Source organism: Pagrus major, chromosome 8 (assembly GCF_040436345.1).
Source record: "Pagrus major chromosome 8, Pma_NU_1.0".
NCBI classification, from domain to species: Eukaryota; Metazoa; Chordata; class Actinopteri; order Spariformes; family Sparidae; genus Pagrus; species Pagrus major.
Genome location: NC_133222.1, coordinates 22697609 through 22756484, shown reverse-complemented (window position 1 = coordinate 22756484; position 58876 = coordinate 22697609). Strand labels below are relative to the sequence as shown.

Below are 58876 nucleotides of genomic sequence, written 5' to 3'. Positions count from 1 at the left end.
GAAAACCCTGAAATTAGACACGCTGTTGCTCCCCTCCCTCCCACAACACTAAACAAGAGCATGGCAGCCATTCACCAAACTGACTTACTCACTCACACCGGCATGAGGAAATGGAGTTACAACAACAAAAGGTTTATCGCACTGCACTCCAATAAACAAACACTTGCTTAATATTAAAATTACAGGCAATTACAGGATTGTTAATTTCTTGTTTCAGGAGTCACAGGAAGATTCTGGCTGTGCAAACAAGTCAGGCTGTGTTATTCTATTACATTCAGAGAGAGAAAAGTACATGTACATATACAGTAAAGTCAAATGACAAGCAATTATGTTTTATGTTTACATGTTTACTTTTTAAAGTATTATTTACAGCAGCTGAAGTCGGTTCAGTAAGCTTTTACTCAGTAAAATAGCCACGCAATGTCATTAGCATAAAAATACATCTGTTTGTTATATTTTGAAGTCTACCTAAATAGAGCTGTACACAAAATAATTAGAAAACATAGATCTGATTGCTTTTTTTCACATTGTTAGAATATTGAAAAAAGTTCAGGCACGATTCACACTTGCACACGTCTTTCCGAAACGGTGCATCTTTCCACCGAGTCACATGATCCTATGTAAAATGGCTCATGCTGTGAGTGACAATCACATTCCTTAATGAATTTAGGACATTCACGGGACTTACAAGTAGGTGGTTGGAGCTTTTATCGCCTAAGCCACTCTGAGAAGGACACATGCAAGCACTACGAGAGATCAGCACACAGTCACACCCTGCTTCTTCAAACATTGTATTGTGCTCGAGGAGTAGGTAACAGACGAGACAAATATGACAAAGTGCACAGGTAAACCTCAGTTATGTTAATGAAGGCTTAATATGGCAACGAGGGACAATTCATACAAAAGTGAGAGAAATCTCAAAGCAAAAAAATCTTAGCTGATTCAGTAAGAAGCAAATTTCTTATGTAACAAGGAAGGATGATGAAGGCAACAGAATGGTCCAAGTGTTTAAAGGGAAACTCCACAAATATTACACATCAAAATGTGTTTACAGGACCTGGGGAGTACTGCTGTATATGTGAAAAAGTAGTATAACGCGTGGCTTTGTGGCTCCAGAGAAGGCTGCATGTAATCTGATTAATTGCCTCCGGTGATGTCACTCAGTTACCAAGTTGCATTGTGGGTTTCAAAAAAGGAAGAAGAATTTGTGGAATAAAAAAGGCGATATCTCTGGCTTTGCTGTATCAGTTCTGATCTGATTTGTTTTCAAACTGACCATAGGAGTGCAACACCAGACCTGTGGACTGCTTTTTAAAACCTGGCTTCCACATTACCCACAATGCAACTAAGCAACTGAGTGACATCACTGAAGGGAATTTATCAGATGACATGCAGCTTCCTCTGTAGCCACAAAAGGCTTTATACTACTTTTTTCACATATGTAGTAGTACTCCCCAGGGCCTGTAAAGACTTTAATGTGTAAAATTGATGGAGTTACCTTTTAACAGCAGGTTATAAACAGCATTAATAGATGACAAATCCAACATACATGTATTTACAGAAGCATTTAAGATAGAAAATGAACAAGTAATATGACAAATATGACCTATAATAGTTACAAAAAGGAAAATGGCTGAAGTAAAGTAACAAAACCTTTCACAAAAGATGGTGAGCTACACTTAGAGCTACCTGAAAAGTAGTGTACTAACAAAGACCAATGAATAAGAGTCACCGCCTATAGTGTATATCCATGACTCACTATCTTTAACCAGTTCTCAAAGCATTTAAATTCTCAGGCATAATGCAGAAAAAGAAGCCAAAAGTGACAATATCTCTCCTCTCAACTCCACCTGTCTCATCCTCTACTGAGCTACGAGTCTGTTAGCTAAGAGGTATTTTGGCAAAAGTAGCTTCAAGACCGTCACAAATGACTTTCAGACATGTCAAAAAAAGGAACCTGTAGAAGAAGAAGCTTGAGTTTCGAGATCTGCTGATGCAAGAATGATCAGTTTGTAGGCACTGGATAAAGCCATCGTATTACAATCTACAATTGTGCTTGGTTGGAATTAGGAAACTAGCCACTGCAGTTCATTGGGGACTTACAGGAGAGTATATTATTGTTGTGTCTTTGCAAAGCACGAAGAATGAAAGACAGTCAATGACAACTCTTGGTGGGACATGGATCAGTATGAGCGAGTCCCCCCGAAGCCCTTCACTGTCAACTTTCTCTTTACACCAAGCTGTCAGTGCAACTGTCATAAACATTGGTTGAAATGGCTTTGGTCTTAGGGATGGGGTTAGGAGGGCAAGACACAGTTTAAACAATGATTCTTATGCTAGCCTGTCCCTGAACGAGCCTTTACTGAGTCAGCACAAACTAACCCTTCAACTGCCTCCAACCTAATGTGCAAAACCAGCTCCAATACCCCGGATGCTGAGTGTAGCTGCTGTCAGATGAAAACCTTTTTGTAACAGGTTTTTAAAACATTTCAACAGGGCAGAAAATAGACAAGGATCCCACACAACCTCATGACAGAACAAAAAAAAGGAAAACAAAGTTTTGTTTTCAGGTGACAGCAGAGAAATATAGCTTACACAACAGCTGGAGCGCTTATTTTTCAAAGATTACATATACAGAGGGGAAGCCTGGACCGGCTGAAAACTAGCTGAGAATTGTTGCAGCACAGCGTCATCCAATGCATAGCTTTGTTTTGCAGGCAGCCAGGCAAGCAGACAAATGAGATGGAGCAGGTTTGGGTGCTCTGGAGCTTAAAAGACTGCAGGGGTAATTCTGACAACAAAGAGGGACCGGACTGACTGAAAATGAACAGAAGAAGAGCATGTAGTCCTTCTTCAACTTGTTGAAGTGCTGTTAGTCTGAGTGTTGTACATTGTGAGATAAATCCATGGCCTCTGTGTTTTACGAAATGCTAGATAGATCCAAGATATGCAACATTTAGACAGCTGTGGACTCCACTCTCGCCCAGCAGCTCCATCTGTGTCCATGGGTTTAATGGTTCCATTTAATCCTTAAGTGTCGGTGCAAAGACCAGAGACAGACAGCATGGTACCATCTGAAGGGCTTTGAGCTTCCGGCACCTCTCATCATCCATATCCAGCGCTTCCTCATTTCTCCGCCCCTCCGCCCGCCATCCTGTCCCAGCCTCATTATCTCATGGTGGAGGAGGCTCTGAAGTAGGAGAGGAATTTGAAGCAGAGGCTCACCACGAAGTACCAGATGTTTCTGGCCATCTGGGATCGGGCGATGAAGACGCGCCAGATGAGCACCACCAGGATGGTGTTGAAAGAATAGCGGATGTTCCTCAGCCTGTGAAACAACAAACATAAAAATAGTCAAAATGACTCAAATTTTAGATTCTGCCAGGGTGAACATCTCACAAGTATGACAGCTTATTCTGCAGACACACAAATCATGTCTGTCAGTCCAGGTCTGTTTGTAAACAGATGTTAGATGGGCCATTTTCAATTTCCACCCCCTCCTTTTGATTCCTTAAAAACTTTTGCATGCTGAATTATTTACATGATCTTTATTAAAGCGGAGAGGATCACTGCCACTGTGATTGGACTATCTACTTGGAATGATAATCTAAAAAACAATTTGGCTTGAAAAAACCTGACTCATATTCCTTATCATTGTAAAACATAGTGGTTAATGGAAGGATAAACGGAAGTACTTCAAAATCCAAATGCAGAGATGTACTGTATGGTGACCTAGATTAAATAAAAGCCACCTACTCGGCAGCTGCCTATAAGTGCTCATCACATACAGCGTTTCTTCCTGTGTCCTCATGTGTTGGCAGAATTGCTTCCACAGACTCTTACTTGTTGAGGTGTTTGCGTGCAGCAGGCAGGCCGGACAGCTCTTCATTCAGGACGTATTTTTTGGTGCCCATACAGTAATTTTCCATGTACTCCGCCCAGTGGAGCTGACGCACATCAAAATTGAACACCTATTAAAAAGCACAAGAAACTATCAGTAAGCTTTGAAACATTTTAAATGTCATATTTTCAGTGATTGACAAGAGTTGTACTTAGTTGTACGTAATTATTGATGGAGAGTTGATGGTTATTGTTGAAGATTTTGTTTGAAAACAACAATGGTGGCTCCTTAGGAGGTGAGCACAGCTGCTGCTGGCATCAGTTCTTTCAGAACTGGAGTGTAGTCCATTGAAAGTAGAACAAAAAAGAGCAAAAAGGCACTCAAGGTTCTCTTCGATGAAAAAAAATGTTTTCACTCTTTTCTCAATTGGCTAAGAGTTTGATTAAGCAACTGGCTCTGTTGATCTGCTAGGTGGAGGTTAGCCAGTGATAGAAAGATGGCCATAAGTGCCTGGCTTTTCCAAACAGTCTCAATTCTTTAGTGTGTGAACTCAGCCTAAATGTTAGAGCCCCAGCAGGCTACAATTCTGGCCTGCAGAGGCAGAGCTGAGCTCCTGCTGGCTTTGGCCTATTTTAACCCCCCCGCCGTGCTTTCCACTGGCAAGGGGAGGACAAAACTTGATCATTGGATGAGAGATGAGAAGGGCATTGTGGCACATAGCTTGTGGTTGGATCTGTGAACAGTGAGGTGGAGCTACAGTTGGCAGCCTTGAAGGGAGCGGCTGCCTTTCAGTCAGCACCCAGGGAATTAAAGGTTCTGAATCCCCACGCAGCCTGTAGCCATTTTTGGTTGGAAAGAGGCTCTAGAGAATTAAAACTCATTACGAGAGAAGTTTGAACATTATTCTAGACTCACTAATGTGATATTAAGTGTAATGACCTCAGAAATGCTTCTGTCAGAGAGAGAGAGAGAGAGAGAGAGAGCAAAGACTAAATGCCAGTGCCTCATAGCACAGGCACAATACGTCTGATGTGTAAACTGTCTTCACATTCAGTCCACCAACATGCCCTTCACAAATGCCTGACAGTTAGCCAGAACAACGCCTCTGTTCACTACAAACTGACGTCAGCAGGGAATGAATGACTTACTCTATTGTAGCCAGCCTACTATCAGACATTAACACACTGAGTGGTAAATCTGTCTGCCATCTCCACAGTGTGGATACTTTGGTTTGTGTCGTGTGGTGGGGGCGTACATGGGCAACAGAGGGATGAAGTATGAATGATGTAGAGGAGACTTTTTTTTTCTCCTGCTTTTTCCCTACCTTCTTGTCCTCAGGGCTCATCTGGGCCATCAGCATGGTTACATTGTCAGTGTTCCACACCCAGGAGTGACTGGTGAAATACTCCAGGACCATCATGGCTTTGTGGAGGCGAGTGATTGTCTTCATCATCCTATGATTAATGAGCGGTGAAGCCAAGATGAAAAAGGAAGGGAGGAAGCAATAAGGTGGAGGGAGATGAGGAAAGAAGATTGGAATTGATAAAAGGTGATAAAAGGTGATGGTAGTGAAGAGCCAGAGAGATGATGGTTGGCAAATCATAAGAGGGACGATGCAGGAGGAGTAGAAGAAGGAGGAGTGTGACAAAGTAAAGAAGCAGAGCAGAGAGGTGGTGGGATAAAGAAAAGTCGGTTGGACAGAAAGGGAAGGGTGGGCAGGAAATATGGGAGGAAATGAGTAGCAGGACAGGGTTCCATGGTGTTGGGGGAGGGGAGAGCAGAGGCACAAGTTTGACAGAAGAAAATACTTTAACTAAAAACTACAAACATAAAACGCCACAGTTTGAGGAACAAATGGCTTTGTAGCAGAAGTTTTATACAACATGAGTTCTTTACAGTCTAATTTAGTCATTGAATCACTTATTTAACATTAAAATAAATGTTTATAAAGCACTGTAAATCGAATGTCCTTGGATCAAGTGTTCAATTGTTTCACATTATATGTGATGGGCATGACTTCACAGAATTAGAGAGATTGGATGAAGCAGATTTGGAGTCGACTCATTGTAACATATGCAGGTTGTGATTTTAGTTGTACAACGTTGAATGTTTGTACACCTCTTGACTTTGGATGATTGAAACTTCAACTACAGCTTGAATCACTGCCATGTGAAAACCACACATCTCCAAAATGTCAAATTTTCAGGAGCTAACAAAAACAGCTAAGCTTTGTGACAACAATACAACAAAAACTGAAGCAAAAATCAACAGCTCACTATTTTACAGGGAGTAATGTGCCAGACATGTTTGCCAGGGGCTTTTGAAAACATAGGTTGCCGTAAGGACTAAACAAATGAGATATAACATGTTCATTTGCAAGATTTAGAGTGGATTGTGTTACCTTTGGACAGAGCCAGACAAGCTTTTTGCCAACAACCCCAGTCTTATGCTTAGCTAAGCAGAGCTAAGTTAAGTGACTGTTGGCTGTACCTTCATATTTACTGTAGAGATACAAGAGTGGAACTGATCGTCTAAACTAACTCTCAGCCAGAAAGTTAATATGCATTATTCCTAAAATGCCAGACCATTCTTATCAAAAAGGAACAGTTCATCCAAAAATGAAAATTCAGTCATTATCTACTTACCCCAATGCCAATGGAAAGTCGGGTGAAGTTTCTTAGGCCACAAAACATTTCTGGAGCTTCAAAGCAAAACAGCGTTGCAGCATTCTCCTAAAAATCGATGCGATTTTAAATTGATTCAAAAAGGTTATATTTAATTTTTTTTTTTTTAAAAAGGGTGTAAATAACATCTTTTCAAATCAATTTGGAATCTCTGGGCTTCTGGAGACTACTATTAGTCCAGACTCTTTTTTTATTCAGTTGGCTTGTTTTACTTTTTTAAAACAAGTCCCCATCTACTTCAGATTTTAGGAGACTGCTGCAACACTGTTTTGCTGTGAAGCCCCAGAAAATGTTTTGTAGACAACAAAACTTCACTTGTCTTTCCATCGGCATTGGGGTGAATAGCTACCGTTTCTTCAATCCTTCAAATTATCTGAAAATTAAAAATCACCAAATCAGGAAATGCATGGTTTACATTGGACAGCAATAATGTGTAACTTCAGTTAAATGAGATTCAATTTTTTTTCGTCATAAAATATCGTTTACCAGTCGTTTACACCAACAATGTTCTATAGTTTGGGTTCAGAAATGTTCTAATTATATAATGATTCACTTCACTAATTTTCCAAATAGTCAAGAGGGTAGTCCAAACTTTGTCTTAGCACTGTCAGTAGTCAGGTCTCCCCTGGGGACAGTGAGGACTAACTGGATTTAACCGGTGTGCGGGTCAGGAGGACAGGCAATAAACTGTTAAATGGATACTTGAATCAAATTTAGGTCTAATGGATTTATTATTTTACCCCAAATAATTCAAACTCAATACAATATGAATTAAATCTTCTTTGCAGCCAAAGCAGTCCCAGGGACTTAGAGAGTCCTAAGAGTGTCCTCCTGTTTACACAATTGAATCCAGTTAATATACTTAATGTCTGTGTTAGTTCTGATTCAGGGGACCATAATTTAAGTCATGATTATATAAACCCAGTTAAAGTGCTGGAGAAATTAGTGTGAGAATTGGTGGTGGAAATGTAAAAACAGCAGTGCCCATTATTGTGAGAACTAAAAGAAGGTCTCCGAGTCTTCAAGCTGCTCATTATGTCTAATTCAGTGATCAGAGTAAACATGTAACAATATTTGAATTGCATTGATGCAATTATTCCAATTTGTATTGAATAAAAAGGGCCTTAATCCAATGAGAGGCCTGTTGTATTCTAGATGAATGTTGTGATTTGAAACATTTACAATAATCAAGGCAGATTGATGTGACTCAGATTCCCCTTGTGAAGGCGGATGATTCAGACAAACATGCATGGCTGATCAGCACATAGAGGCAGAGATAACCATTACTTACAGCAGGTGACATACCCAACCAGGATCAAATTACACCACTAGAATGTGAGGTAGCTACAAAGCCACACTCATTTCAGACAGCCAAACTCCTCGTCCATGAAAGCTAATGCATTGCGGACGAATGCTTAGCACTGCATAACATTTAATGTCTGAAATACTGTGGCTTGTAGTAATGACAAAACACTTAAAGGGTAATCTGATAAAGAAGCAGAAGCAAAAGTATCCCCTTTTTTATTCTGCCCACAATGCAACTTAGCCACTGATAGACATCACTGGAGGCAATTTGTCAGATTACATGCAGCTTCCTCTGGAGTTACCCTTTAAATGTGTATATCGATCAATTGACAAGCATAGAGGTTGTATTCAGTGGGACATGATCCATCTCTGACTGGACACAACTTTTTTTTTTTTTTTTAAAACGACCAAGAAGTCCCATGGTGCCGCAGGATTTTCCATGATTGGGTGAGAAGTGGAGGATGCTAATAACAGATGTCATGTTCACAGCATGGTTCATAAAAAGTTTTCTTTGACTTCAAGAAAAAAAAAAAGAAAAAAAAAACACATTCCAAAAAAGGGAGCAAAGCTAAAAACGTGCTCTGATAGAAGTCATATCATGTTTTCATGACATTCTGTGCTAACAAAGTCCAGCTGATGCCATGAGGTCAAGTAAAGACACAGCAAACATTTTGTTTCTTCTGCCCCAGGCCCTGACTTGTTCCCACCATCCCACATTACCAGTCAGCAGAAAAAATAAAACAAACAAACAAATAAACAAAAAAGCATACGGTAGGGGGTGGGGGTGGGGTGGGGTTTGTGGTGGGGAAGGTGGGGGCTGACTGGCAGGGGAGGGGAGTGCAGGTGGAAGGAGGGGCAGATGCAACCTTACCGGGGCTTGCGGCCTGTCAGCATGAGATAGCCGTCATAGAGCAGGGCTGGCAGCGTGTGGCTGACAGTGGTCCAGTACTGATTAGTAAAGGGGTTGGAGCGCAGATTGACATTTGGCCTTCTGAAGGCCTGCTCTAAGGGATTGGTCTTGAAGGTCATGTTTATACAGTACTCTGTAGGAGAGAGATACACATATGACAGGACAAGGACGACACAGAGAGGACGAGATGAGGAAGAATGTGCGTTTCCTCCTCCTACTAATACTAAGCAAGATGCAGGCCCTGTGTAATGGCTTGACCACTGCTAGACTGTCTTTAGGTATGCAGATGGTAAAGACAGACAGATCCAGTACACTTGACACTGTTCTGACAAGTCAGCAGCTAGCAGAAGTTTCTCTTAAGGGCCAACACCTGGGTTGGGTTCCCAAAGGCATCGTCAGACTGAAGTCGGTCTTAGTCCATTTATCAGCTGGACTGAGATGACCTTAGTGCTGACATATTGGGAACCCAACTGAGAATAAAAACATTGCAAGTAGCAAAATGTAAAGAGTGCAGAACCCATCAGCAATCCCCTGTTTGTGCAGGGGAGCCGCTGGGTTTCACATTCTTCAACTCCCAACAAAACGGCCACAAGCATTATGTAACATATTAGCATTGCAGCTACAACGTTAGGCCACTACACTAAAAGAAAAGTGACAGGACTGAAGCAGCAGAGATGTGTTTGAGTGTGTGTGAGGGGGTTTTGGCGTTAAAAACAGCAGAGGTGCGGCACGTCCGAGTCGGCGATGATGAGGTTACCTGGGCTCTCGTCCAATCAGCCTTAAGTACAGATCATAGAGGAAGGCCGGAGCCTTGTGGCTCACGGCGATCCAGTACTGATTGATTAGGTGATTGGATGTGAGATTAACATTGGGCCGACGGAAGGCCTGCTCAAGGGGGTTCCTCTTGAATGTGGATATTACATGGTACTCTAAGAAACAAAAGGTTGTTCAACACAAGTCATCAATCAGCAGTTCAATACATTTTTTTGTTTTTCTTAACCTGACTGAAAGCTGTGGTCCTGTTGGCAAAATATATCCTTCAATATACTCTTCCTCCCCCAAATGCTAGTATATTTCACTTTACCGTTGCCACAAAATACTTTAAAGGCAGCAGTAATTTGGCAAAACAATTTCAGCATCATGGTCCATAAATAAGTGTTGTGGAGCTTTTAATATCGTGTCACATGGTCTTCCTCAACAGATGGAGTTATGATTGGGCTTAAAGCAACATTATATAGAAATTGGTATTTCGTGCGGGTTTGGCGCCCCCTACAGTTTCGTCATACACACAAATCCCAGGTCTGCAACAATTTGTGACGTAATGTAGGTGCTCACTACAAACAAAACGCATTACGTCATAACAATGTTATGACTTCAAAACTTGTATCTTGAAATAAACATTATGTCATTTCAAAAAGGTAAAAAAGTTACATAATGTTGCTTTAACTCTAACAGATGTCATGGAATTGTAGATTCATGTTTGTTTCCATTTTCCTGATGTTTTGTTTACATCTGTTGCCATGGCCTAGAATGAATTTGAACCTCTTCCTTTTAGCCAACATGGCCAAGCACTCCTTAAAAAGGGTACTCCACCCAGTGTTGCCAACTCTTTTCCAATGAAAGTAGCGAGCAATAGCAATAAAAGTAGCTAAATGATGCCATAAGCTAATTTGCATATTGATGATGTCATCACACATTAATTTATATAAGTGGTTTTGACAGTTGGAGCGAGGGAGGAATCAATTTCAGTCATAAAAAAGGTAGATAGTGAAACTTTTAGCCTAGTGATCACAAACAATATCAAAGATCATACAAGCTATTTAAATATTTACAAGCTATAGGAACACCTTTTATTCAGGGAGTATTTCTATATAGTTTCAGAGTGAGAGCGTCAACATAACAATAACAATAGACACTCACTACAACTACTACAACTGAACTCCCACTGCTCGGGAGTTCAGGTGTATGATAGTAGTGCAGCTAATGAAGCCTAGAGCCGCTTCATTCAAGCATAGATAAGCGGCAGGATACAGAGGACTGGTTTTTCAAGTTTATTCAAACTTGTAGTCTTCAACTCCAACTGATGCTGACTGAAGTGACATCACTTGAGGCTATTTATCAAATTTCTGAGCTCCCTCTGGAACCACAAAAGACTTCACTCAATTTATTTCAAATATGCAGTTATGACCTGTAAACATGAAAACAGGGTCAACGCCTTCTGCTGAAGAAGATGCGATACAATCAAAAGCTCCAGATCAGCTATTAATATGGACCACGATCAAGTTAGGCTATACTGTATTGGATATTCAGGTTCCTTTAGATTGTAAGGTGTTCCTGCTATTCTGTCCACCCCCTAAAGTAAATAATAAAATGGAGCTGCACAGTTTTGTGAATGGAAGAGGAAAACAACATCAGTTCAACTTTATATTGATGGGATTGTTCAGGCAGTATCGATTCTTTTTTATGTATTTTATGTGCTGGTGGTTAAGATAGATGATGTTAAGCCCACCTGTGACTCAATAATTGTATTCATAGTGTACAAGTTGTAACATGGTGATTCATGACTGCAGCAGTGCTTCCACACTCCAATTTGAGGAGACAGGGTTGAGTTTGTGAAATCATTACACTTGAAGTTTTACTTCAAACCATTAAGTTTGAAAACAAACCATAAGGTCAGTATTTATAATATTAAAGTTCAGTAGTGAATATGAATCATCTCTATGTAATATTGCCAAAGGACAAGAAGTGTGATCGTTAAATACCTCTTGGAAATGTCCAAAATCACCATCAAACAATGTGTGACATCTGTTTAAAAAGGTGAGATTCCCTGAGTAAAACTCCATAATGATCCAGCTACAAACCAGGATCCATAAGGAACAGCTGAACAAAAGCTCCGAGTTTAGGTGTGGCAGGCAGTGGATCAGATTACAATCAGGGCATGTCATTAGACGCCACGTTTAAACATACGTATGTATGCTTCCATTGTCAGGGGCATTTACAGAGGCTGTGTTTAGGTAAGATAAAAAAAAAAAAAAATCACATCATACCGACTTCCCCCCAGTGAAACGGGTTGATTCCACCAGTTGTGCAGTTGTAAACCAGGATGTTTCTAGGTCTGTAATAAGAACGGAAATATTCACAGTAAATACACTCACTTTACTTTAAAAATACAATCATCATGTGAGAAAACATATGATCAAGTGTTTATGTGTCTCTCCAACCTGCTGAGCGACTGTGATCCAGAGTACCAAGCTGCAGCCAGTGTGGCGTTGATGACCACGTCCACAGGCACCAGGTCAGCCACTGCATCATTAGACGCCCTCATCGTACGCAGGATGCCCTTACCAGCCTGGAAAAGGTAAAAAATAATTAAAATGCAACTGATCAAATTTACAAACCTTTGAATTAAAGTGGCCATATTATGCTTTGGGGGGTTTTCCCTTTCCTTCAGTGCGTTATGAAGCTTTTTGTGCATGTAAAACTTAAAAAAAGTTACAAAGCCCAAAGTCCATGACAAGACTAATTGTCTTCTACAAAAAGCACTGCTCCTGAACTACCTGAAACACACTGACAATAGTCCAGGCTTTTCTTCCATTTATTATGTCCTTCATCAACTCCCAACCGAGGATGTCAAAACCCAGTGGACTGACTTAATTTTTTTTTGTCCCCACAGCAACTGGAAATCTTAATTGAAATATTTAATTTGGTGTACTTTACTCATCCTGGACTGCTCTGCTAACTTCACAAGCTCACTAAAGTGTTTATTTTACTGCAGACTGCAATTTCAATTTCAATAAAACTCAAGAATGGATCGATACCGGCTGGCTGTGACCCAACTTCAAACTAATTTTATGACGTTTAACCGTTTATTTTTTAGTTCAGCCTGTTGATAAAAGCGGTAGCATGTTTCTCGGCTAATGTGGCTACTCCCAATCTAAGCCTATGTTGGACTAATGAGTATGACAAAAATAATGTGTTTTTACTGCATTTACTGCATGTATTACTAGTCTAGTAGACACCTAAAATAAAAATATGAACCTGAAAATGAGCGTAATGTTTGTCCTTTAAGATCCAAAACTGGCCAGTGCAAACTACAACATGCCAAGATTACTAATACGTATACATCACAGTGATGTTGATAGGCACGCATCCTGTGTCTGACACAGGATGCGTTTAAAATCTGAAAGGACGCAGTGAACTCACTATCCATGCGTCCATCCATAGATATCTATAGATAGAAATAAACCACTATTTATTTTTTTTATTTTGTAGACAAATGTATTAGGATGATGCGATCCAATTTAGGGTTTTATCAGTTGAATCGGATTTTGCTGTTCAATAAAAAGATTAAACAATTTTTATTTTTTTCAGTTCAGCACCGAACTAAACTTCTTTATCAGCCTACATCAGCATGTTTTACCTGCAGCCTCAGACTTAAGTCATCTGTGATGTGAAAACATCAGATTTTCACACAGTCAGAGAAAGTCTATGTGTGCGTCCGGCTCATAGTTCAGTTATAAAATCCCAGCACAACACGGAGCGTCTCTCCTGTCGGGCTGCTGACAGCGCTGTCACAGCAGGTTCTGCGCTACAAATTTTGGGGCCTTAGCCCAGATAAGGATTCAGCTTCCCTCATGAATTAACCACCAGCAAAGCTCAGTTGGATTTATTTTTCAACTGATGGGGCAGCTAATATAAAAGTATATATATCTACATCACTGCAAGAGTAAAGAAATACACGATCACACAGATCCTAACTGTAGATGTTGGACTAATGGCACCGTCGGACCTAAATTTGCTTCCGATTCATTTCTAAGCACAACAGGGCAAGACACAAATCGACCCTCCTCGTTCACTTCGTTCGCTGAACATTAACATAGAGTCAGGGTGCTCTCCAGTCTCAATCAGTTGAGAGTGGATAGGATTGACCTCTTTCATTGGAGGTGTTGTTTGTTTATATTCTCGTTTTATAACTACACTGCGACATAATGCGAGCAGCAGATGAGGACGGATGCTGATGAAATGTTTGAAGAAAATCTGTATAATTTGCAACTTACAAGACTAAACTCTTCATGTCTAGTCATGTTAATGTTTGCAAGCCTCCCCACACCTTCCTATCCTCCTATCCTTCCTGCTTTTTAAACACACCATTTTTTTCATGTAGATTTAGAGTTTCATAAATGGATGACAACAAGCGAAAAGGTATTGGTGAAGAAAAATAAAACTACAGAGAAAAGACAGGCTTTCATAACTGTATATGGACCACTTCAACAGTTTTTATTTCAGTACTTACTGCAATGAATATTCCACTAGGTCCATTGAAGTTATCAATCCAACCCTGAAAGAACAGCAGAAATATATTATGTCAATTCTAAAAAAAACATAAAAATCAAACATTTGTTATAATAATGTTATAATTTTTTATTTTTATAAGTGATTAATTCATACAAGGGCTCCTACTGTTACATGGACAGGAGTGATTCAGAGTCTAAAAACTGTAAATTGTCCCATTCAGAAACGCAGACTGTCAGCCATCTGCATCACCCAATTTCTTGAAAATCCCTAAACCAGAACTGAAACGGTCCTTCTTTCCACAGTGATCGGCCAGGAACTAAGGTGTGCAGAGCTTCTTTACTCCACATTCCTCACATTCCTACTCCCAACACTGTGTTCACTGCTTAACTGTGTTGGCTGCAGCAGAGTGCTCTGCGAGAGGAGACAGAAGGGGTGTGACTGATATCTGGACTGTGTCCAGAGGAACAGCCGGGACAGATCTGTGCTGATGGACAGACTTTCTCCACTCTTCAGTTTTAAAATCAGTGATACAAATAGTATTCAGCAAACACCAGAAAAAAAACTCTAAAGTTGAGGAGGTCATTGCTCATTCCAGAATCTGGGCTACAGTAATTCTTAATTTCAACAGTCAGTACCATCAGTAACTGAAAGTTAAACAAGAAAACATGAAAAAGCAATGTAACATTAGTAGCTTGAATGACTCACGGGGAAGGGCTCTTTCCAGCTTGCTCCTACTATGGATGGTCTAATGATGGCTACATTGAGGTTTCCAGCCTCCTGCTGCACCAGATACTCAGCCAAGGCTTTGGTGAAGGTGTAGGTGTTGGGACGCTCCTTGATCAGCTTTGGAGTCATGACAGACACCAGCTCGTCATCCATCCAGCTGGAGGGGGAAAAAAATGACAAGATTAGTCTTATATTTACAATATAATCTCCATCCAGGTCTTTACTGTCATTGTGTAAAACAATGAAACAGCAAATCATCTCCCCGAACTGCATAGTGCAGAATACAAGATAAAAGTAGTAGTAAGAAATATAGTTATTAAAAAAATAAAAACAAATACCGAAGACTAAAAAGCTAACAAAAATAGGCATTAAAAGGATTGTCAACACTTATTTCTTCTGCAAAATGTAATAAGCTAGTTTTCCAAAATAAAGACATAAAAAAATAGTCAGCACGCATTTACACAAACCATTATGGCTCATATTTGTAACAAATTGTACAGGTGCAGAGAAGTGTATCTAGCTCTACAACGATTAATTGATTACTTGATTTTTATTTACATTTTTTGATAATTGTTTTATTGAGTTATTTTTTAAAATAACTGCTCTCAGTTTTTCCCAAACAACTGATCGATTAATCAAGAAGATAATCATCAGATTAATAAACAATGAAAGCCCTAAGTGCATGTAGTGCACCAATACAGAACAATGAAAATGTGTTTTCAATCCTGTTAAATAACTTAACAACACTAAGATTCTCTCTGCCTCTGTGAGGATGCAAGCACAGTGGAACATTTAGCTAAAATGCTACTCAGCAAGCTGACATACCCACAATGGCAATGCTGACATGCTAATGCAGGTATAATGTTTACCATGTTCTCAATCATATTAACATTGATCATTCAATTAATAATTAACAAATCGCAGTTAAGGGTTAGGGAAAGAGTAAAAGTGACTTACATCTTCTCCAAACTACCTTGTAGATATACTGTAGACTTCTATATAACGAGCTCAACATGGCCTTTTATTTTGATGGACAGTTTAGAAGAAATTATTGACAATGTTTCAAAAAGAGCTGCCGTGTTCTTACAGACCAATGACAGTCAATCAAGTGCCGTGTTTGATGTTTCAGTCCAGGAGGTACTAGTTTCTCTCACAACCAAGGAAACGTCAATCAGCTAGGTCTGTAGCTCCCTCCACAAGGTTTCATTTCTTGTCAAACCCAACATGTGGACTCTCTGCACACATCCATCCAAGTTCCCTCAAAAGCTCAATGCTACTGTACGTACAATCCCTGAGAATCCTCCCACTAATCTCTACTCACTCTGCAGGCTTCTAATGCTTTACTAATCTAGTTCAGCAGCTGAGACTGGCAGCCTCTACAACATTAGGGCTGCTAAGAAGCCATTTACTCTACGGACATTGCTAAGCTGGCACGCTTAACTGACATTAATCTTGATAATACCTTCCAACTTGCTTTTTATGCATCGAGCAACAGAAAGAAATAAAGAATCCTTTTAAAACCCTCTTCCATCATCCCATAGTACTGCATGCTAATGACAAAAAGAGACCATCCTCACGGTTGAATACATAAACAAGGCCATCGAAAAACAAAACCACCACCACCAGTTTAGCTATGCAGCAGCAAATCTTTCTTTCACTTCAACTTACTCCAGAGAGTCGATGAGTCTGCGGTAGTCAACTGGGGGAGGGTAGACGATTTCCTCAATGAGCTCTCGGTCACAGTTGGCGTAGGCTGTAGAGATGTGAATAAAGATCTGCAGGTGCTTCATCTTGTGGGCCAGTGCCAGCATCTTCTGGGTGGCCAGGACATTCAGCTGCATTGCATCTCTGACAGAGAGAAGAAAGATTAGACAGTTAATTTTAACATGTATTCAGTAGATGAAATTAACTGACCAAATAAAGTATGTACAGTACATGTGATGAACAGTGTGCAGGACATGTTGTCACAGTTATTTCTTATTTGCAATGGGGGCTTTAGACAAAATGTTTTGGCATTTGGGCTCAAAACGTGAGATGTGAAAAATGATACCAATCTCATTTTTCGAGCTGAATGTTCACCTCTAGAGCTGACTAACAAGTAACATCTCATTTGTTATATCTATGAAAACCAACGTGAAAAAAGTTACACCGTGGAACTATTTCATGGCGAACAAGAGCGGGGGGCACTGACTGTGTGCAGCATCCCCAAGTCTTGCGGTAACAGTGAGGTTGCCGGATCTGGTACTACCATACCTGTCTCTGCAAAAACCTGTGGTTATTCAATGAATCTGGCAACCCATGCTTTAGCCGGAGATGCTGAACAGAAGGTCTAGGTAAACAGTGTTTATGATTGTAGGGAGAGTTGCATACTGGAGCTATGTCTTGACAAACTGTTTTACATTTTTGTTTGTATACAGCTGAACAAAGATATATTTTACCAGAAACAGGCCATTTGCCTCTATGGCCCAACCGATATGTTGCCAGTTTCATAAATACATATCAATATCTGCATGTGTGTTGAGAAAACCTTTTTTTTTAATACAAAACATAATGCAGAAGAAGATGCTTAGGTTAGTTTATAATTATTGAAATCCCAGTCCATTTAAAAAATCTTGTGCACGGATAAACAAACAATGAAGTTTTTATTGTTAACCTGTAAAATATCCTTCTCCATTACATATCTTTGCTGCAGTGTTTGAGGATCTTGAAAAGAAAAATTTAAGAAAATCTTGCTGTGAGTTTATCGGCCGATATATCAATATCAGAATTTGTAACTCCCTAACATTGGTATCGGCCCCAAATATCCAGTATCAGTCGGGCTCTAGTTGCCTCTACTGCATCTCGTCTAAATGCTAAGCTAGGCTAATCACATCCTGACTCCAGCTCCATACTTAACACAAAGACATGAGACTGATATTGATGTTGATGTTCCAATCCCACTTCAAAAGGAAAGCCAGTATACTTATTTTCCCAAAATGTTGAATTATTCCTTTAAGAATCATTTACCACAGGGACACAAAATGACCACAGATGAAAGGAGGGGAATCAAGAACTGCCCAAAAACACCAAGGAAAATGAATGAATTTGTTTCTTACTCTACTCTTGATGTCATAAATATAGTTAAATAAGCAGTACTTTGTCAAAGCAGTGTCTTTAGTTCAGCAAAAGAAAAAATGTGATTGGCTGAGGGAGTGTCTCAGATTTCAAGTAACCCTGTGTACTGCAAACATTTAGTGAAGCAAATACCAATAATAATAATGATAACAATAATAATACACATTATCCTACTCGATATGCAATCATTGTCTGGTTAAACACACAGACTATAAACTATTACTTATGGTGTAAATCTGTTTGAACCTTTTCTGTAAACATGGTTAACTTACAAAAGACTTTAGCGAGAACCAGGCAGGGAAAGAATGTACTGTACATAGTGACAAGAAACTGAGCAAAACAAGCAGACAACTCACTTGAGTGGCTCATTAAAACGAATGGTGGCGGCACAGTGGAAGACGATGTTAATGTTTTCAGCCAGGATGCTCTGATCCTCTTTACTCAGATCCAACTCCGGCAGTGTGAGGTCACTGTTCACGGCTATGATCTTCTCCGCAAAGCCCGGCTGCTCTACTTGCAATCTTTCAAACAACTGAGAGGAGAAAATAAGTCAAAATGATGCACAAGTTACAGTACATAGTAAGCTGTAAGCACAGTTAGAAAATGAATGAAAAAGTATAATCATTAGACAGTTCTTCATCATGCACTTGAATATCTTTTCACCAAAGTAATGCTTCTGATCCTTTGCTTACAGTTGATGGTGTCAGTGGTGCATGGCTGATGGCAGAGTGCCCTACTTTTAATCCAATCCTCCTGCAAAAGATCCCAGATCTCTATATCCCTCCTTTCGGATACTTCCTCTTATCTACAAACTGATTATGTAAGCATTGGCAACCTACAGTGTCTTTAAATCAGCAGCCTTTTGCACTAGCTGAATGAAAGCTTGATCGCAAGTTTCAAATGGACAGTCAGCACTGCTACTGTTGTTTCAACCTCTACTTGCCAAGAGTAAGCTCACTGTAATCAAAGCAGCATGTGAACAAGCTAAGGTGTAATTCAGCTGGTTATGAGCGTCTACCATTACCTCAAAAATAGTTCAACATTCATTTAAAGATCCAGTGCGTTGGATTTAGGAGAATCTATTGGCAGAAATGGAATATCGTATTCATAATCGTATTTTCATTGGTGTATAGTCAGCTGTTGAATCGTTGTGTTTTCATTACTTCATAATGAGCAATTTATATCTACAGAGGGAGCAGAGCCTCTTCCACAGAGATCGCCCTGTTGCTCTGGCATGTTTCTACAGTAGCCCATAACAGACAAACCACACACTGGCACTAGAGAGGGTCTACAGGACCGTTAATGGCTTTTGTTGTGGTTAGAATGGCAGTGTCACACAAAAACATGGTCATAAATAATAAAAACATCAATTCCCATCAGCAAATGCAGCATACAATCACAGTTGTGTCTGCAACTTTACGGAACAACAGTGAGAGTGCATGTCAAAGTCATCATAAATGCAGTCTTGCATAGCCAGACTCACCTCCATAGCGCTCAGTTAGCGCTGGAGAAGAATTTGCTGCACTGGTCCAGCTGCACCAATTCTCATATATTCTCGTATAGTGGAAAAAATTATCTGGCTTCTTTGTAGTTCTTTAAACCAATCGAAATTCTCTCGGGTGGTGCTAAACACATGATGCAGTAAAGGTGCACGCAGGGCGGGTAGACTTGGCATTAAAATGGCTAAATTCCAGCAAAAGAAAATGTGCTAGCCCACTAACATGTAGGTTACTAGTTGGGGTTTGTTGCTGGTGTTTCATGGAGCCACAGAGAGTTTGAAAACAGTATCAAAAAGATAGCAGAAGGGAGGAGAATGCAACCTGAAATCGACGCCCAATAACAGGCTTATACCAACAGTCTGCAGCTGCTCAGTCACGATCATTTGTGTAAAGGGACGTAGTCTGCCAAAGAAAATGCACTCTGGGTGAAAATAGGGAAGACATTTTTTTTATTGCTCTGAACAGACACCTGCTTGGGTGGCAACTCCATGTTGGAAACAGTTTGTGCGGTGAAATGTGTCTGCATACTGTAATTAAAGCATAACCCTTGCATTCTACTCAAACTGAAAAAATGGCTGGTACAGATCAAACCATCCTTATCTTTTAGCCCACTTCTCACCTTGCAGTTGATCATGTCAGCAATGCGGGCCTGCGGGCTCTGACCGGCTTTTGACCTGACCATCACATAGACAGTTTTGACTCCTGGACAGGATCTAAGCAGCTTCTCCAGCAGCACCTTTAATAATGAGTAGGAAAGAGGTGCAAAAGGTTCAGTTGAGGCACCGCTTATATTTTTAACCTCCTCCTTTTGTTCTTTTGCAGAAGTGTAAACTAATGTATTGCATCATGCTTCTTCCTCCACAACATCAGAACAGACAAACTGACAAACTGACATACATGAAAATCAAACAATGTACAAAGGACAGCCATGTGAATTATTTGTGACATTTATCGATCATTCAACAAAATCTGGATTCATGTGTCTGCTGTTGAAGTAAGAATTAGGGTTGGGAGATGTCTTCTGAATTTGCATATAATGCTGTCTACAGTGAAACATGAAAATGGACGATGGTGGTTGTTTTGTTTTATCTTATACTTTTCGCATATATGTGTGTTACTTTTTAGCCATGTATTGTCATCATATAACTCAGGGTGGCATAACAAAATGAAAATTTGTAGTTCCTTCATGCTACAGAAAACATAAAACTTACTGTATACAGTTATTTATATACAGATATACATAAACATCTGTAAACCAAGGAAATAATTCTGTAGTGACGTGTATGCACTTTAGGCAGATCATCTGAATATAAAAATATTGTAAATACCAGTCATGGTGATGTAACTGCAGAATATAACAGTGAATTAAATCAAGAGTCATCAGCCAGGATGTGACAATGAATCAGGAAGAGTTTCCTTTAGCCATTATAATATTAATCATTCGATTGTATTTTTGCCAATAATTATATGTTTTAGCACTTTGCTTCATGTTTGGTAGGCGCAGTAATCTGACTAGTGCCTTTTTGTTCTAGGGGAGAACGGGATTGTTTGCTCTGTAGCCAAGTTATAAACCTCAGTTTAAAAGGCTCCTTTTACAAAGAACAACTCTCCCCCTGATTCATAAGGCAGGTAGATTTAAATATATTCTTTATGTTTGCACCAAAAATCAAGCGATGCTTTCACTGGGTGTCAAATGGTGTGATTAAATATGCTGTCAGTGCAAGGAGCGATTTTAAGAATTAGAATAACCCTCTTGCTGACACTCCTTAACATACATTTTAAATCAGTTCTAAGGTGCTAAATGTTTTGACAAAATGCTCTTACAGGCTTTTAACTCATGAAGCTTTAATTGCATTCAGTGACAGATTTTACTCAGCAAATGGAAAATCTACCATTTGACACGTGTCGGGTGTTAATTTCGAACCTGTCATGTGTGCACCCCGGTGTTGGTGTGGACCAGTGTGGTTTGTTGAAGTGAAACTGATGTTATGATGTTTGAGGGCTCAGTGGTTGATGACTGTCAGTTATAGGCAATAGGTGAGGGTTTCGACTCAACCTTACTAAGAATGTTCTTACCGATGCCTTCACAGCATTAACATGAACAAAAATACAGCATTAAACTCTTGCTGTTAGCCTACACATGTGAAATTGAATAGATTTCCTCTCATCTGTCATGCGAATTTGAGTTGCTTACGAGATATCTGAAATAAACTAAGAAATATCAGTTGTCTTTTAAGGATTTTATTCTTTATAAAGAAGGTTCAACAATCAACAGAGTGGCATGCAGTCTGCAGAAAGAAGAGCCATGAGAGACAGCTGAGAGCCCTTTTTGATAGGGAGAAAGGTATGCCCTGTGTCCTTCTCACGCCTGTGACAGGTTCTCTCATTATGCAGATAGTACAAATACAACGTTCAAGGATCAGGATTCAGGGAACGTATGAAGGGTAATGATCTAAGAGTCTAATCATTTCTCATACAAGAGTCTAGTGATATAATTTTCCATTACACATCTCATTAGGTAGCTCTCATGTTTGGGCCGAGTCGTGTCCCGTTAGCTACTTGTCTATTCAGCTACTACTGTACCTTGCCCATGAAGCCTGTCGCTCCAGTGATCAGCACAGTTTTTCCTGCATAGTATTCTGGGATGTTCACCATGATGCCTACAGTCCTGATCAGTGTGCTCCTCAACACCACTCCACCTGCACAGACAGGACAGAAATAAAAGAAAAGACAAAAGGGTGAATTAGATTATATAAGACTGACTTCAAGCTTGAACTTGCTCCATGAGGCGTTTCCCACATGAGGACTGAAGATGTGAATCTAAAATGAACTTGAGAAATGAAGATTCACTGTAAAGGGAAGTCAACATTGTAGCTTGGAGGGAAGTTGTGCAGACTCCGCTCTTGGAGGACTTGCTCGAGGTTTTCAGATCTGCCTTATGTGAGGCAAGGCTATAATTAGCAATTGTCAGCTACACTCTGTCAGGAGTGCACAGAACAGAGTGACAATTGACACATACCCTTTTAGGTCTTTATTAAAAAAAAAAAAAAAAAAAAAAGTGCTGAAAAAACATTTTCTCAATTTGTTTTTATTTTTTTCCTAAAAGCAGATTTTTGATTCGTTGACAATAAACTAAATATAGACAACTGTCAAATGCCACTGACACTTTTGATTAACTACTTCAAACCGTTAATTTACAAAATTTGGAGACAATAATCCAAAGCCAAAAGGTGATATCTTCAAAATCATCATATTAAAATTCAAGAAGCTATAACCAATGAGCAGTTTGGTATTTTTGTTTAGAAAGTGATAAATAAATGAATTAACTAATGACACATTTATAATCTGCAGTCCCAAACCTTTGGCAAACATCACAGTAGACAAAAAAAAACATCACATGGTGTGTTGACTCTATGCACTGTAGTATGTGGCCTTATCAGTCAGGCTATGTTGTTATTTCAGAAGAATGACACCTTAGAGCTGATAACAGGCCATTCAGGAGATAAAGTCATCTAATCATTAACTTTTCTTCAATCAGCTTCTGTGTGACTGAAACGCATTACAACTCTTATCTAAACAAAGTGAACCCAAATCTGCCAGATGACTATGCTGATTGGACATATTACTTCGCAGCTTGGGTGAAGATTTGGAAACAATGCAAGTAAGTTAAAACGATCAGCATGGTGCTAAAAACAAGAACTCAAGGTCAGTGTTACGGGAAAGGTTTGACTTTTTCTATTTGAGATGCGAGTACTTGAAAACTGTTATTTTATGATTGTGTTATCTTTTGGCTTCTGTTGAAAACTTCACCTTAAAAAACTTTATTCACCATTTTAAAACCCATGTAGGAGGGAGGGGTTAGAAAATTCTTATCTTCAACCATTAATAATTGATTCACTAACATCCAAAATCAATTCTCTACATGACAAGTTGATACCGTGAGGTTGGCAGAGTGAAGAAGATGGACCTCAATTGCGTGGGCAGGGCAGCAACCTGACAATCTAATTTGCATATGCTACAGTTATCTATAAATAATCTTCTAAAAACGTAGCTGTTAAAGGGATTTGTTTTATTTAATGACTAAATAATTACCTTCGCGGGATGACCGCAAAGTATATTTTGAATTCTTTCTTTGCCATCACAGACATCTGTTAATGGATTGGAACAACTATCAGTAGTAACAAACAATCCCAGCTGACCAACACACACTGCAGCAACAAACAAAAATAACTCTGAGGTGAAGAAAAAAAAAGTGCACTCAGCAGTAATTTGACACCAGATAACGCGGCCAGTAAAATGAAATGTAGTTAGCAAATTATTGCCTATGATCAGCTGAATGACAAAACATGCAACATAGATGAATGTCTGACTTCTGTGAGCAGGTGCAGATAAATTATGAATAACAGTACAGCGTGCTGCTAACTCTACAAATTATTATTTGGGATCATGAATCATGTCATTTTATCAGCAACTATTGACTAATTTCTCTACATGACAGACAGACTGCTCTTGAGAGAAAGTTGGCGTCAATAGTTCACACGATTACAAAAGACTTCTTTGTATTCCAAATACTCGAGTCAATGCAAAACTAACAGTACAATTAATCATGTGTGATTATCTACGTGACACTATAAATAGGGTTTTAAACTGGTAGCTAAGCCAAAGCCATGTTTTATATTCATTTGGAAACCATGACAATAATCCAATACAAACTGCCTGCAGACCTCACAGTGCTAACCCATGTTAAATGGAGATTCTTTTGTTGTCTCTGCTTGAGCTTTACTAGCATCACTTCTCCTGTCGTTACCGTTAAACAGGTTATTCTGCTTTGCATGCTGCCCGACTTGACAGTACAGCACAGTACTGCAGTGTTAACTGGGTGTCCAAGCGAAACTGCAGGTTAGAAGTCAGGGGTTAAGAAAAAAAAAAGAATTTCCCCTTGTGGGATTAAAAATAGTACAATAAACAATAATAAATAAAAGTTCTTATCTAGTCCTTCAACACAAGCTTGAAAAAAGTGAGGAGATTTCTCATTTCCCATTTCTGACCAGCTTGTCTGCTTACATGAGGTATTTGGCTGACAGAATATTGAAAGGAAGCCACGCGTCATTACTACCAGCAGTCTGAATACAAAAAAAAAAGTTATGATGCCGTCAGTGAATTCTGCAGTCACACAAAGCTTTAGTCCTATGCAGCAGTACATAAAACACCAAATAACACTGCAACATCAATTCTAAGTGACAGAGAGGACAGTAACAGATAGTTGTGAATCTTCACTGGCCTCATGATTCGATTATGATTCAGCTATCAACGATTCAAAGGCAAAACGATTCTCAATGCATGTCAGTGTACGGCATCCTCAATGATCTATATTACTGCACATGGCTACTTTTTCATCATCTAAATTCCCCTTTTCAGAAAGTCCTTCCAATAATCAGACTACAGCAGTCTACAAAATAAAAGCTGCATCTTTTTTCAATACATAAACATTACAAAAACAAAACATTTATCCATCTGCAGTGCCTCACGTTTGTTATCTACAATAATAATGCTTTCACACAGGATAAGGCATGTATTGACTCTGTTGCACACACACCTCTCTCAGAGGCAAAGTTGACAGCGCCTCCTCAGATTGTGGCTGATTAACTGGGCTGGCTGTAACAGTTATTATTTATGGTTGCAGACGTTGGCTTTCCGGTGAAAATGGCTGACGTGATTAGAAATTGTTGTGAGGCAGAAGTCACGCTCAGCGTGGGTCTTGTCCAGTTCGTGCTTCCAAGCAAGTTCATAAAATCCAACATGAGCCCCGAGATGTCCGTTTAAAAATAAACTAGGTGAGTTTTTATTTTTTATTTTTATTTTTTTTAAATCACTCGCAGGTGATCTCTGCCTCCTTCCAACATACCTCCTACATAAGTAACGTTAGCCTAATGTCTGCCCACAATTCAAAGCATGGGAGAAATGCTGCGCCCTAAATTTACAGTCCAGCTGAGGCTGGACAATTAACAATCAATATAAGCTGCAGACTCTTGATTAAGCACCGTCTCTGCATCGACGCAGAATCTTCAACGTCTGCATCGCGATGCATCTTATAATCGAGAAGTTTCCACACCTCTAGTAGCAGATTACAGTGTACTACTATGCACTACACTCTGAATATCTGCTCAGGCTCTAGCCAATGCTGCAGTTGTACTGTTTGCTGCATCACATCCTGTGCCAAGTGGCCAGCTTCAGCTGTATGCCTGCCAGACCCTGACGGAGACTACAACCAAGCTGCACTGACTGAAGGTAGTTTGAGAATGATATAAGAGAACTGAACATATTATAAAAAGGCACAATAGTAACACTACATTCTGCACTAGTGTCAGCATTTAAAAAAGGGGTCCACTGAAAGCAATTTAGTGACAACACTGTGCCAGGGACTGTCTCTGTCATTCAAAGCTACAGGTCAAAAGTAAAAATGTCCACAATACAACTGCAATGACTGCTAACCATTTTTTTTTCCAGTTACTCCATTTACCTGTTGCTAGACTTAACAGTTATTCTCCTCATTGTTAACTGCCAACATTTGCCAACCATGACAACAGTAACCTGAACTACTGAAAGCTTACCGATTTGTGTTGACCGCATTTACAGACAGTAAGCCAAGTAAGATAAATTGGTGATAAGCCAGAAACATAAGGAAAGAAAACTTCCAGTAAATGGAGTTTTTCCAAATGGAGCATTTCATATGAATGAAGAAAAAAATTCAAATGGGGATGGCTGTGCGATACTTATTAACCAGTAAATGACAGTTATTTAAAAATAGTAAAAAAAAAAAAAAAGTAAAATGACAAGAAATACAAGAGGAGCTTTCCTTTTAGTCAGCGTGTCACTGACTCAGTGAGCTCCGGTGCATCGTATCCGCTTCTTGTCGAGGTTGTCTGACATGTGCCAGATAGAGAGAGTTTGACCCATTTCCACACTTGGCTTTATCGCTGCGTCAGCGCTGGAGAAAGGGGCACACTGGACTGCCTCTCCAAGACAGCACTGATGAAGTTACAGGTAGTTGTGAAGTTAGCTTGTCTGCCCTGGCTAGCTGGACTTTTAGCTCATACTTCTTATTCTCAAAGTGCTTTTCCATATGTTTAGTCACAGGAGCTCTCTATGGCACGACGTACTCTGGCTAAAGTTAACGAAATAGCTCTTTGAATCCCTCGCCATCTACCCCACTGATTGTCAGCATATCTTCTCAGACCAGCGCATCACACCTTCTTCCCCCAGCAAACAGCAACTTGACATTTGGCTGTGAGCCATCCTCAGACATGGCAGCAGGGTGTGGTACAGCATAGTGTTGATACTACTACACAGTTCGAAGAGTAGCATCACACATCTAACTTACAACTGACTTTGTTACCTTTCTGGGAGCAATGTTCCCACACTGGGCTTCTTTTAGCACGCTTCACTTTTTTACCTCAGACTGCTGTTAGCAGACATATGCCCAAAGTAGCGATGTCAATTTGCATGCGGACATTCTGTCAACATTTGGTTTACACAAATTTCCACTTGAAAGTGCATTTGACTTACAAAATGTACTGTAATAATGAATTTTAAAGAAAGCACACAAAGGTCAGTCAGGGTTTGGGCTTTGGCCAATGATTCTTATTACGGTGAGAAATACACATTTTAAATTAGAAATTTGAAAGCACAGGAATGGGATTGGTACTCAGTATCTAGAAAAACCAGGTTGAGGTATCAGAATCAGAATCAGGAGAGGAAAATGTCACATCAGCTCACCCCTAATTTAGGTCACACATGTGGCAGCACTTACAGCCTTGAAGCTACAGTATGTTCACAGGTCTGCATTAGCTCTGCATGTCTGGCAGCTGTTCCTTATTCTTAAATTTACTCGAACTCAGTCAAATCAAATGATGAATGAAAACCAATTTTCAAAAGTCCTCCCATAAATTCTACCCTCTACAAGCACAAGGTCTGGAGCAGAAAATTGTCCCCACAATATGCTGCTGCCTCCAGGCTTCATGGTAAAGATTATGTGGTTCTGCTGAGGCGCAATGTTTAGCTTACACCAAACATGGCGTGAAGCATGATTATCAAAAAGATCATTATGATGTACCAGACCAGTGAACCTTCTTCTGTTTGTTTCAGAGTCTTTCATTTGCCTTCTGGCAAACACAACCCCATTTGTTTTGTGTGCAGCTCGTTCAGCGACGCTACAACAACAGTGTATAAGAATGCTGCCTCAGCCTGCAGTCTGCAGTGTATTCTGTCATCAGTCTTCTATAACTCAGACTCAGCTGCTCCTGCTTTTATTCATTACGCTTGGCTGTCATTTATGTACTTTAATGATCCGTACTCTCACTGCGCTGGACTGAAAATGAGCTCTTAATATGCACGTGTGCCGTGGGCTGAGAGGAGTTGGCCGATATCAGTATTGAAGAATATTGTCCAATAATTAACAATTGTTGAAGTTTATACCATATACCACACCAAGCCGTATGGTCAAATTTAAATAATCTCTATAAAATGTAATAATATTTCACCAGTCAATTGGGAACAACCTAATAAACCCAAAAACAAAAAGAAGAGATTTGTGATGGCAGAAGGGCTTTTCTTCCGACATGTGCCGGATGCATCCAAGTAGGTGAGGGTGGAGAGGAAAAAAAAAAAAGAAATCACGGAATCCTGCATTTGATTTTGATAACTGAAATTGAATGCTCATTTCGATTGATTTTTGTTTTATAATTCAAATTGTGGCACCTCTACTAATTTTATTATATATATAATATATATATATATAATATATAATATATATTTATATATATATATAATATATAATATATATATAATATATAATATATAATATATATATAATATATAATATATAATATATAAATATATATAAATATATATATATATATATATATATATATATATATATATATATATATATATATATATATATATATATATATGTACACACACATACATACACACATACACACACACACATTTTTTACTACCCTGCATCAATATCGGCATTGGCCTCAAAAATAGAGTATCTGTTGGGCTCTATAGTAAAATCACATACTGCTGTTTAGAGATAAACAAGACATAATTGTCAATACTGTGCAAATCAGAACTCTCTAAAAAGTATATAGAAACAAAATACAAACAAAAAAGCAGTCACCAGGTTCATGTTTGACCAGTACTGCAAACTCAACTCCATGGCCTGGTCCATCAAAAAGTACCAGCTCAAGAGCAGGGACTTTTGGGAGGTAGGAACTTGTCCGGGAGGCAAACATAAGACCGAATATCTAATATAAAAGTTGTCAGGTGTCTAAAATGGTACCCGTGTCCTTGTTTAACATCAACAACAAAAGGTTGAATGTTGTATCAACTGGTGCAATCATGCGAGTATTGTACTTGTCACAGAAAGTCAGGGTGTGCACAGCCCAAGATTGGCACACGGTTCAGCAACACTGCGGTGCTCAATTATCGAGTATGCAAACAATACCTCAGGCAGAAAGAGACCAACACATATTAGACATATTAGAGTAGACTCTGGTGTGTTTCAACATCGATTTGTTTAATTAAAGAAATAAGCATTGGGCTCATGTATACTCATTTCACAATGATAACAGGGACAATGAGTAAACACCATATAGGATTTTGGTCTAGATGTGTGAGGTTTAATCCACCTGCGTTGCTACAAACTCTGCAGTACTTTATGTCTAGGTATGAGACTGAGACTAGAGTTATATCAAAGCTGCTGATCTGAACCCCAAACAAGCAGAGGAGTGACATCATCGTCGGCTGGGATCAAGAATTACTGCAAGCCATCGAGGTAATGCTGCATTCACTGGCAGGACTATACCAAGGCTTGCGTTTCCTCCTACTTCTTTGACTACAAATCGTGTGTCTATATGTGGAAACAAACAAGATGTGGTCATGATGAACCAAGGAAAGGGGGAAACTTCTGGGTCTTGTCCTAAAGAAGCTCTGGGAGAGATCTTGATACACCGAGCTGGTGTCCTGTTTAAGTCACTGCATTTGAGTGCATATCAGAGTGAACAATGCAGAACTGGGACAAACGACAACAGCTTAAAAAAAAAAGAAGCAGCTTTCTCTCTGCAGTATTCCCTGAACAGAGAACCTGGCACTCTCCTATATGGATGCCTTAAAAGCTGACCAGCCAAGACTGAAAATATAAAATCTTGTTTTTGTCCATATGCTAACAAACCTCAAAGACCTGCTGTGGCCTTTGATCGAGTGTCTGTGAGAGAGCTACTGTATCTTACAGTCACACAGCCGGCAAGTTGATCCTTGATGCCACATCTTCACTCTGAATAATTGATCAGACACATTATAATGCTTAAGTTGGCCACCTGTGGCTGAGCTTAAACAGTTTACACACGGGTGAAACTTCAAGCTTTGACAACAAACAGTCTCAGAGGATCAATGGATCCATCTCTGACTAATCCCACTGCCAAGCAAAGGAAAACCTTTTAACAGTTTATAGATTTTCAGACTTTGCCACAATGGAATTCAATTACTTCCATATCAAACTAAACATGATAGAAGTAGTCTCCATCTCTTCTAGGAAAGACATTTATCCAGTAGATAAAATGTGTCGACTCAAAGGAAATGCTGTTAGATGACGGCAGTGGACGATTGTTCCAGCAAAACCGAGATCGAGTCACATCCGTCCGCAACAACCTGCGTCTTCCATTAAGAAATGCCAACTTCCTGCTCCTTCCTGTGATGTCACAACTTAGCATGTGGCTTGTATGGACTTGTATTAGCCTAGGCGTCAAATTACCCACAGGAGTTAGACAAGACATGAGGAATGTCATGAGACCACGAGTAGTAGGATGAGCTGGTCATTTTAGAAAGCGTGCCTGCGTGACTCATGTTAACATGTGAGGAAATGATCTGGATTGAAGCATTTGCTGTAACGGTTTAACAAATTCTGCGTGATCACACAAACTGCCCACAAAAAGTTGACAATGCATGTCTGGAAAACCTTAAATAAATGACAAACATTTCAACTCAGTATCTTAAAAACCTGATGAGGGCACCATTTCCCCATTAACCCCTAAACTGCCAGCACATTACTGCTATTAGAGCCATTACTGCATCCCAACAGTGATAATATGATGCAGTTTGGGCAGAGCAGACGTGTGTTACAGTAGACAGCATATTAGCGCAGGCACAGACACAGACTGGAACCACACTCACAACAGGCCACACGAAGGCGACGGATCCCGTGATTGTCATTACACACAGTTGCCTCGCATCATTAGCAGCCACCACTCACCGTCCATTTGCACAGCGGGCGACGCTTAAAACCACACCGACTGTTTGGCTTTGGCAGCCTTTAATGTGATTACAGCAGAAGCCTGGGAGGAAATTAAAAGTGAGGCCGCTCAGCTGACACTCGCCTTATTAAAAGTGCCTCCCATTATCCTGCCAAAAGGGGGCAACCCTCCACGTTCAAGTGCTTACACTAAACTGCCAGCGGTGAGGCGGAAAAAAGAAGACTTCGTGTCAGGAGCCCCATGGTGGCTGGAGGGGCAGCGGGGACTGACTGACGTGTCTCTGTGGCGGCGAGAGTGGGAGAATGTTAGTACACGGTAAATGCCCGCACACAAAGTCTAACTTCCATCTGCGTTTATCTTCGACCAGCAGCGCGGTCGTGTGGAGCCACCCCTCCCTCCTCCTGGTGCATCTCCTCCGACACCGTGTCACACGTTGAGCCGCCTGTCACACCACCAGTTGGCGCTTTAAAAAAAAACAAACCCCGAAATGAGCGCCACGGTTCAATGGGAGCAGGGCACACGCGGCTCGTGGACGTGACTCGATTGGTGTACTTACCCGAAATGTCGATGTTTCCCCGGCTCTTGAAGTTGGGGAGTCAGCCGTGTTGCGGAGCAGAAGCGTGTACCTCAACGAGCGACGGAGCGAGACTCAGCAGGAAGCAAGCAGCAGCAGCCTGGGCGGATAAATGAGCCGCCGTGACGTCAGCGAGACAGCGGGCTCCGGCACAGATAGGGTGGAAAGAGAGCTCTCACTCCTCCCTGTTTCACTTGGTTTTAACAAAAGCCTGCTTCAGGTGAAGCAACAGCCACCCTCTGTGGGTCCACAGCTGTGGTGAAAGAATATTACTTAGCATGAAGTACATACTACTTACCAGAAGTAAAAGTAGCCTACTCATGCACAGGCCTAGTATAATTTTGGATTCTAATCAGTACTTACACTATGTAGTTTTGGGGAAGAGAAAGATTTCATCGACTGATTTTTTTATGCCTAAACAAACTATCTTTGTCTCCACGACTGAATAAACAAACTGACCTTAAAGGACAACACAATTTCATACTGTTTTTGCTTTGTTTATATGTGGCGGACTCTGCCAACTTTCTCGCTTCAAACAGTGTTCTGGGACCTTATTTTCCTCTGAGAACAGCTTGTTTATTCAGTTATGGAGAAACTAAATATTTCTTAGTTTGTACGACTACCTCATTAATATTGGAAATATTAAAATTCTGAGTCTTAATTCTTCTCCAAAACTACACAGTGCCCCTTTAATAGATTAACACATTTATGATTTTGATGTTGGAGCTGGTCAAGGTGGGGGGTCATATTAATTTATATACTTCATATACTGTTATAGACTGCAAAGTTTAATTTCTAATTATGATATAGCATATTTTATTTGTTGATAATATTTTGCCTTAATAATTTGAATTGGTAAAGTAACACAATTTAACAAATAAATGCTGGCTAATGGAGTAAAAAGTGCAATATTTCCCTCTGAAATGTAGCTGAGTAGAAGTATGGCCCAGTATTGTAAAAAGTAATACTAGAGTAAAAGTAAAGATGTCATGTTAAAACATTACTTTGGTAAAAGTAAAAGTCACCTCTAAAGTCTTAAAATACCTGATATTAAATTATCTCACAAAGGTGGACAAATCAGGCTTGCCAGGGCCTTCCAACATGTCATCCTGGCCAAGATTCTGTGGCCTCTGACGGTGTATGAGGTCTCTATTTCGTGGTTGAGTCAGTGGAAAGGAAGATCTTGGTCTTCCCCAGAGTCGAAGCAGCACAGCACTTTATGGCGACCGTAACATGCTACTCCCTGTCAGTTTTTTGAAAGAGGAAATTATGGTGTCGAGAGGCATTCTTGTACATAGTCTTGAGGCATCCCGAAGTGGCAGCAGCTGGCATTGAGGTTTGGATGGGCAGAGAGCAGCAGAGGCGCTACAGGTGGCTGTGTCTCGGCTGAGGCAGAGGGAGCTAGTGGGGAATGTGGCCATCGGCAGAGCCGGTCTCAGTTACCTTCCCAGGACCAAAATCTGCAAAGCTCTGGGCAAAGAGAGATGCCATCTCATCCAGGATGAAGTTCAAGCAGGAGTGGAGGAAGAAAGAGCAAGCAGTATGGTTTGACTGAGACGGCAAGGATTATTGACACATCTACAAAGGGTCACCTGGGATAACATCCTGCGGACAAACTACTACAGTGTCCATTTCCTCATCCAAGTCTCCATGTCTGGAGAGTGAAGCACCTTTCTGCACCCTCTGCTCTGGAAGAGGATCCCTTGAACACATCCTTTGCAGCTGTGCAAAGGCCCTTGCAGAAGGCCACTCTCGCTGGCTGCATGATCAGGTCCTGAAAGCAGTAATGCATGAAAATGCATGAAATGTTGGATCTATAGCTACACACCCTGGCTCAATTCAATGCAGGCAGGGGTTTTGCTTTGCTACTAGCCTTACTAGTCTGGTGAGCAGTAGCTTGTGGTGGCTATAAATTTAGCTAATGTTAGCAAACTTCAGATAGATGTTGCTAACTGAGCATAAGTATATTTGTGTTGTCAGCGTGGGCAATCATCGCCAGATTAACCTGTAAGAGGGCCTCAGGGCAGACATTTGCTGATGATTCCCAATCCCCTCTGAAAGGTTTACACAGAGACCCAGAAAAAAACAGCATTAATGTGTAAATAAGACAAACTGGCCACAGGTTGAACTGACGTCTAGAAACTGGGTTTTGTTGGGAAAAAGGCTTAACGTGCTATAACCCAAATCTATAAGCATTTAAGAGATTGCCTGGTTTGCAGTAGGCGGTAGTTGCAGTACTTCTACAACCACTTTACAAGTTCATTCCACAGGTGTCCATATGTGAGAGGAGGCTTTGAGCGGTTTTAATAGAAGCGAAAGGAGCTTCGGCTTTCTCACAGGAAATGTCGTTAAAGAGATTTTGCATATTAAAGAGGGTTTAGAACGCAAAAACAAAGTTCAAGATATACAAGTCTATGAAATTAAACAGAAAATTTAAACTTGGAAAAACAAAAACAGGCTTTAATTTTGCCTGAAAGTGTGGACAGAGGCCGTACATATTCAGTTTCTGTGTGGAGAAACACAGAGGATGAAAGACTTTTTTGTTTCCTACAGTTGTACAACTTGTGTGTGTGTGTGTGTATTACTCATGTGTGGGGACATATGAATGTTTGCACAGTCAAACAGACAAAATGTCCCCATAACGTAAACCATTAAATATTAGTGTGAAGACTTGGTTTAAAGTTAGGCTAAAGTTAGATTTATGTAAAGGTTAGGAAAAGGGTTAGGCATGTAGTAGTTATGGTTTGGGTAAGTCTCCAGGAAACTAATGTAAGTCTATAGAATGTGCCCGTAACTGTGTGTATCTGCGTGTGTGTGTAAGAGTGAGACAGAGCTTGGTATGAGTCTGTACTATGATTGTGTGGCCATCATCCTCATCCTGAATATTTCCTTCATGTGTCTCCATGACTTCATGTGTGTGTTATTTATTTCTCAAGTTACACTTCCTGACACACAGAAAAGACACAAAAGTTTGCCCTCTAGTGGTCAAAGTGGTGTTTTACCGTAGCTCTCATCCATGCAGCAAAAAAGAAATGAAACCCATCTTGGTTCTCAGTCCAAACTAAAAACAAGTCTTTTATTTCTTCCATGGTATATAATACATACACTGGTAGTAAGGCATAAATAAAACAGTGCAAGTCCTTTCCTGAAGCGACATCCTATTTAAAAACAAAACAAAACCTGTGGCTCAGCAGGTGGGCCGTTGTTAAGAAAGGGTTATAGACAACTTCCTCATGCTCTCTCCATCTCCAGTACTACTGTCCGCAAACAGATCCACGTCTGTGAGAGAAAGAAAAAAGGAAATTAGACATTTTTAAACATTTGTTGTCATTGTTTTGCTTACTTCTATTTCCCCACATATAACTTAGATCTGTTGTTATCCCAAGTTGGTGTAAATGTATTCAATGTTTTCTCTCACCCACGAGGTATGCACTGAAGGTCGTCCGCACAGGGACAGTGGTCACGGGGACCCTCCTGATCCCAGGCCAGCATGTCCATCAGCAGGTTGGGGTGGTTCCAACACGACTCCCCCTTCTCTGGTTTGGGATTACACACTGGAAACAACAGCTCTGGAGGAACCAGCAGAGGGACAAATAATGGAAGTCCAAAACTGACTTTACTTTGCCCGTTCAGCCACAGTCGCCACTGTATCACCACTTACATTAACTGCCCAGTACCTATAGTAACACACAAGCTAAAAATATGAAGCCAGTATCAGATGCTCAGCTCCAGTTTGACAGAGACTCCAGAATTTCTCCACCTGGAACTTTTTTTCCATTGTTTTGTGACTCATTGACTAATGGGGACATCAATCTTTGAAATCAGTCCACTAATGAGCAGGTTGGGTGACAATGTAGTTAGAGCCAGCCCGATATATTGGTCGGCTGATGTTATCAGTCAATATTGGTTATATATATGTTGGCGTATATGTTGTCAAACGTCACAAAAGTTTGACAACCACATTTGCAGAATCATTGCAAATGTATTTATGTGCATATACAGTATATATATTTATATACATATTTATTCTATGACTTTATCAGTCGATATAGTGTTATCAGATGTTTTTTACTCGCTAATATCAGTATCGGCATTTGCCCAATATATCCAGTATCTGTCAGGCTCTAAATGTAATCCCTGCAGGCTATTGCACAATTAGTTGGAGCAGTGGAAAAAAGGCAAATCAAGATGGTTTTGGTGAGTTTTATTTGGTTTTCTGTCCAGTTTGAATTACATTTTTTTTCCCACGATGATCAAACCAATGTTTCTGCAAATGGAGTCTGGTGGCTTTAGCGGTTGCTCCTGGTTAAACAAAATAGATCTTATCATCACATTCTGAGCCTGTCAAGGGCAAAACCAAGTATTTTTAGGTGGATGTACTTTGAAGGTGTCTGCAGGGATTACATTGCAGCCCATTTCACGGCTCCTGGCTCTGCAGCAGCTACATAATGCACCAATTTAAAAAAATGTTGTCCCCATTAGTCACTTTGACACAAAAACATGAGGAGATAGGGTACAGCTTGAAAAAATACTCTTTTCAGTTTCATTTTAACAGAGTTTGAAGTGTTTTGACTGGCTACAAGCTGAATTACTGACAGAGTACATACAGTGGCAAGAAAAAGTATGTGAACGTTTTGGAATTTCATTGTTTTCTGAATAAATTTGTCATAAAATGTGATCTGATCTTCATCCAAGTCAAGGGTATTGACACACATAATGTGTCTAAAAGAATAACACAAAAAAAATCTGATCTTTCATGTCTTTATTGAACACACTCATTCAACATTCAAAATGGCAGTGGAAAAAGTAAGTGAACCCTTAGAATTAATAACTGGTTGACCCCCCCTTGGCAGCAATAACCTCAACCAAGCGCTTCCTGTAGCTGTGGATCAGACCTGCACATCGTTGAGGGGGAATTTTAGCCCATTCTTCCTGGCAGAACTGCTTTAGCTCTGTCATATTCTTTGGACGTCTCATGTGTATGGCCCTCTTCAAGTCAATCCATAGCATCTCTATTGGGTTGAGGTCTGGGCTCTGATTTGGCCACTCCAAAAGGCCGATTTTGTTTTTCTGAAGCCATTCTGTTGTGGACTTGCTCCAGTGTTTTTGGTCATTGTCCTGTTGCATCACCCACCTTCTACACAGTTTCAGCTGACGTACAGACATTCTCACATTATCCTGAAGAATTGTCTGATATACTTGGGAATTCATCTTCCCCTCAATGATTGCAAGCTGGCCAGGCCCTGACGCAGCAAAGCAGGCCCAAATCATGATGTTTCCTCCACCATACTTTACGTTTGGGATGATGTTTTCATGATGATATGCCGTGCCCTTTCTACGCCAGATGTAGTGCTGTGTGTTTTTTCCAAATAGTTCAATCTTAGTTTCATCAGTCCACAAAACTTTTTGCCAATACCGCTGTGGAGTGTCAATGTACTCTTTTGCAAACTTCAGGCGTGCAGCAATGTTCTTTTTAGTAAGCAGTGGCTTCCTTCGTGGTGTCCTGCCGTGGATACCCTGCTTGTTCAATGTTTTACATATTGTAGACTCATGAACAGAGATGTTAGCCAGTTCCAATGAAGACTTCAAATCTTTGGCTGTCATTCGGGGTTGTTTATTTACCTCATTGATAAGTCTTCGTTGTGCTCTTGGTGTCATTTTGACTGGGCGCCCACTTCTTGGTAGAGTGTCTCCATTTGTAGATTGTTTGCCTAACTATAGACTGGTGAATTTCTAAAGTCTTTGAAAATAACTTTGTAACCATTGCCAGCTTTATGTAAATCAACAATTCTTGATCGTAGATCCTCTGAAAGCTCTTTTTGGCAAGGCATGGCTCACATAAGCGTATTCTTCTTGTAAAGAGCAAACTCCCAAAGTTTGAGGGGTTTTTATCAGTCAAAGTAGCTGTAGTCCACACCTCCAACCTTATTATCTTAACGAGACTCCAGGTGTGCTAAAACCTCACTCCAATTAGCTTTTTTGAGGTCATTAACTCAAGGGTTCACATACTTTTTCCACAAGCACTATGAGGTTTTTTTGGTTGTTCTTGATAAAGACATGAAAGGTCAAAAAAATGTTGTGTTATTATTTTAGACACATTATATTTGTCAATACCCTTGACTTAGATGAAGATCAGATCACATTTTATGACAAATTTATTCAGAAAACCATGAAATTCCAAAAGGTTCACATACTTTTTCTTGCCACTGTAAATCAGTAAGCAAGCAGTGAATTTGGAAATGTTTATATAAAACAACAAAGATCTGCTTTAAAAAGAAAGAACACTATGAGAGAATCCTTCTGCTCTGACTGGCTACAGTGGCCAGTCATGTTTTCCTTACCAATTTGTTTTGAGACTTTGTAGCTAAATATCTGCCGTGGTCTGTGAGAAAATGTGTGTTTTTATAATTTAAGTAGGTCAGTTCAAATTGGAAAATGTTCAAACTACAGAAAAGTATGTTTTAAAAAAACAAAAAACAGTATATGATGACACAACTGTGCTGGTTAAAATATAATATAGACTACTATATACACAATGGATACACAATCCATGAGTGACACATGGAAAGACATATGCACTAAGCTAGTTTGACCTGAGCCCAACAGACTTGACTTGAGGATATGGAGGTCTGTCTGAAATGTTTTGTGTCACTTCCGGGTCACTCTGGGAAAGGCATCACTGTTGAAGCTCACCTCGTTGAAAGGCACAGCAGAGGTCCGGCCTGCAGTCACTCTGACCCTGACAGATAGTTCCCTCCGTCCCTGCGGTGGCATTGACTGTACACTGGCCCCACACACACATCTGATCTGAGCAACACTCCTCATCTTTAGTGCAGGGCTGAGTGGGGACACACATTAGTTAGTTTTCTCTGGCAGACTTAAATCAAGAAACAAATATATTACTTGTGACCATATGCAAGTGGTGGTCATGAGACAGGACGGGCAGGGGCTAGCTGGTAAGCATGCTAACTTTAGTAGACATCTCTGCAACACAGTACATAGACGTCTTCGACATTTACATCAACACTGTTGTATCTTTGCATTCTGTTGATAATGTTAGTTACATTTTTGAATGTTTTAACCTAAAATTCTGGCCACATCTTTGCCTTTTTAACCAAACAGATAATCACAACATAAAACGTCAACAACAATAACAAAATCCTCACCATATCTGTTGGTATGCAGGGGAGGCACTTGGAGTTCTCAATCTCATACAGGCAGTATTTCAGCTCACCACAGTCTTCATCCACCATGCATTCCTGGGAAGAGAGATTTGACAAGAGTTACATAAATAGTCGAAAGAGTGGTTCTAACGAGAATGTACACCAGGATTCGCGTTCATTTCAGTGTTATTGGTTCAAATCAGCTTCCTCTGTCCTCATGTTGTAATGAAAAAGATCATTCAAATTGTTTGATTTGAATGGTGTTGTGTGTATCGTGCATTCATCTAAAGGTTAGCTCATCTGATGACACTGTAATAGGACACACTACCAAGAATCACTCAACCAAATGTAATTACGGTTTACATTTTCCTGTAGCACAGTCACTGTTGTCCACTGCAACCTCAATTAATGGGTTCCTCGCGGCTGATGGTTGCAGTTGTGTTTCTGCCAGCCACAGTCCATCTCCATGGAAACTGTCTGACAGACAACATCAGTGATATCTGAATCATGCAGATGGGCTAACAAGAGTAAAGAAACAAATGCCACTATAGTCAGTGATGGAATGTAACTGAGTACCTTCACTTATGTGCTGTACTTCAGTATAATTCTGAGGTACTTTACTTGAGTATTTCCATTTTCTGATACTTTATATTTCCTCTCCACTATATTTTGAAGAAATTATTGTACTTCCAACTTGCAAACATTTATCTGATAACTTTAGTCACTAGTTACTTTGCAGATGCTGCATCAGAGCCAAAGTAGCACGTTTTAAAAATACATTTATTTTATCAGCAACCAGATAGAAAAAAACACACCCTTATTCCTATAGTCAGAGAAATGCAGAATACCACATCTGATAATCAACCAGGCCAATAATCAGACGACCCAAAGTACACAATACATTCACACATGTAAATATATGTATGATTTATTTTTATTTGAACTTCTGATACTCAAGTACATTTTTTTGCCAGAAAATTACTTTAAAACTCAAGTTCATTTAGTAATATATGATGCTTTAAAGGGGCATTATGTAGTTTTGGAGAAGAAACACATACTCAGAATTTTAATTTTAACGTATGAATGAGGTACTAATACAAACTCAGAAATATTTATTCTTTCCATAACTGAATAAACAAGCTGTTCTCAGAGGAAAATAATGTCCCCAGAACACTGAAGTTAGAAAGGTGGCAGGGTCCGCCACATATAAACAAAGTAACAAAGTGTTTATTCAGTTTATTCAGTCATGAAAACAATGACAGTTTGTTTATTTAGTTTGTTTAGGCATAAAAAATCAGTCACTGAAGATCTTTCTCTTCTGATTAAAATCTATTCCACAAAACTACATAGTGCACCTTTAAGATTTTTACTCAAGTACTATTTGTATGAGTGACTTTCACTTTATCCAAATCAATATATGAACTTGATATCTTTACTTTTACTCAAGTATGACTTTTGGGTACTACGACAACAATGATTGAGCTACGTACACGTGATGTTAATCCATGTAGCTTTGGTTATCTGCAGGAACACCAAAAACATAATGCAACAATACTGAGTGCATTGCTTTTTCTTTTTTCTTTTTAAAGAATTGGGGCAGACTTTTCCTGTAGAATAAATGGACAGGTTTAGTTGGGCTTTTCTTGTCACACTTTGGAATGCTAATCAGATATTTGTGATTTAGTTTGACTCTTTTCCAGTGGTCAGAGGAAACAGCATTTGCCAAAACCAGCACTGGCCTGCCGTGAAGTCATCATTTTGGAGTTTTTTGTTTTTTTATGGGTCTTTATCTTGTGTGTTCTGCCTCTGGGAAAATCAGCATAGAAACGAAGCCAACTCCCTCAAACAGAATGCAGTATTGAGGCTAACTGGGCTGTGTCACAGTCACTGGAGACTGGATCAGAATCTGTTTGTTATTAAACAGGGTCACTCAGAATGACAGTCTCTAGAGCATAACTGCTGCATCTTTGTGAGGTGCTGATGTGCTCTCTGGTGAATCTGTCCTCAAAATATATGCATGCTCACTGTGTAGCCGTGTGTCTCCGATTGTTCCAACTTTCCTTTTTGTTGAGTCCCGCCTCAAACAATTCTCTCCCCTGTTTAACACACCCTCCTCTACCTGGGACATTCAATTTCATGAAGCTGTCATTGGAAATATGAATGGGGAAAGAATCCTTTTAACTGATGTCTGCTTTTTTTTGTCAATATGCACATATTTGCAGCAATACGGTGGTTCTTTCATTCTGCATTTGCCATGAGATAAGATATTATTGAGGCAGAGACACACTGGAAACTACGAACTACCTTCAATAACCCGCAATTACCTTAATAAATCCCAGATGACTACAGCTGTTATTAGTCTGACAGGCGTAGTAGCCGCTTCTACCTCTCTGTTAAAATATTTTCCACAATTTACCTTGCAGAAAATGGAGAAAGACCAGTAACTAAAGTCTACTAAATAAACATTAGACTTTACAATTTATGCATCTAAAGCTGTTTTTATGCTGGGATACACCGTGGCATGGGCCTCTGCATATGGCATTTGACCTATAAGTGCACACAGAGGCTTTTATGCTCAACATCTTATCCATTGCATCCGTCCCAGCAAGGGAAAAATATTTTTGGAAGAGTCACTGAGTGTTGCCTGAAGACTGCCACAGACCAGACATTTCTGTACACTCTGCTATACAATGCTTTATATCAATCACTTCTCAGTGCAGAGGAAGAGTTGTAATTCACTGTAATATTATGTCTATTCATGGACATACGTCATACAATATCCCAAGGAAACAAGTACTTAGGAATCACTGTAACTGAAGATTCAAGCCTTAGACAGGAAGATTATTTTGCAAATAATTTGAAGGGAAAGCCAAAGTATAAGTAAAAGCTAGTAACAGAGAGACATCCTGCATCTTGTGTGTCAAGATGAGACATAGGACAGATGAAAAGATGCTGGAGGAGTTATGCCACTTGTCAAGCATGCATCTGATTATATGAAGATAACATTTGCCTGGTTGTTGAAGGTGATGTTTGAGCTGATAATGTCATGCAATAAGAACAAAGACACAAAAAAACAAACAAACAAAACTAGAATCATAGTGTGAGTTTTTATGGAGCACATGACATTTTTTGGATTTCCCCAAACTTTTGAATGGTATTGTAGTTTCATTTTTATAGTTATGGGCTGAACACATTGCCTGTGTGAGCAGTGTGTGTGTGGTGGAACGTCTTGCTTTTCATTTCAGTGTCTATGTAAACAGGTTGGAGCCCACACACACACACACACACAGACACAGCCAGCGTGAGCAGCGCAGCTCACTCATGTGTCAAGCGAGGCTGCAGCAGCGTGTCATCTACACATTCAGAGTCTCAGAGTAGGAACATTTAGTACAGCATCACCTAAAACTATCCAGCCACTAAAATCCCATTTAAACAACAGTACTAACTGGCTAGTTACAGACAAATCTGATGAGCATATCTTTTCAACCACATATCCCAGTGTAATCCTCAAAACACACTTTTCTAGATGAAGTGCTGAGTCAACCAACTTTACTGTGACTTCCTTAAAGGGACACTATGTAGTTTTGGAGAGGGACTTCAAATTTACATTATTAATGAGCTAATAATACAAACTCAGACATATTTATTTTTTCTATGACTGAATAAACAAGCTGTTCTCAGAGGAAAATAAGGTCCTCAGAACACTGTTTGAAGCTAGAAAGGTGGCAGGGTCCGCCACATATAAACAAAGTAAAAAGGTATGAAATTGTGTAGTCCTTTAAGGTCAGTTTGTTTATTCAGTTTATTCAGTCATGAAAACAAAGAGAGTTTGTATATTTAGTTTGTTTAGGCATAAAAAATCAGTTAATGACGCTCTTTCTCTTCTGATTAAAATGTCTTCCCCAAAGCTACATAATGCACCTTTAACTGTTTTTTCAAGTATAACTCCATGTAGAGGGTGAAGTATCTAAAGTCAGTCAGTTCAGAAGAGCAGACCTTACCCTGCCTGGCTTGCAGGCTTTTTTGCTCCCTGGCATTTTTTTCCAGCAGCAAGCTCTATTAACATAACCACTTTCTGTACAGCTGCCAGGAAAGGAAAAGATCAAAACCACCGTTGTAAAGGAAAATGGCAAAACAGGCAGCAAGCAGCAGTAATGACCTCAATCCAAGCTGGCCTCCTTTCAGCTAAAACTATGAAAAGTATATGGTAGGTCTGTCTGCTGGATGATCTCATTCTTTATAAAACAAGCAGAGACAACACGGCCACAGTTGTAGAAAGCCCTCCTCTCTGTCTCTTTCTTACTGACTACAGAATGTAAAACCCTAATCTCTTAACAAATCTTCAAGTACAAATAACACATGACTGATGCTCAGTGGAATGTGAAAAAACATGATAAAACTAGACTCAAGCTTTTATCTGTGTGTACGAAGGGCTGCCTATACAGTTTGCATCATCACTTAAAGAGAAACATTTGATCTAAAACTGCAGCAGCTGGATTTTGTGGTTCTGCCTGAAAACCAAACACACATTTCCGGAATCCTGAGTCAACAACCTCTCAGCTGGACAAGCAGACCCAACAAGTTACACTGCTATACGCTCGCTCAAAAAACTACATCTCCATCAGATATTTTGCGTATTTTTTATTATGTCAGCATCAGGATGGAAACCAAATTACCAGGAAACAGGAAGGACGAGAAAGCTTTAAGCCCACAGTCCTCTAATTATTCACATGCAGACCACACAGACGGAAGGCAAATGACTCACGTGATCCACACTGTTCCACTGGCCAGAGATCTCCATGTGGATGTGGGAAAGACCAACCTCTCCTGTTTTGTTATTAGTTTCCTACAAATGGCAAAAACAGTTACATATTGTGTCAGAGCTCAAACAAAGACACAATTATACTGATATTAATGTGTTTTATTCATGTAAAAAGGAATGTGGGGGGAAAACACCTTATAACTACAATCACTTAAAGGGTAACTCCACATATTTTACACATTAAAGTGTTTACAGGTCTTGGAGAGTACTGCCACATATGTAAAAGAAGTAACATAAAGCCTTTAGTAGCTCCAGAGAAAGTTGCATGTAATTGTAATTTAATTGGATGTAATAAATTACCTGATGTCATTCCAAGAATAAGATGCATTGTGGGTAATGTAGGCACCAGGTTTTGAAAAGTGGTCCACTGGTCTAGCTTTGTTATAAAAACAAATGATCAAAATCGATTCAGCAGAACCAGAGATATCACGCTTTGTAACAACACGTTCGTCTTCCTTTTCAAAAACCTGGCGCCTACATTACCCACAGTGCAACTTAGCCACTGAGTGACACCACAGGAGGCAATGAGCCACAAAAGACTTTATACTACTTTTTTTTTTTACATATGCAGTAGTACTCACTATTTACTAAACACACTTTAATCTTAAAAGTTGGTGGAATTACCCTTTAAACAATAACCCTTTTCTAAATCCAGTCAAAATGTACAGGGCATGAATGTAAAGTCATAATGTAAATTAACCTCTACCTTGTCGGCTCTATCTAGGACCTGAATGGTTCTGTCCCCATCCTTTATCATCATCCTAGTCTTGTTGTGGTAGGTAGGACGCAGATCCAGCGATGTTAAAGATGATTTAGCGCTCTCAGTAGCGATCTGTTGGATTGAATGTTAAGATACACATGGAATTCATTCATAAAGCTTATATAAATTAAAGCACATGGCATTTCCATTACTTCCTTACATCAGATTTCCATATGAGAGCGAGGGGGAGTATAAATCCCACGGTGGCTATAACTGTAGAGAGTTTGTTGATACGCAGCATCCACTGGTCGGTATTAATCTCCACTTCTTGGATGACATGAGGGGAAAACTTAACAGTTGTTACAAATGATCAAAACCAGACACAGAATACTGAAACCTCAGCAGACTTATTAGACCTGCTGGATTCAAATTCCAGGGAAAAAGAAACATAGCTTACAGCTGGGGCCAAAAATAAGATGGGTGTGTAAAGTAACACATTGGGTTAAAGTTGCTCAGTGTTAACCTTTTTTTTTTATTGGACTGACTGTGCACTACTGGTGGGATATGGAATGTCACCAAGTACATTTACTCAAGTATTGTACTTAAAGTGATAGTTTGGATCTTTTAATGTGATGTTGTATGAGGTACTTATCCCTAGTCAGTGTATTACCTGCAGTAGATGACCGACAGCTCTCCCCCTATGTGGAGAAGCAGTAAAAGCGCCAAAAATGTTCAAAATAAAGCGTACACTGAAACGGATATAGATTTTTTTAGTTGTGCCTTCTTTTATGTGGCTAAAATATGTCTTGCTGTTGATGCTGTTCAGCAGTACAACGCTCTGCTTCCCTGTCAATGCTACTCACTGTTTCTCCACACAGGGGAAGAGCTGTCATCTACTGCAGGTAATACACTGACTAGGCATAAGTACCTCATACAACCCACATCAAGGGACCCAAACTATCACTTTAAGTACAACTTGTACTTTACATGAGGATTTCCATTTTCTGCTACTTTATACTTCTACCCCACTAATTTCTGAGGGAAAATATTTTACTTTACTCGACTACATTTATTTGGTAAATTTAGTTACTAGTTACTTTGCAGATTTCATGCTGCATCAAAGCAAAAATAAAACAAATGTAATTTATGTATTCTTATTCTTATTCTGATATTAAAGTACATTACATATGAGATACATTTTGAGATACAACTTTTACTCAAACTTTGAAAACTGAAAAAAAACAAAAACAAAACAAACAAACAAAATGACTCTGTACAGCTTGGGCGTCATGATCCAAGTCTCTAGAGGCCCAGAGATCTCAAATTTATTAAAAAAGATGTTATTTACACACTTTTTTCTTCACTGTAGCTGCTAAGCCAAAAGTGTTAGCATGCACCCCGACTGAAATGGGTGCACAAGCTCAAAACATTGAGGTTGTGAATAACTTCTTTTAAAAATCAATTTGGGATCTCGGGTTTATGTAGACTTGGATCACGTAGGCCGAGCTGTACGGAGCCGTTATGTTTTTTTTCGGTTTTAATTTTTCAGCTCTCAAACAAGTCCCCATCTACTTCAGTTGCTTAGGAGAAGGCTACAATGCTGTTTTGCCGTGAAGCTCCAGAAATGTTTTGTGGACAATGAAACTGAGGGTGAGTAGCCGATGACTGAATTTTCATTTTTGGGTAAACTTATCCTTTAAGGGCACTGACAAAGCTTTCCTATTTGACCAGATGGGAGTGAGAACATGTCGGGCAGTTCCTGTTAGGTTCTCAGGCTTCATGAAAAAGGGAATAAACATCGTCAGATCCAGATTTTGTTATGTGGTCTTGATGTTTAATTCTTCATTCTTACTGTTGCAGCCTACCCAAGTTTGTGTTACCATTTACCCCGGGAATGTAACAATATCCTTATATTTGACATCAATTAGTGAATTTTGTGATAGAGTTGGAGTAGTCTGAATCACTTCTACTTGTAGTAGACAAGTAAGGGTGCTTTGTGTCAAAATCTGAGACCTCAATCACAAGTGTTGGGCGAGTTATAGGTGCTGAGACAAAAAGTGTTCCAACTTTACTTTTACTCAAGTATGACATATGTGTACTTCTCACAGCTACTGTGATGAAGAGGACTATTAAAAGTATTCAGACACTGTGCAGACATAAAGCAGACATGGAAAGTATGTGTAGTGTTGGAACACATACCTAAGACTGCCAGTCAGAATTAAGCTGACAATTAAACGTGATGTGACCCACACTGACTCTGATCCTTTCCACAATCACAATAAATTAGATGTATGATTCAAATACTACATAAATGGCAAGTCATTGGAGCTCTCTCCACAGGTAAAGAGAACACAACACAGCCCTTGTATGAATGGATAAAATGTGACGCAGACCTGGTCCGCAGCCTCCTCCAGTATGTGCTGGGTGTCCTCCATCAGCTCCTCCACCTCTCGGAACATGTCGTTCAGACTGACCGGGCTCCGCTCCAGGGCGTCCCGCAGGATCACTGCCCCACTCCTAGCCGTGCCGCCGGTCGCCCACAACAAGCACAAACTCAAATACACCGACAGCAGCATGATACCGGACATCTTTCCTCCTCTTCCTCCTCTCAGCCGCTGCTGTCTACCGAGCAGCAGAGAAGTGTGACGCACCGAGGGCGCACAGCCGCACACAGCTGGATCCGTTTTATTTGGAAAGTCTGAGTGGTGGTGGACGAGTTATTGGCTAAACGAGAACGAATCAGGTTTAATGGCGAGGGAAAGGTTCAAATTGCATTTCCTGAAGTACATGACAAAATCAAAGGGTTCGTTATGGTGAGGTTTTAATTAGACTGCACATGTAAAGAACAAAAGCTGCAGACAGGGGTTGCCAGATGTGATCTGCAAGGACTTCATGAATACAGATTGAATCAGTGGAGCTGAGACGAAGAGTTAAAGGGGCACTATTTAGTTTTGGAGAAAAAATTCAAACTCAGTATTATTGAGGTAATAATACAAACTCAGAAATATTTACAAGCTGTTCTCAGATGAAAATGAGGTCCCCAGAACTCTGTTTGAAGCTAGAAAGGTGGCAGGGTCCGCCACATATAAACAAAGTAAAACAGTATGAAACTGTGTTGCCCTTTAAGGTCAATTTGTTTATTCAGTTTATTCAGTCATGAAAACAAAGAGAGTTTGTTTATATAAGTGATAAGATCAGAGATAAGATCATACAAATATGTTTCTGAATGTACTGTAGTAATATCAGTGTACACGTGTTATACCTGCAGGTGTACTGGGACTGAATGGGCCAACTTTTTGGTTTATAGATGTGTACTTTAAAGTATTGTAGGTGAGTTTGTTTATTCAGTTTATTCAGTCATGAAAACAAAAAGAGTTTGTTTTTTTAGTTCGTTGAGGCATAAACAAAAATCAGTCAATGAAGATCTTTCTCTTCTGATTAAAGTTTCTTCCCTAAAACTACAGAGTGCTCCTTTAAGTGTCAGATTGCGTGGTAAATTGCGTTTACATCTAGGTTTGATCTTAAACTGCAACAATACAACGAAATGTACCATACTGCAAGTAAACTTATATAGGCTATATACTGTAAGTATACTAGTTATGTAATACTGGTCAAGTTTTTAGTTTATGAAATTAAAAGCTACTTTTAAGGTTTCTTTAAGTGAACTTAACGTCATGCTTATAGTCTACTGTTATGGTTTTTTATACTTTAAAGTATACAAGGCTACTTGGTAACTATTTAGGTATTACTTTTTAATACATGAAATAAACCTTCAACTGTACTTTTAGTACACCTGTAGTTAACTCATATATACAGTACCAGTGGAGTACACATAAACAAATCCAGAAGACATCAGGATTAAGAACTTATTTGTTTTCTTTTCAAACCAATTATGCATTGGATGCCTGCATTTAGGGTTAAACTTATAAGACAAGAATACTAAATTGTACTTTATAATTAGACTTTTCTGTACACAGTATATAGTTTGAACCACGGATACTTTTAGTATAACTCTGTTAAGTATACCTCTGATAACTGAAAGCATACTATCTAGTTTAAAAGAATTATACTTATTAAACAATAAACACTTGAATGAACTTTTTTTTAGTCAGTTTTGTGTAGCTGTATTAAAGACATTGATTGACTGATTGATTGATTGATTGATTGATTGATTGATTGATTGATTGATTTAATGCATATTTAACCAACTTCATCCTATCACTGTCGTTATGTGGTGCCTAGCTTTGTTAAACTATGATAAACAATGACATTATTTAAGAACATAAACACAAACTACTGCTTATCACTGTAAACAGTTACAACTGAATACCAACAGATGGCCTCATTTTACCAAGTTTGAGGACTTGGGCTCTCTCTCTCTCTCCCCCCTCTCTCGCTCTCTCACTCCCCCCCTCTCCCCCCTCTCTCTCCCTCCCCCCCTCTCTCTCAATAGAGCTATTTTCATAGTCTTAAAAAGATCACCACCTGTCATCTCTAACACTTGTCAGAACTAATTCAAACGATCCAGTCCAATACAATGTTTTACCGATAATCTTAAAGGATAAGAAAATAAAATTTTGTCATTATCCACTCACATTCATGCCGACAGAAAGTCAGGTGAAGTTTCATAGTCCACAAATCATTTCTTGAGATTCACAGCAAAACAGCAATGCAACATTCTTCTAAACAACTGAAGAAGACAGGGACTTTTAAAACATAAACAACATAATAATAAGATAAGATACAAAGATGCATGTTTCATAATTGTGCCCTCCTGATTTCTTCAGCCTCCATACTGCAGTGATGGACTTCTCACAGTTTGCTGGAGCAGATATAAGTGCTCTCCCCAATACAAACATGCAAAGATACGACTAAGATGCCTACATTATCTCTGGAGATCTTAAATGACCCAAATCTGCTAATTTAACTTTAAAAATTAGCTCATTGTGATACATAATGAATAGTAAAATAAATAAATAAAGTAGATGGTTAAAGAATGTGGTTTACAACCATGACATTATCCTTTTGAATGATTTTTAATAAAGATGTAAAGTCAGCCAACCAAAGGTCATAACAACTTTTCTTTTTTGTCAGCAGCACTTCATCTTTTTGCTAAAGCTCCCCAAACAAACCTCTGGTTAAAGTGAGGTTTGTAAACAAATGGCCGTCAAAAACTGACCAAATGCAACACACCAGGTTAAAAAAAAAAAAACAGGAAGGGATTGTACCATCATGTACACACTTGATGTGTTATCATCTTTTGAAGTGGTTCATTGTTTGAAATATATAAAACTTCCCATCATTGGGCACTGAAACCATCAAGACTGTTCCAACTGTTTTTGTGCATGTTTTAAACTTAAGCATAAAAACCTGAGTGGAAACATCAGAAACTTGATTACGAAGAGAACATATGGCATAAATCCCACGGGTTTCAGAGGAGAGGCTGGCAAAGGGATAAACAACAAAAAAAAAAAGAAAGAAAGAAAGGCAACTAATTTTCACATGTTGACATTGTGGTACCTGCCTCCTCTTCTGCTGTGGACAAAGCCACCCAGTGTTCCATGCCTCCACTCCACCAGAAAGTCTGAAAATAAAGAACACAGACAGGTATCAATAGATTAATCTGAGGAAAAGAAATTCAAACTCTCAGTGCTTGTATTTGATTAATCAAAATGCATCATGTAAAAAATGTAATCATCCTCCATACAGTAGGCCAGAAGCAGATATACAGTATACATTGCTCCTTAATTAATGATTCAATCTTGTCATGTCCCCTGAGATTAAATATCGTCATAGTTTATTACAACATGCTCTGATTCACATGTATTGTCTGCAGACGGTCCTATTCATTATCTTGTATCTAAGAAAGTTCATTCAGAGAGCAGATCTTGATGCAGTAAAACTATGCTGACATGGTTCATTCTGGGTTTAACCTTGTGATTGTGCTTTGGGTGGATATGGTGTGAACTGTTCATCTTAACAGCGACACATCAGGAGTGTCTGTCAGTCTGTTGAGCCGATGAAAGCTCAAACACATCACTTATGTATAGAAACAGGGTTCTAGTTATGTGGAGCCAGAGGGAGCTCAGCTCTCATAAGAAGCGACCTGAGCTCCCATGAAAGCAGTTAAATAACATCATTGGGGGGGTCATTAATACATCACCAACAACCATTATCGTAATACTGCATTTTTTAATGTAATGAGATTCATAGATGTTAATGATACAAATAAACTGAGAGACACGTTTTCCTAAAGAACCAAACCTGACCACCACACTGAGCAGTACAGAGGAGGAGGATGGTATAGAAGCCCTTTTCTGCCACTTAAAGACAAAACGTTAATGGAAACTTATCCTTATAAAAATATGTATGTGTTCACAGGAAGGCCGAATTATGAGATAAAAAAGCTAAAATTGTGAGAAAAAATTAAATCCCACAGTTTACATCTATCAATTCAAAGAAACTTTATTGGCATGAATGAAGTTACATTATTGACACGTTTAAATGACATTATTGAATGACGACATTTTACACAAGAAAACTAAATAAATCAATTTGCTGCACAGAATCTGTCACTCGATCACACGCACGCACGCGCGCGCGCGCGCTGAAGGCCATGGAAACAGAACGTTGACCAAAGCTATAAAAGCTGCAGCCCCTCGTTCATTTCTCTGTTCGCACATCAAACTTTGACAAGTTGACCTACTGCGGATCTCTTGCTGGAAAGTTTGAATCTCGGAAACCTGATCGACTGGAAAACTTCTTCTCTATCAAACCTTTTGGATAATACCTGATCACCTGGAAGATTCTTGGCAAACAAACCTTTTGGATTACTTGGACAACTGCAAGAAGTAGACCACCTTTAACACCTCTGGTGGACCCCCTGTGGCGAGGCACCTGCTGCAGGTGGGACATCTTTTATTATCACACCAAATGTATTTATTCATCTTCACAAACGTGTAGAAGTGGGTTTTGGTTGACAATGTGTATGTACTCTTGGTAAATTGTTGAATTTATGGATGGGATATTGATAGCTTTTCAGGAAAAGTCAGTTTTGGGTGATACTGGACGTTTTCTTGTATGAGGGAATCAATGTTTACATATTTAATGTCGAAAATTTAGGGGAAAGGATGGCGACTGGGCCTTTTTTAAAAAAATGCCAAAAAACAACAAGATTTTTGTCTCGTGCGCCATGGAGACGATGGAACTTTTTGCTTAATGTATACAGGTTATACAGGTTATATCCTACTGTATAGGATATACAGTATATAAATAGGACAATGGGGAAATGGTTGTGTTCTTGGAGGATAGGCCTACTTACTTTACATGATAGACTGTTATAATAAATGAATCAACTGGTATTCAAATCTGTTACAATGCATCATATTTTATTAGCTAGTCACAGGTTTTGGATGTAAAATCCTCATCTGTAATGTAACTTGTAAAGAGTAGTAGTAGAAAAAGTGCAAATTGTGCCTCTGAAATGTGCTGGAATCAAAATATAAAGCAGCATAAAATGGAAAGACTCAAGGACACTAACTCCTTTGTGTCAAATACTTTATTATATTAGTGAAAGACTTACAATACAGAAATATAGAGGTCAAAATAAAAATAGGGCTCCTTTCAAAGTGGCTTATTAGCATAAAAATGTCATATTGGAGTATTATTATTGATGTATTACATTGTAAGCAGAATTTTAATATTGTATTTGGTCCATGTGAAGACAATTATAACAACTATGTGTATGTTAAGTGGTTGAATCTGTAACAAATCGTCACTTTTTTCTTAACCAGTCATATATTTTGTCCATATCTGCTGTCATATAAATGCAGTGAAGTACAATATATTCCTAAGTGAATATAATATAGTTAGTCCTGGTACAAGTGTCTCAAAAGCAGCTTCTTTTCAATGTGTGTGACCAGAAACACCTACCGACAATCATCCCTGCTGCCAAGATGGAGCAGATGATCACAGACGCTGACTGTATTTTGTCAGGCATGGGTTGGGAGGAGATCTCCTCCATTCTCCAGGATGCCATTATTGAGTTACTGGACAATCAACTCATCCCTTCACCTCCTCCTCCTGACCCTGCTGTGCTGGAACTGATCACCCAGCCTGAGCCTGTGCCTGCACACAGTCAGGTCGGAGGATGTTCTGGAGTTCTGCCGGATACTTACATCCAGGCACAGGTGAGATACTATAGGTTAGGCAAAGATGTCATTAGAAGTAGATCAATGTCTGTATTGATACAGATATTTGTCAATGATGGGTGCTTTGTGGCAAAAGAAGGCAGGAAAAATGTTCATTTTAATGTATGACTTTGTTCTCCTGAATGTAATGATGCACAACACATGTAAAGTATCTGAGCACTGAGTGTGGTTTCATGTATGGAGGAAGGGTTTTATGGGTTTATTAAATGTCTCTCTCTCTGTCTCCACAGTTCCTGCCGTATCAGTGGCCCATGTACGGCATCCCGATGCCCGCAGAAGCAGCCATCAGTCACCCTGCTGCTCCTCCTCCACACACGGTAAGACCCTGGTTCACCACACACACTCTGAACATCTCCACTGTTTGGTTGCAGCAGACAGCAGGTTTAGTGCTGTAGAAGAAGGATATCAGTGCAGGAACAGTAACAGCTTTACAGGACAAACACACTGAATCTATGATCTGACTTTGTTCTGTCATTCCAGTTCAAGGGTCCCTTAGAAAAATGGCGGATTTTAGAATTATTTAAAGGAATGTGAAGCTGTGTGCTCAGTTGCAAAAAATTTGTATTTTGTATTTGTATTTGTGAGGGTTTCTGGTGTCAGGCTGAGGCCAAGTACATCTTAACATTAAACAACACTGCAGGTTAATTACATCAGTAAAACAATCAAATTAGCCATAATTTCTTTCAGAGTTTAGACAGTCTATTATCCCAACAAATAATTTCTTACTTGATAAATCTAAAACCTACAGTTCACAAGTGGATGTTATTCCATTTTTTATAGCTACTCAGAGGTGAAGCACAGTTTTAATCAAGTTAGGGGGCGACGCAAAGGGAAAAGACATTTTGGCACTTTCATTCCTCCACAGTCCCTCAGCACAAACATGCAGACACATGCCTACAGAGAACTTATTAAGGACTTTGTGGACTGGTGCCAGCGGAACCACCTCCAGCTCAACGCCAGGAAGACCAAAGAGCTGGTGGTGGATTTCTGCAGGCGCAAACAACCCTGCACACAGGTGAACATCCAGGGAACGGACATTGGTGACATCTTACAAGTACATGGGAGTGGTTCCAGGGTGGCACTCCACGGTGGTTGCAGGGGGCACTCCCGAGGACTTTCTATAACTCTGTGGTGGCATCAGCCATTTTCTATGGTGTAGTCTGCTGGAGCAGCAGCATCTCGGCAGCAGGCAGGAAGAGACTTGATAAACTTATCAAGAAGGCCAGTTCCATCCTGGGATGCCCTCTTGACCCAATGCAGGTGGTGGGAGAGAGCAGGATGATGGACAAGCTGTCATCGCTGCTGGTGAAGGAGTCCCACCCCCTGCAGGACACCATCACAGCACTGGGCAGCTCCTTCAGCAACAGACTGATACACCCTATGTATATCACCCCTTCCTGCTGCTGTCAGAGTCTACAATCAGCACTGCTCCCAATAGACCTCATTCTGCACTCTGCACTGTCAATTTTCCTAAAACCCATATTTATTATTATATTGTAAATAAAAATTCACTGCTGTTAATTTTGTACAATATCATGTTTATATGTATATACAAGTCTATTCTATTTCTTACCTTCTTAATTTATATTGTTAATTTTTTATTATTGTTTTTTTGTAAATATTCTGTCCTTTGGCTGCTGTGGCAAACAAATTTCTCCGTTGTGGGACAATAAAGGAATTCTGCTTCTGATTCTGATTCTGATATCATGGCTGAATGCTGTAGACTCTCCAGATGTGTTTTAATCCCACAGATGTGACAGCAGCTCATTGAAAGACTTATTATAATTTATTGTGAGGGGAAATCCTTACACCTAGTGGACACATGGCACCATCACAGCTCGTCTAACCACCTGTACTGTGTGTGTTTGTGTCTCCAGTATAACAACGTACCAGTGGTGAGGCTCCCTGGAGGCTTCGACCACAACATGCAGTATGTTGGAATGATGTAAGTAACACACACGGATGCAAACTAACACTCCAGTGCACACAGCTATAGAGCTTCAGCTTGCATCATTACACACACACACACACACACACACACACACACACACATGCTCTCTCTCTCTCTCTCTCTCTCTTTCTACTGTCTAATCATGTGTGTATCTGACTTGTTACCTGTGTAGGAATGGAGAGCCCTTGTACGCTATAACAGCAGAAGTTTTCCCTCCTCCTGCTGTCCCTGCTTCTCCTCAGCTGGGCACCTCCAACTCAAAGTAAGTTTGCTGTGGACACTTTTGATTAAAATGTTCTTTTCTTCTTTTTGTGACTTTCTCATGATCAGTTTGGTTAAATTGAATTCCATCAGCTGTTGTTTGATTTCAGGTGACTATTATTTATCTGTACATTTCTGATAATCAGTGTCTTTTAATGGGTTAAAATGTACAGCACAGCACAGACGAGGTTACATTTTACACATGTCTTGTATTTGTCTGCTTATCATACCGTTTCCACAGCGTTAACATGAGTTCTCGCCCTGTTTTTGTGCTGTAGCAAGAGAAAGCCTGAAAGTCAGCAGGAGGACAACCGGCCATACATCAAAAGGCCACCAAATGCCTTCATGCTGTATATGAAGGAGCACAGGCCCCATGTTGAGGAGGATGTTAAGAGGATGGGGAATGGGGCTGTGAACACAGTCCTGGGACAGAGAGTAAGTGTGACAGTCAGTGTTACAAACTTGATCAATGCTTGAGTCTGTTGTCAGTATGTATAGTGTGTGTGTGTGTGTGTGTGTGTGTGTGTGTGTGTGTGTGTGTGTGTGTGTGTGTGTGTGCTAACGAACAGTCTGTTGTCCGTCTGTCCACAGTGGAAGTCACTGTCAGTGGAGGAGCAGGCCATTTACTATCAACAGGCCGAAAGAGAAAGACTGCTCCATGCCCAGAGACACCCCGGCTGGTCTGTCAGCCAAAACTATGTAAGTACACACTGCTCACACACAACTTATAAATGTTTACATTACCACATACATCACTGGACAAGAGTCACTGCAAACAGTTTTCATTGGCTGATGTCAGACGGAAAGTGTAAAGACGTGTTTGTTTTTGTGTAGGGCAAAAAGAGGAAGAGGGACAGCAGAAAAGCTCCTAAACGTGAGGACTGTCATGTGAAATGTGATGAAAACTAGAAGAAAGTTGATTGTTAAACTACATTGATTTTACAGACAAGACAATGTAGATTTCAATGTATTCAGTACAAATAGTTCAACATTTTGGAGACCTTATTTTCCTCTGAGAACAGCTTGTTTATTCAGTTATGGAAAAAATATATATTTCTGAGTTTGTGTTATTACCTCATTAATTTCTACTACGTAGTGGCTCTTTAACTGAAGACTGAATTGTGCATCTTTACAAAAGTTGGGACTTTCTCAAATTAATGTCATTTGATTTAATATAAGTATTCCGATGTAGTTTACTGCGGATGTAAGAAGAGGTATCTTATTTTCAAAGTGTTTTTAAAGTTTTAGAAGACTGATGTGTGTTTTTGTTTGTTGGTTTAGCAGCGTCGAGGCCGTGTGTGTCACCAGTGGCATCCACCTCACAGTCGGCTGTGATGGAGGCACGTCCCAAGCAGACAGTCCCGGTCCCGTCGCAGACAGATGTGGTGGAGCCACTCCAATGACCGTCCATGTGAGTGACATATATCACCTGCCACAGGAGTACAATGCAAGCCCCGCCTCCTGGCTGCATGTTCTAGAAACAGAAGTCACACCTCTGTCCTCCTCTGCAGGATTCACAGGAGTCCAGCCAATCAGCGGATGTGGAGCATCACCCAGTGATGGAGCAGTTTGATCCTCCACCAAGTCCATCCAGTGCAGACCATCAGCTGCCCTCCTCTCCTCACTGTGGACTTCTGTGATGTCATGCATGATAGATGTGTAAATATGTGTATAGATATATGTCAAGATAGATGTTTAGATATGTGTATAGATATATGTAAAGATAGATGTTTAGATATGTGTATAGATATTTGTTAAGATATATGTTTAGATACGTGTATAGATATATGTAAAGATAGATGTTTAAATAGATGTTTAGATACGTGTATAGATATATGTAAAGATAGATGTTTAAATAGATGTTTAGATATGTGTATAGATATATGTAAAGATAGATGTTTAGATATGTGTATAGATATATGTATAGATATATGTTTAGATATGTGTATAGATATATGTAAAGATAGATGTTTAGATATGTGTATAGATATATGTATAGATATATGTTTAGATATGTGTATAGATATATGTAAAGATATATGTTTAGATATGTGTATAGATATGTGTATAGATATATGATTAGATATGTGTATAGATATATGTAAAGATAGATGTTTAGATATGTGTATAGATATATGTATAGATATATGTTTAGATATGTGTATAGATATGTGTATAGATATATGATTAGATATGTGTATAGATATGTGTATAGATATATGTAAAGATAGATGTTTAGATATGTGTATAGATATATGTTTAGATATGTGTATAGATATGTGTATAGATATATGTAAAGATATATGTTTAGATATGTGTATAGATATGTGTATAGATATATGATTAGATATGTGTATAGATATATGTAAAGATAGATGTTTAGATATGTGTATAGATATATGTTTAGATATGTGTGTAGATATGTGTATAGACATATGTAAAGATATATGTTAAGATATATGTTAAGATAGATGTTTAGATATGTGTATAGATATATGTATAGATATATGTTTAGATATGTGTATAGATATATGTTTAGATATGTGTGTAGATATGTGTATAGACATATGTAAAGATATATGTTAAGATATATGTTGAGATAGATGTTTAGATAGATGTTTAGATATGTGTATAGATATATGTTTAGATAGATGTTTACATATGTGTATAGATATATGTTAATATATATGTTTAGATAGATGTTTAGATATGTGTATAGATATATGTTAAGATATATGTTGAGATAGATGTTTAGATGTGTGTAGATATATGTTAAGATAGATGTTTATATATGTGTATAGATATATGTTGAGATAGATGTTTATATATGTGTATAGATATATGTTGAGATAGATGTTTAGATGTGTGTAGATATATGTTAAGATAGATGTTTAGATATGTGTAGAGATAAATTTTAAGATAGATGTATAGATATATGTTTGTTGTCCTCATTTCAGTAAAATGTTTTAAACTGTATTTAATCAGCTCAATATGATTCATTTTCTGCAATCACATGGTAAATACACCAAAACCCTTGTTGCATCACACTGACATATTTTTTATTTTTTCAAAATTATCTTGTTTTTTCAGTTTAACTAATTGGTAACTCCAGAATACATAAAGCTGTGTTTAACATAATTGCTTCCAGGACAGTGTTGGGGCAGTTTAGGCAAACAAAATGGCAGCCGCAAATGCAGTTCTCTGCAATCTTGTCGTTAAAGACAGTTCCAATATCCGTTGGTTTATACACTGGTATCATTGTCTTTGAATACATGTATCCCCACTGTGGCCGGCTCAAAAGATCCGTGGATTAGAGCTTCATGATCTGTGACCTGTAGAATCTGCATTCACAAAATAAAGCAAGATGAGATTAAATGTCGCCATTCAACAATGAAGTCAGATAGTTGTTGTCTATCCATACAGTGTGTAAAGTGAAGACTTTATAACAAGACTACACTGACTGACATGGAGTCAGTCCTCCACAGTCCCTCAGCAAGAACATGCAGACATATCATGGCTGAATGCTGTAGACCAGAGGTGTCCAAAGTCCGGCCCGTGGGCCCGAGGTCAGATTTTATACGGCCCGCAGCTTATGTCTTAAAATATTATTCATGGCCTGAATAAATCGTACAGGTTCAAAATACAATTACTCTTTTCACGCCATACACCATATAGAGTGTATGTGTGCTTTTTGTATTTTACTTTGCAAAGTGTACTACAAAAATATTATTTTGTAACAGCTGTTGTGTGCACATTAAATAAATTCTGTGAGGGATAGCAGCAGCAAGATTACTTATTAAAGTTATGCAGACTAGATTATTTGCAGCCAGTCTGTTGCTTTAGTGTACTCACACACTCTATCTGAATTCAACCATTTCTGTCTATTGCAAGTAAAATCACTGACTGACCGGCTTCTGTTTTATCTGTTTTTGGTGACTATTGTATCTTTTCTTCTGAAAATACTCAAAGGACACTAAAATTGAAAATGAATTTGAAATAAATATGATAGGTTGCAAAAAAGTGAGAACTCCTCATAGATATTGACAAAATGACCCATTAGTTGTAGGAGAGGTCTATATCAGGGTGGATTTCCCCTATAAAGTCCTCTCATGCACAGAAACATTCTAAAAATATGCAAAACAAATGTCCACACATGTGTAATGATCTGTTTTGTGTATTTAAGTCACAATTAAAGTTGTTCAATGAGTTAAAGTTGTAAGTTTAAGTTTTATTAATGGATTAATGTGTCAAAAATATGTGATAAATTTAATATATCACCCTCTCAAACTTTAGGCGTCATATTCTTGAGGTCATTTCAATACATCAATAAGTAGACATCATTTATCAATGATTTCTTTGGTTGCTTTTTCCAAATTTAAGTGAAAAACAAACTTTAAGATTTGGTTCTTCAGCTGCTTGTTGAAACAGACCCCTGGGGACTAATGTAATTGTACGTTGAGTTGTTTTATTATTAACAAATATCAAGACACCTGCAAATGATAC

At 39.3% G+C, this 58876-nt stretch overlaps 2 protein-coding genes across 3 annotated transcripts; both read right to left on the bottom strand.

The window, feature by feature from the left end:
* Positions 1–1438: 1438 nt before the first annotated feature.
* far1 (fatty acyl CoA reductase 1) lies at positions 1439–31350 on the bottom strand. 2 transcript variants are annotated; one of them, XM_073472439.1, is made up of 13 exons: positions 31249–31350; positions 21958–22073; positions 19994–20110; positions 18232–18407; positions 16430–16609; positions 14741–14918; positions 14034–14078; positions 11962–12089; positions 11788–11855; positions 9498–9669; positions 5166–5295; positions 3844–3971; positions 1439–3328 (listed from the first exon to the last, which is right to left on the bottom strand). In XM_073472439.1, the coding sequence occupies exons 2-13, from the start codon at positions 22027–22029 to the stop codon at positions 3169–3171; spliced, it is 1554 nt and encodes a 517-aa protein (XP_073328540.1). In that variant the 5' UTR covers positions 22030–22073; positions 31249–31350; the 3' UTR covers positions 1439–3168. The 2 variants fall into 2 exon arrangements, with proteins under 2 accessions (XP_073328540.1, XP_073328539.1); XM_073472438.1 differs by lacking the exon at positions 9498–9669 and adding an exon at positions 8702–8873.
* A 2960-nt stretch (positions 31351–34310) lies between these two features.
* dkk3b (dickkopf WNT signaling pathway inhibitor 3b) lies at positions 34311–46555 on the bottom strand. Its single transcript, XM_073472478.1, has 7 exons — positions 46345–46555; positions 43958–44083; positions 43195–43275; positions 38433–38525; positions 37960–38104; positions 34685–34835; positions 34311–34545 (listed from the first exon to the last, which is right to left on the bottom strand). The coding sequence occupies exons 1-7, from the start codon at positions 46537–46539 to the stop codon at positions 34521–34523; spliced, it is 816 nt and encodes a 271-aa protein (XP_073328579.1). The 5' UTR covers positions 46540–46555; the 3' UTR covers positions 34311–34520.
* Between the last annotated feature and the right edge of the window lie 12321 nt (positions 46556–58876).

What these genes read in the sequence shown, in the direction of transcription:
- far1 (XM_073472439.1), bottom strand. Translation starts at nt 22,029, where the DNA reads ATGGTGAACATCCCAGAATACTATGCAGGAAAAACTGTGCTGATCACT. An exon ending in GCTGGAAAGAGCCCTTCCCC is followed by an intron (nt 14,079 to 14,740) that starts GTGAGTCATTCA and finishes CTGTTCTTTCAG; the next exon opens with GGTTGGATTGATAACTTCAA. An exon ending in TGAGCCCTGAGGACAAGAAG is followed by an intron (nt 3,972 to 5,165) that starts GTAGGGAAAAAG and finishes GCTTTTTAATAG; the next exon opens with GTGTTCAATTTTGATGTGCG.
- dkk3b (XM_073472478.1), bottom strand. Translation starts at nt 46,539, where the DNA reads ATGTCCGGTATCATGCTGCTGTCGGTGTATTTGAGTTTGTGCTTGTTG. An exon ending in CCTGCATACCAACAGATATG is followed by an intron (nt 38,105 to 38,432) that starts GTGAGGATTTTG and finishes GTCCCCACTCAG; the next exon opens with CCCTGCACTAAAGATGAGGA. An exon ending in CTGCTGTGCCTTTCAACGAG is followed by an intron (nt 34,836 to 37,959) that starts GTGAGCTTCAAC and finishes TGGTTCCTCCAG; the next exon opens with AGCTGTTGTTTCCAGTGTGT.